Genomic DNA, 72089 nt, shown 5'->3' with positions numbered 1-72089 from the left:
GATGCGGCGGGGAACAAACTGGTCTGGCGTATAGTGCGGTGGGGAGGCTCGTCGGAATAGCTCATTCGGCTGCCGATGGCAAACACGAGGAGAAAGATATGAAGCTCGTCATGGTCGGGCGTCCGAGCGGAGTCGATGCGGTGGCGACAGCGTGATGGGGCGGGAGAAACCTGCGGGTATCAGTTGAAAGAATTTTCTCAGCTACGAAGATTATCAAGATAGGGCTGTGCTGGAAGCCTTTCCGTCAGTTGGTCACCTTCTATCGGATGTACATCTCCAGCTGGCTTCCACATACTGCAGGTGCTCTGCAGTCTTTGTGGTTGGGCCGAGTCCCGCAACGGAAACAGCTGCTACTGCGATGGCGGCGCCGTGGTTGTCGTCAGTTATATATGTTGCATTTCAACCGCAGCAGCTAATAGGGGGCGTCATCATGGATAAAGTCATGAATTAGATCAAGCTGGACAAACGAGCGCAGCGACGGGGACATTGATGGACTTGGGGAGGACGAGAACGTGAAGGCAGCGTCGTCGGCTGGTAGCATATGGGCAAGGAGAGGGCCCATCAGTTTTTGACAGAATGTAGATAGTCCATATTGCCCTGGGAAATCAACGGTGAGATGGGACTTGTACTGTTGCTTCACGCACAAACCAAGTGGGGAGTTTAAAGTTCAGGGTTGAAATATGAACTTCTGCAATAGTTGAGGGTTGAAAAGTGGACCTTTAAAAAAAAGGTTATAGATCCCTGAAACGGCATGATGGCCACAAAGGTGAAAATAAAAAGCATGTTATAGACAAGAATACCTGATCCATAATTATATGTATTATTATGTATTTATGTTACCTGTTTTGTGGTATTGATTGTGCTGGCTTCCAAATTTAGATATCTGGATGACAGGCCAACAAAGAGGTGTATCCCACACATGAATAGATTGAAGTAACACCTTGATGATCACAAATGGAAACATAGGGGACTTCAGGAGGAGCACTTCAAGAACTTAACTTCAACACATTTCACCAGAAGCCTCCACATGAACAATTGCCATTGTTAAAATGGTGAAATCTGTACACATCTCGCAATACAATTTCTCTTCCCATGACTTCAGAGGTAAACTTCATCCAAGTGTGGCAATCGTTGCAGACACGGAGATTCTTAATGACTCTAAGGGGCATAGAAGGAGGCAAACTCATCAATCCAAAGGCCACAGCTAACTTCTCGCTATGGACAAAAGCAGTGGGGTCCTTTTGTTCTTTCTCTTTTTCTTGGAAAAGAAAATAGTTCCCTTGTCTGTACCCTATTTTGGCTAACCTGTCATCTACGTCAGCCAAATATTTGTAAATCTGATGAGCCAATGGGTGCAACCGATCACCAACAAAGAAAGCATGAACCACGTTCTTTACTTCAATCCAGCTACGGCCGGGCTCTTTTCTGACTCCTCTGTCTTTCATCATCTTTCTGACGTGATCCCTGTAAGCCCATTTCCCAGTAACAGCATATGCATTTGAAAGGAGGACATATGATGCTGAATCATGAGGTTCTAACTCCAGTAGATACTTGGCTGCAAGCTCCCCAATTTCGATGTTTTTGTGCACTCTACAAGCACCGAGAAGGGTTCTCCAAACCATTGCATTAGCAGATACAGGCATTTCCTCAACAAATTTCCTTGCCCGGTCAAGTTGCCCAGCTCGTCCAAGAATGTCTACAACACAAGCATAATGATCAGGCCTTGGATGGATTCCATGCTCACTAGACATGGATTCAAAGTAACCAAGACCCTCCTCTACCAGACCCACATGACTGCAAGCAGCTAAAACGCCTATGAAGGTCACATCATTTGGTTTTAGACCTTCTTGCTTCATTTGATCAAATAGATCCAAAGCCTCTAGGCCACGTCCATGTTGTGAGCAACTTGTAATAATAGTATTCCATGACACGTCGTTCCTTTCAGACATTTCAAAGAACTGCACCTTGGCATCTTCAATGCTGCCACATTTCCCATACAGTGAAATCAACGCATTGGCAACTTCAGTTTCAGAGGTGTAACCTGTTTTAGTAACTGTAGCATGTATTTGCTTTCCTTGTTTTATATCTGCAAGGTTAGCTGATGCACTAATAGAGGATACAAAGGTGAACACGTTATACTTGACACCTGCTTGATACATCTTAATAAATACCTCAAGGGCCTCTTCATATAGACCACTCTGTGCAAAACCAGATACCAGTCCATTCCATGTTATCTTGTCTTTATGTTCAACTGCCTCAAATAAAGAGAGAGCTTCTTTGCTTCTTCCACATCGTGCATAAAGGTTTACCAGCGCATTCCAAATGGAGACATCTGCTGAATAACCAGACACATAAACCCGAGAATGAATCTGCAGACCCTGACGGATCGCTTTAATTCCAGCACAAGCACTTATAGCACTTGCTAGCCCTATGTTATCAGGCCAAATTCCAAATAGCTGCATATCTTTGAATGTTTCAAGGGCCTCTTTGCAAAAGTCATGTTGCACGTATCCAGCAATCATCGATGTCCAGGAGACCACATCTTTTGCTTCAAGTATTTCAAGAATTCTTCGAGCTTTATCAAGCCACCCGTATTTAGAATACATATCTATCAGTACACCACTGACATACATATCGGACTCAAAGCCAGTCTTTATGCTTAGTGAATGAATCTGCTCTCCAAGGTTAATTTCTCCAGCGTAAGTGCAAGTCCTTAACAAGCATGGGTATGTGAATTGGTTAGGGCGTACCCCTGCAGCTACCATTTGATAAAAGAGGTCAAAAGATTTTGCTAGATCACTAATCTGCCCATATGCAACAAGCATCAAATTCCATAGCACTACATTTGTCCTATCACCCGATTTGAAGATCTCGAGGGCTTCCACAATATCACCACATTTCACATAGAGATCAAGAAGCGAACCTTCAATTATGTAATCCGGAGACATGCCTGCTTTTAGCAGATAAGAATGGAGCTGCTTGCCCTTATTCAGATCCCCAATAGAGGCACAAGCTGCAAGGAGACTAGCAATGGTTACACAATCAGGCGTCCAGCCTGACAAGCGCATCTCCTCAAATATCTCCAAAGCACTCTCACCATTTCCACACTGAGCATGTCGCGAGATCAGTGTATTGAACGTTACTCTATCGCAGTACGGCATCTCAGAAAATACTCTTTCCGCCAGGCTAAAAGATCCGAACCGCAAGTACAGTGCAATAAGCGCATTCCCCACAACAGTTTCAGAGCACAACCCTTGCTTGTAAACTTGGACATGAACGAACCGCCCTTGCTCAAAAAGCGCAGCTTTAGTGCAAGCACTGAGTACACTAGACAGAACGTAAGGCGTGGGAACAACACCGGAGCGATGCATCTGGTGGTATAGCCCAACAGCTTCTTGTCCAAGACCATTCTGTGCATACCCTGACAACATTGCAACCCAAGAAACATTGTCCCTGGAAGATAGCTGCTCAAACACACGCCTCGCGCGCTGCACAAGCCCTTTCTTCGCGTACAAATCAATCAGCAGGTTGCCAGCGATCCGGTCTCCCCCGAGCCCACATGTGATCGCCTTCGCGTGGATCTCCGGAACGAGCGGCCAGCGCTTGCCGCTGCCCCTGCACTCGCGCAAGGCGCACGCGAAATCAACAGAGCCAAGGCCCCTGCACTGCCTGACCTTGGCTGCGAAGAGCGACAGGAGCTTCTCCGGATCTTCGTGCGCGAGGAACCCAGTGAGCGACTTGTTAAGCGAGGCCGCTGCCCGGCGCGTCATTGAGCCGAACACCTTGGGCGCGACGGGGTGAAGGACATTGTCCAAGTAGCTCGCTGGTGATATGTTAGTGAGAGGGAGCACGCGCGAGGCAGGGAGGTTGGAGGTGGTGGAGGAGGTCAGGTCGGCGGCCTGCGCCGGAGCGATGGCTGCTGTGCGGCTTCAGGACGAGCTCGCTGAAGCGCGACTGCGCTAATCTCGTGCCGGTGAGCAAAGTTACCAGGATAGGCGACGTCTCACGATACTGCTTTATTTACAGCATCTCCACAGTTCCTAAATTTAATATTTTTAATCTCATACTCTCTCCATTTTTATATGCAAGACGGATTGCACATATGGAAGTGGGATTAAGTGGGACTAATCAGCCCATCCCACTTAAACTACTTTAGCGTGTTCGCATTGAACACAAAAATTTAATTGGGTTGTCTCATTTAGCCGACCCATTATTACCATTTATACCTTTCTAAACATTAAAAATGTCCACGCCACACGCGAGCCCCCATGGCAAGAGGACGAGCACAATCATGGCATCTAGGTTGGTTGGGGGGAGGGGGGGGGCATCAATCTTGGACATCAGCGTCATCTGCACTTTCTATGCCACCACCGTGAGTGAGGAGCCTACCGAGGAGTTACGAGAAGGGCGCACTCCATTGTCGCCGTCACGCACAGAGCTAGACATCCCACCGGGGGACTTCCTGGCGATGTCACTGAGCAGGACCTTGCCGGGATCGGCTTGCTTGGAATCGCCGGTGTTCTGCTGGCCATCGGACATGAGGAAGATGTTGGATGTGCGAACTTTGGCGGCAGCGTGACCAGAGTGGTGTCCAAGCCGGACTAGATGTTGGCCTAGGCGAGCTTCGTGACGGAGCATAGCAGGCAGTGCCTGGTGGCGGAGTGGAAAAAGGAAATAGCATAGAAGGGTCGACCGGGGTGAACTTCACTATCACGAATTGCATCGCCCTCTTCATGCTATGCATCTTGTCGCCCCGCGTGCTGTCCCTCACGTCCATCACCACTACCAGGTCCAGCCCTTCTCGAATGACCGTCGACGAGGTGACGTTCGGGTCCACCTCCGTCGTTACCGCATCCATCGCCAATGCCGCCTTGTCCTTGTTGTATACGGCATCTTGATCGTCACCAGAGCCATTGGTGTTGCCTGCATTGGAAGTGCGAGGCTTCGCATCATTGTTGAGCGCCATGGATTCAGTTGATAAAGAGAGGTAGTAGAGTAGGCACACCTGACAGCTAATAGAGCACGCACACCATGTATTGTAAGTGGGATCCCACTTATACCCATGAAACCTATATAAGTTGTAGTGGGTTGTTAGTAGGGATGTAAATGGCAAATAAATGGTGTCCGCAAGTCCCGTTTAGTTAGTTTTACCTAGCTCCGTAGTTAATTTTTCTAGAAAGAAAAACAATTTTTTAAACTGCTAGATCACATAGTGGGTTAAAACGAGATTAAACGAGACCCGATTGACATCCCTAGTTGTTAGCTACTGCCTATCAAATCTGTTGGGACTAAGTGTGTGACGCCCCCGATTTGACCGTACACTAATCATATACGCAAACATGTACGATCAAGATCAGGGACTCACGGGAAGATATCACAACACAGCTCTATAAATAAAATAAGTCATACAAGCATCATATTACAAGCCAAGGGCCTCGAGGGCTCGAATACAAGAGCTCGATCATAGACGAGTCAGCGGAAGCAACAATATATGAGTACAGACATAAGTTAAACAAGTTTGCCTTAAGAAGGCTAGCACAAACTGGGATATAGATCGAAAGAGGCGCAGGCCTCCTGCCTGGGATCCTCCTAAACTACTCCTGGTCGTCGTCAGCGGGCTGCACGTAGTAGTAGGCACCTCCCGAGTAGTAGTAGTCGTCATCGACGGTGGCGTCTAGCTCCTGGGCTCCATCGTCTGGTCGCAGCAATCGGGTATAGGAAGGGGGAAAAGGGGGAGCAAGGCAACCGTGAGTACTCATCCAAAGTACTCGCAAGCAAGGAACTACACTACATATGTATGCATTGGTACCAAATGGAAAAGGGGTATCATATGTGGACTGAACTGCAGAATGCTGGAATAAGAGGGGGATAGCTAGTCCTATCAAAGACTACGCTTCTGGTAACCTCCATCTTGCAGCAGAAGAAGAGAGTAGATGGGAAGTTCACCAAGTAGCATCGCATAGCATATTCCTACTCGGCGATCCTCTCCTTGTCGCCCTGTTAGAGCGCGATCACTGGGTTGTATCTGGCACTTGAAAGGGTGTGTTTTATTAAGTATCCGGTTCTAGTTGTCATAAGGTCAAGGTACAACTCCAAGTCGTCCTGTTACCGAAGATCACGGCTATTCGAATAGATTAACTTCCCTGCAGGGGTGCACCACATTTCCCAACACGCTCGATCCCCTTTGTCCGGACACACTTTCCTGGGTCATGCCCGACCTCGGAAGATCAACACGTCGCATCCCTACCTAGGCACAACAGAGAGGTCAGCACGCCGGTCTAAATCCTATGGCGCAGGGGCCTGGGCCCATCGCCCATTGCACACGTGCATGTTGCGAGGGCGGCCGGTGAGCAGACCTAGCCTCCCTTATACAAGAGCAGGCGTTCCAGTCCAACCCGGCACGTGCCGCTCAGTCGCTGACATCACGAAGGCTTCGGCTGATACCACGACGTCGAGTGCCCATAACTATTCCCGCGTAGTTGGTTAGTGCGTATAGGTTAGTGGCCAGACTCAGATCAAATACCAAGATCTCGTTAAACGTGTTATCTTGAAATAACCGCGAAAGCCGACCAGGACCAGGCCCACCTCTTTCCTAGGTGATCTCAACCTGCCCTGTTGATTCGCCACAAAGATCCACACAGAGGGCTGTCGGGAAAGTATGTCCTTCCAGCCCCCAATTCATGAATCAACCGCGGGTACTCCTCGAGCCGACCCGTCTTTTGTCACCACAAGTATCATATATTATGTATAAGTATATACCCGTGACCACCTCCCGAGTGATCACGGCCTGATAGTATAGCATGGCAGACGGACAAGAATGTAGGGCCACTAATGGTAAACTAGCATCCTATACTAAGCATTTAGGATTGCAGGTAAGGATTCAACAGTTGTAGCAACAATGACAGGCTATGCATCAGAATAGGATTAACGGAAAGCAGTAACAAGCTACACTACTCTAATGCAAGCAGTAGGGAGAAGAGTAGGCGATATCCGGTGATCAAGAGGGGGGGCTTGCCTGGTTGCTCTGGCAAGAGAAGGGTTCGTTGTCGATGTAGTCGATCACAGGGGTACCGGTAGCGGTCTCGGGGTCTATCAGAAAGAAGTAACAGAGGGGGAACATAATAAATAACAGAGCAATCAAAGCAACACAAAGCATAACATGGTGATACGCGGTGCTAGGGGTGACCTAACGCAGTAGGAGGTGATACCGGCAAAGGGGGAAAACATCCGGGAAAGTATCCCCGGTGTTTTGCGTTTTCGGACCGGTGAACTGGAGGGAGAAAGTTGCGAGTTCGATAGGTTAGGGATGTGTGGCGGACGAACGGGCTGCGTATCCATATTCGTCTTGTCGTTCTGAGCAACTTACATGTAGAAAGTATTTTCATCTGAGCTACGTTTTATTTTCTATTAATTTAAAAAGATTTAAATCATTTTTAGGATTTATTTAATTATTTTAATTCAACATTATCCAGAATAGTGCATGCTGACGTCGTCAGCAGTCAACAGAGGTGCTGACTGGTCAAACTGATGTGTGTGTCCAGTGGGACCCACATGTCATACACTGTTTAGGTTAATCAGGGTTTAGGTTAATTAGTTAGGCTTAAGTAGTTAACTAAAATGATTAGTTTAAACTAATATAGAATTAATTAAGACGTCGCGGCAAACTGGCGCGGCCAGCCGGGGCCACGACGAGCGGATGCGAGGGGTGGCGCCGGCGGCATCACGAGGCGGCGCCGGAGTGTGGTAAGGCGAGGCCAGGGCTGGGCGTGGCCAGGCGGAGGCGCGGCCGTGGCTGCGAACGGGCGAGGCCGGGAGGGCGCAGGCCGGCGTGAGGACGCGCACGAGCGCGGCTAGGGCGCCGCCCGGCCGCGGTGTCCGAATGGGCAGGGGGTGCGATAAGAGGGGGCAAGGCCCGGGGCCTCACCGGGGTTCGCAGGGTCAAGGGCAGCGGGCTCGACGGAGGTCGGGGACGACGGCGTCGGAGACGGGGAGGCAGTCCGACGACGGCGGTGATGAGGTCGGGGCGGCAACGACCCGGGGAGGAGGTGAGGAAGCACGGCGGCGACGACGGGGTCCGGCGAGTCGGAGTCACGGTGGTGGTGCTCCGGTGACGTGGTGGTGGTCGGCAACGGCGTAGGGCGCATCGGCGGGGCGGCGTGCGTCGACGACGGGTGGCCGAGCCGGAGGCGCTCCGGCGGCGGCGACAGGCAACGGGGTCGAGAGCGGCTCCGGGCTCAAGGCGGTCCGGTGAGGAGGAGGACGAGGACGGGGTGGCGATGGCAGCAGGGCAGCGCCGGCGACGGGCGTCGTCGTCGAGGTCGCGGGGCGGCGCGGGATCGGGGCGATCCCGATCCAGATCAAGGGGGGAGGCGCCAAGGAGAGTGGGGGGATCGGGAGGAGTGGGTTAGCGGTTAGGGTTCGGTCTGGGTTGGCCAGGGGTATAGGCCAGGGAGAGGGCCGGTTAGGCCAAGTAGGCCGGTTGGGTGGGATGGGCCGAGGCCCATGGGGAGCCGGGGAGTTTTTCTTTTCTTTTCTTTTCTTTTTTTTCTTTTCTGTTTTAATTTTATTTCCCTAATTGTTTTAGTTTTGTAAACATATAGTTAGCACCTAAATTACTAATAGTAATTATACCACTGCCACAATTATTCTTGTAGTTATAAAAAGTAGTTTTTAATAATTTAATTATTTAAGAGACGTTTAAATAATTGTTTCAGCGTCTCTTCCTATTATCTAGTGCATTTAAACATTGTATGTTAATTTGGATCCACCACCATAATCATCTATGATTTATTTGCTACACTTTGAACATTTTAGATTTGACTTTTTCAAAACTTTTACCGTTTGACTAGATTTTGAATTTGAATTCGGAAAGAGATTTGAATCATCGTGAAACTAACAACAGTAATCATGGTGACATGGCATCATTAGTAGATGGTTACTGTAGCTTAACTATCTGGGCGTCACAATTCTCCTCCACTACAAGAAATCTCGTCTCGAGATTTAAGAGGTAGAGCAAGGGGGGAATGTCTGGTTACGATATTCTAACAGATCTTATCGGTCTTGGCTGCTCTTCTCGTAGAAGTTAATCCCTTTCGTTGATGTCTTCGGTTCTCTGTTTCGGGTCATCATGATGAAGTAGGCTTCCTTTCTTCAGGAACTCCATCGTACTTATGAAGGATAAGGGGGTATTCCGGGAGAGCGGGTCGCTACAGTGTTGCTTATCTGGTAGATAACATCAAGGAAGGTGGCGGGAAGTAACTCTTGATTTGAAACTTAAGACATTATCGAGAGCAAAGTAAGAAGGTACCATGAGAAGTTTCCAATGGGCAGGCAATCGTTGGATGGCCTAATCAGAAGGTGAAGGGGGTTCAAAGCAACGAGAATAAGTATTGCGTCCGATACCAAAGTAGATTTCAAGGAAGATGACCCATGAATTACATACGAAATCAAGCGCGAGGAATAACTTTGGCAACATGGGTGTACAGGAGAGTCAGGTTTCGATCATGTGGAACTGTGGGTTATGGGCCCACCATGTGGTTAAAAGTAGGAAGGGCATTGACATCTTGCACGGTCATGATAGAAAGACATGTCAGAGGGTAGCCTATCTGTTATGTCGGTACCAAGGACGAGGGACGAAGAGAACCATTTTCCTGCTCGTTGAACGAGGCGGACCATTAGGCAAAGTTCTCGTTCATCGGTGGCTACCAGAATGTCATCAACAATAGTACCAAGGTCTTGCTTGACAGAATTGTACACCGAGGTGTTTACATAAGCAGGAGAATATTACTGTTGGAAATATGCCCTAGAGGCAATAATAAAATGGTTATTATTATATTTCCTTGTTCATGATAATTGTCTATTGTTCATGCTATAACTGTGTTATCCGGAAACCGTAATACATGTGTGAATACATAGACCACAACACGTCCCTAGTGAGCCTCTAGTTGACTAGCTCGTTGATCAAAAGATAGTCATGGTTTCCTGACTATGGACATTAGTTGTCATTGATAACGGGATCACATCATTAGGAGAATGATGTGATGGGCAAGACCCAATGCTAAGCATAGCTCAAAGATCGTGTGGTTCGTTTGCTAGAGCTTTTCCGAATGTCAAGTATCATTTCCTTAGACCATGAGATTGTGCAACTCCCGGATACCGTAGGAGTGCTTTGGGTGTGCCAAATGTCACAACGTAACTTGGTGACTATAAAGGTGCACTACGGGTATCTCCGAAAGTGTCTGTTGGGTTGACACGAATCGAGACTGGGATTTGTCACTCCGTATGACGGAGAGGTATCTCTGGGCCCACTCGGTAATGCATCATCATAATGAGCTCAATGTGACCAAGTGGTTGATCACGGGATCATGCATTACGGTACGAGTAAAGTGACTTGCCGGTAACGAGATTGAACGAGGTATTGGGATACCGACGATAGAGTCTCGGGCGAGTAATGTACCGATTGACAAAGGGAATTGTATACGGGATTGATTGAATCCTCGACATCGTGGTTCATCCGATGAGATCATCGAGGAGCATGTGGGAGCCAACATGGGTATCCAGATCCCGCTATTGGTTATTGGCCGGAGAGTCGTCTAGGTCATGTCTGCGTGTCTCCCGAACCCGTAGGGTCTACACACTTAAGGTTCGGTGACGCTAGGGTTGTAGAGATATTAGTATGCGGTAACACGAAAGTTGTTCGGAGTCCCGGATGAGATCTCGGACGTCACGAGGAGTTCCGAAATGGTCCGGAGGTGAAGAATTTGAAGGAAATATGCCCTAGAGGCAATAATAAAGTTATTATTTATTTCCTTATATCATGATAAATGTTTATTATTCATGCTAGTATTGTATTAACCAGAAACATATACATGTGTGAATACATAGACAAACAGAGTGTCACTAGTATGCCTCTACTTGACTAGCTCGTTGATCAAAGATGGTTATGTTTCCTAACCATAGACATGAGTTGTCATTTGATTAACGGGATCACATCATTAGGAGAATGATGTGATTGACTTGACCCATTCCGTTAGCTTAGCACTTGATCATTTAGTTTGTTGCTATTGCTTTCTTCATGACTTATACATGTTCCTATGACTATGAGATTATGCAACTCCCGTTTATCGGAGGAACACTTTGTGTGCTACCAAATGTCACAACGTAACTGGGTGATTATAAAGGTGCTCTACAGGTGTCTCCAAAGGTACATGTTGGGTTGGCGTATTTCGAGATTAGGATTTGTCACTCCGATTATTGGAGAGGTATCTCTGGGCCCTCTCGGTAATGCACATCACTTAAGCCTTGCAAGCAATGCAACTAATAAGTTAGTTGCAAGATGATGTATTACAGAACGAGTAAAGAGACTTGCCGGTAATGAGATTGAACTAGGTATTGAGATACCGACGATCGAATCTCGGGTAAGTAACATAGCGATGACAAAAGGAACAAACGTATGTTGTTATGCGGTCTGACCGATAAAGATCTTCGTAGAATATGTAGGAGCCAATATGAGAATCTAGGTTCCGCTATTGGTTATTGACTGGAGACGTGTCTCGGTCATGTCTACATTGTTCTCGAACCCGTAGGGTCCGCACGCTTAACGTTACGATGACAGTTTCATTATGAGTTTATATATTTTGATGTACCGAAGGTTGTTCGGAGTCCCGGATGTGATCACGGACTTGACGAGGAGTCTTGAAATGGTCGAGACATAAAGATCGATATATTGGACGACTATATTTGGACACCGCAAAGGTTCCGGGTGAGATTGGGACAATACCGGATCACCGGGAGGTTATCGGAACCCCCCAGGAGGTATATGGGCCTTATTGGGCCTTAGTGGAAAGGAGGGGAAAGGAGCAAGGGAGGGGCGCGCCCCCCCAAGCCCAATCCGAATTGGGAGGGGGGTCGGCCCCCCTTTCCTTCCTCCCTCCTTCCTCTTCCTTCCCTCTCCTACTCCTAATAGGAAAAAGGGGAGTCCTACTCCCGGTGGGAGTTGGACTCCCCCCTAGGGCGCGCCACCCTCCTTGGCCGGCCCCCTCCTCCACTCCTTTATATACGGGGGTAGGGGGCACCCCACAGACACAACAATTGATTTTGATCTCTTAGCCGTGTGCGGTGCCCCCCTCCACCATAGTCCTCGATAATATTGTAGCGGTGCTTAGGCGAAGCCCTGCGACGGTAAAACATCAAGATCGTCACCATGCCGTCGTGCTGACGAAACTCATCCCCGACACTTTGCTGGATCGGAGTCCGGGGATCGTCATCGAGCTGAACGTGTGCTAGAACTCGGAGGTGACGTAGTTTCGGTGCTTGATCGGTCGGGCCGTGAAGACGTACGACTACATCAACCGCGTTGTGCTAACGCTTCCGCATCCGGTCTATGAGGGTACGTAGACAACACTCTCCCCTTTCGTTGCTATGCATCACCATGATCTTGCGTGTGCGTAGGAAATTTTTTGAAATTACTACCCTCCCCAACAGTGGCATCCGAGCCTAGGTTTTATGCGTTGATGTTATATGCACGAGTAGAATACAAGTGAGTTGTGGGCGATATAAGTCATACTGCTTACTAGCATGTCATACTTTGGTTTGGCGGTATTGTTGGATGAAGCGGCCCGGACCGACATTACGCGTACGCTTATGCGAGACTGGTTCTACCGACGTGCTTTGCACACAGGTGGCTGGCGGGTGTCAGTTTCTCCAACTTTAGTTGAACCGAGTGTGGCTACGCCCGGTCCTTGCGAAGGTTAAAACAACACCAACTTGACAAACTATCGTTGTGGTTTTGATGCGTAGGTAAGAACGGTTCTTTCTAAAGCCCGTAGCAGCCACGTAAAACTTGCAACAACAAAGTAGAGGACGTCTAACTTGTTTTTGCAGGGCATGTTGTGATGTGATATGGTCAAGACATGATGCTACATTTTATTGTATGAGATGATCATGTTTTGTAACCGAGTTATCGGCAACTGGCAGGAGCCATATGGTTGTCGCTTTATTGTATGCAATGCAATTGCGCTGTAATGCTTTACGTTATCACTAAGCGGTAGCGATAGTCGTGGAAGCATAAGATTGGCGAGACGACAACGATGCTACGATGGTGATCAAGGTGTCGCGCCGGTGACGATGGTGATCATGACGGTGCTTCGGAGATGGAGATCACAAGCACAAGATGATGATGGCCATATCATATCACTTATATTGATTGCATGTGATGTTTATCTTTTATGCATCTTATCTTGCTTTGATTGACGGTAGCATTATAAGATAATCTCTCACTAAATTTCAAGATAAAAGTGTTCTCCCTGAGTATGCACCGTTGCCAAAGTTCGCCGTGCCCAAACACCACGTGATGATCGGGTGTGATAAGCTCTACGTCCATCTACAACGGGTGCAAGCTAGTTTTGCACACGCAGAATACTCAGGTTAAACTTGACGAGCCTAGCATATGCAGATATGGCCTCGGAACACTGAGACTGAAAGGTCGAGCGTGAATCATACAGTAGATATGATCAACATAGTGATGTTCACCATTGAAAACTACTCCATTTCACGTGATGATCGGTTATGGTTTAGTTGATTTGGATCACAGGAAGATTAGAGGGATGTCTTTCTAAGTGGGAGTTCTTAAGTAATATGATTAATTGAACTTTAATTTATCATGAACTTAGTCCTGGTAGTATTAGCATATCTATTTTGTAGATCAATAGCTCGCAATATTGCTCCCAGTTTATTGTGTTCCTAGAGAAAAATTATGTTGAAAAATGTTAGTAGCAATGATGCGGATTGGATCCGTGATATGAGGATTATCCTCATTGCTGCACAGAAGAATTATGTCCTTAATGCACCGCTAGGTGACAGACCTATTGCAGGAGCAGATGCAGACGTTATGAACGTTTGGCTAGCTCAATTTGATGACTACTTGATAGTTTAGTGCACCATGCTTAAACGGCTTAGAATCGAGACTTCAAAGACGTTTTGAACGTCATGGACCATATGAGATGTTCCAGGAGTTGAAGTTAATATTTCAAGCAAATACCCGAGTTGAGAGATATGAAGTCTCCAACAAGTTCTATAGCTAAAAGATGGAGGAGAATAGCTCAAGCAGTGAGCATGTGCTCAGATTGTCTGGGTACTACAATCGCTTGAATCAAGTGGGAGTTAATCTTCCAGATAAGATAGTGATTGACAGAATTCTCTAGTCACCATCACCAAGTTAGTAGAACTTTGTGATGAACTATGATGTGGAAGGGATAACGGAAACGATTCCCAAGCTCTTCGTAATGCTGAAATCAACGAAGGTAGAAATCAAGAAAAATATCAAGTGTTGACGGTAGACAAGACCACTAGTTTCAAGAAAAGGGCAAAGGGAAGAAGGGGAACTTCAAGAAGAACGGCAAGCAAGTTGCTGCTCAAGTGAAGAAGCCCAAGTCTGGTCCTAAGCCTGAGACTAAGTGCTTCTACTGCAAAGGGACTGGTCACTGGAAGCGAAACTGCCCCAAGTATTTGGCGGATAAGAAGGATGGCAAAATGAACAAAGGTATATTTGATATACGGATTATTGATGTGTATTTTACTAGTGTTCGTAGCAACCCCCCGGTATTTGATACTGGTTCAGTTGCTAAGAGTAGTAACTCGAAACGGGAGTTGCAGAATGAACAGAGACTAGTTAAGGGTGAAGTGACGATGTGTGTTGGAAGTGGTTCCAAAATTGATATGATCATCATCGCACACTCCCTATACTCTCGGGATTAGTGTTGAACCTAAATAAGTGTTATTTGGTGTTTGCATTGAGCATGAATATGATTTGATCATGTTTATTGCAATACAGTTATTCATTTAAGTAAGAGAATAAATTGTTGTTCTGTTTACATATATGGTTACACACCCAATGAAAATGGTTCGTTGGATCTCGATCGTAGTGATACACATATTCATAATATTGAAACCAAAAGATGCAAAGTTAATAATGATAGCTCTACTTATTTGTGGCACTGCTGTTTAGGTCATATTGGTGTAAAGCGCATGAAGAAACTCCATGCTGATGGACTTTTGGAATCACTTGATTATGAATCAGTTAATGCTTGCGAACCATGCCTCATGGGCAAGATGACTAAGACTCCGTTTTCCGGAACAATGCAGCAAGCAACAGATTTGTTGGAAATCATGCATACTAATGTATGTGGTCCGATGAATATTGAAGCTCGCGGCAGGTATCATTATTTTCTGATCTTCACAGATGATTTGAGCAGATATGAGTATATCTACTTGATGAAACACAAGTCTGAAACATTTGAAAAGTTCAAAGAATTTCAGAGTGAAGTGGAGAATCATCGTAACAAAATAAAAGTTTCTACGATATGATTGCAGAAGTAAAATATTTGAGTTACGAGTTTGGCCTTCAGTTAAAACAATGTGAAATAGTTTCACTACTCACGCCACCTGGAACACCACAGTGTAATGGTATGTCCGAACGTCGTAACCGTGCTTTATTAGATATGGTGCGATCTATGACGTCTCTTACTGATTTACCGCTATCGTTTTGGGGTTATGCATTAGAGACAGCTACATTCACGTTAAATAGGGCACCATCTAAATCCGTTGAGACGACACCGTATGAACTATAGTTTGGCAAGAAAGCTAAGCTGTCGTTTCTTAAAGTTTGAGGTTGCAATGCTTATGTGAAAAAGTTTCAACCTGAGAAGCTCAAACCCAAATCGGAGAAGTGCGTCTTCATAGGATACCCAAAAGAAATTGTTGGGTACACCTTCTAACACAGATCTGAAGGCAAGATATTCGTTGCTGAGAATGGATCCTTTCTAGAGAAGGAGTTTCTCTCGAAAGAAGTGAGTGGGAGGAAAGTAGAATTTGATGAGGTAACTGTACCTGCTCCCTTATTGTAAAGTAGTTCATCACAGAAATCTGTTCCTATGACTACTACACCAATTAGTGAGGAAGCTAATGATGATGATCATGTAACTTCAGATCAAGTTACTACCGAACCTCGCAGGTAAACCAGAGTGAGATCCACACCAGAGTGGTACGGTAATCCTGTTCTGGAGGTCATGTTACTTGACCATGACGAACCTACGAACTATGAGGAAGCGATGATGAGCCCAGATTCCGCGAAATGGCTTGAGGCCATGAAATCTGAGATGAGATCCATGTATGAGAACAAAGTATGGACTTTGATTGACTTGCCCATTGATCGGCGAGCCATTGATATTAAATGGATCTTCAAGAGGAAGACGGACGCTGATAGTTCGCAAAAAGGTTTTTGACAAGTTCAAGGTGTTGACTACGATGAGAGTTTCTCACTCGTATCTATTCTTAAGTCTGTCCGAATCATGTTAGCAATTGTCGCATTTTATGAAATCTGGCAAGTGGATAAACAAAACTGCATTCCTTAATGGATTTATTAAAGAAGAGTTGTATATGATGCAACCAGAAGGTTTTGTCAATCCTAAAGGTACTAACAAAATATGCAAGCTCCAGCGATCCATCTATGGACTGGTGCAAGCATCTCGGAGTTGGAATATACGCTTTGATAAGTTGATCAAAACATATAGTTTTATACAGACTTGCGGTGAAGCCTGTATTTACAAGAAAGTGAGTGGGAACACTACAACATTTCTGATAAGTATATGTGAATGACATATTGTTGATCAGAGATAATGTAGAATTATTCTACAAATCATAAAGGAATGTTTGAAAGGAGTTTTTCAAAGAAAGACCTCGGTGAAGCTGCTTACATATTGAGCATCAAGATCTATAGAGATAGATCAAGACGCTTGATATGTTTTCAATGAGTACATACCTTGACAAGATTTTGAAGTAGTTAAAAATGGAACAATCAAAAAGGAGTTCTTGCCTTTGTTACAAGGTGTGAAGTTGAGTAAGACTCAAAACCCGACCACGACAGAAGATAGAGAGAGAATGAAAGTCATTCCCTATGCCTCAGCCATAGGTTCTATAAAGTATGCCATGCTGTATACCAGAACTATTGCATACCCTACCCTGAGTTTGGCAAGGGAGTACAATAGTGATCAATGGACATTGGTCAAAATTATCCTTAGTGGAATAAGGATATGTTTCTCGATTATGGAGGTGACAAAAGGTTCGTCGTAAAGGATTACATCGATGCAAGTTTTGACACTGATCCAAATGACTCTAAGTCTCAATCTGGATACATATTGAAAGTGGGAGCAATTAGCTAGAGTAGCTCCATGCAGAGCATTGTTGACATTGAAATTTGCAAAATACGTACGGATCTGAATGTGGCAGACACGTTGACTAAACTTCTCTCACAAGCAAAACATGATCACACCTTAGTACTCTTTGGGTGTTAATCACATAGCGATGTGAACTAGATTATTGACTCTAGTAAACCCTTTGGGTGTTGGTCACATATCGATGTGAACTATGGGTGTTAATCACATGGTGATGTGAACTATTGGTATTAAATCACATGGCAATGTGAACTAGATTATTGACTCTAGTGCAAGTGGGAGACTGAAGGAAATATGCCCTAGAGGCAATAATAAAGTTATTATTTATTTCCTTATATCATGATAAATGTTTATTATTCATGCTAGTATTGTATTAACCGGAAACATAATACATGTGTGAATACATAGACAAACAAAGTGTCACTAGTATGCCTCTACTTGACTAGCTCGTTGATCAAAGATGGTTATGTTTTCTAACCATAGACATGAGTTGTCATTTGATTAACGGGATCACATCATTAGGAGAATGATGTGATTGACTTGACCCATTCCATTAGCTTAGCACTTGATCGTTTAGTTTGTTGCTATTGCTTTCTTCATGACTTATACATGTTCCTATGACTATGAGATTATGCAACTCCTGTTTACCGGAGGAACACTTTGTGTGCTACCAAATGTCAAAACGTAACTGGGTGATTATAAAGGTGCTCTACAGGTGTCTCCAAAGGTACATGTTGGGTTTGCGTATTTCGAGATTAGGATTTGTCACTCCGATTGTCGGAGAGGTATCTCTGGGCCCTCTCGGTAATGCACATCACTTAAGCCTTACAAGCAATGCAACTAATAAGTTAGTTGCAAGATGATGTATTACAGAACGAGTAAAGAGACTTGCCGGTAACGAGATTGAACTAGGTATTGAGATACCGACGATTGAATCTCGGGCAAGTAACATAGCGATGACAAAGGGAACAAACGTATGTTGTTATGCGGTCTGACCGATAAAGATCTTCGTAGAATATGTAGGAGCCAATATGAGAATCTAGGTTCCGCTATTGGTTATTGACTGGAGACGTGTCTCGGTCATGTCTACATTGTTCTCGAACCCGTAGGGTCCGCACGCTTAACGTTATGATGACAGTTTCATTATGAGTTTATATATTTTGATGTACCGAAGGTTGTTCGGAGTCCCGGATGTGATCACGGACTTGACGAGGAGTCTCAAAATGGTCGAGACATAAAGATCGATATATTGGACGACTATATTTGGACACCGGAAAGGTTCCGGGTGAGATTGGGACAATACCGGATCACCGGGAGGTTATCGGAACCCCCCGGGAGGTATATGGGCCTTATTGGGCCTTAGTGGAAAGGAGGGGAAAGGAGCAAGGGAGGGGGCACCCCGCCAAGCCCAATCCGAATTGGCAGGGGGGCCGCCCCTCTTTCCTTCCTCCCTCCTTCCTCTTCCTTCCCTCTCCTACTCCTAATAGGAAAAAGGGGAGTCCTACTCCCGATGGGAGTTGGACTCCCCCCTAGGGCGCGCCACCCTCCTTGGCCGGTCCCCTCCTCCACTCCTTTATATACGGGGGCAGGGGGGCACCCCACAGACACAACAATTGATTTTGATCTCTTAGCCGTGTGCGGTTCCCCCCTCCACCATAGTCCTCGATAATATTGTAGCGGTGCTTAGGCGAAGTCCTGCGACGGTAAAACATCAAGATCGTCACCACGCCATCGTGCTGACGGAACTCATCCCCGACACTTTGCTGGATCGGAGTCCGGGGATCGTCATCGAGCTGAACGTGTGCTAGAACTCGGAGGTGTCATAGTTTCGGTGCTTGATCGGTCGGGCCGTGAAGACGTACGACTACATCAACCGCGTTGTGCTAACGCTTCCACTTCCGGTCTACGGGGGTACGTAGACAACACTCTCCCCTTTCGTTGCTATGCATCACCATGATCTTGCGTGTGCGTAGGAATTTTTTTGAAATTACTACGTTCCCCAACAGAATTATATATAGGAAGTCTAGTTTCGGCCATCGGAAAAGTTTCGGGGGTCACCGGTATTGTACCGGGACCACCGGAAGGGTCCCGGGGGTCCACCGGGTGGGCCCACCTATCCCGGAGAGCCCCATGGGCTGAATTGGGGAAGGGAACCAGCCCCTGGTGGGCTGGTGCGCCCCCCTTGGGCCTCCCCCTGCGCCTAGGGTTGGAAACCCTAGGGATGGGGGGCGCCCCACTTGGCTTGGGGGGCAAGCCACCCCCCTTGGCCGCCGCCCCCCTTGAGATCCAATCTCTAGGGCCGGCGCCCCCCTAGGGGCCCTATATATAGTGGGGGGGAGGGAGGGCAGCCGGACCAAGCCCCTGGCGCCTCCCTCTCCCTCCCGTGACACCTCTCCCTCTCGCTGAGCTTGGCGAATCCCTGCCGAGATCACCGTTGCTTCCACCACCACGCCGTCGTGCTGCTGGATCTCCATCAACCTCTCCTTCCCCCTTGCTGGATCAAGAAGGAGGAGACGTCTTCCCAACTGTATGTGTGTTGAACGTGAAGGTGCCGTCCGTTCGGCGCTCAGTCATCGGTGATTTGGATCACAACAAGTACGACTCCATCAACCCCGTTCTCTTGAACGCTTCCGCTCGCGATCTACAAGGGTATGTAGATGCACTTCCCTTTGCCTCTTTGCTAGATAACTCCATAGATTGATCTTGGTGATGCGTAGAAAATTTTAAATTCTGCTACGTTTCCCAACAGTGGTATCAGAGCCAGGTCTATGTGTAGTTTCTATGCACGAGTAGAACACAAAGCAGTTGTGGGCGTCGATATTGTCAATTTACTTGTCGTTACTAGTATTATCTTGATTTGGCGGCATCGTGGGATGAAGCGGCCCGGATCGACGTTACACGTACGCTTACGTGAGACCGGTTCCACCGACTGACATGCACTAGTTGCATAAGGTGGCTAGCGGGTGTCTGTCTCTCCCACTTTAGTCGGATCGGATTCAATGAAAAGGATCCTTATGAAGGGTAAATAGAAATTGGCATATCACGTTGTGGTTTTGGCGTAGGTAAGAAACGTTCGTGCTAGAAACCTATAGCAGCCACGTAAAAACTTGCAACAACAATTAGAGGACGTCTAACTTGTTTTTGCAGCATGTGCCATGTGATGTGATATGGCCAAAAGGATGTGATGAATGATGTATGTGATGTATGAGATTGATCATGTTCTTGTAATAGGAATCACGACTTGCATGTCGATGAGTATGACAACCGGCAGGAGCCATAGGAGTTGTCTTAATTTATTTATGACTTGCGTGTCAACATAAACGTCATGTAATTACTTTACTTTATTGCTAAACCGTTAGCCATAGTAGTAGAAGTAATAGATGACGAGACAACTTCATGAAGACACGATGATGGAGATCATGGTGTCATGCCGGTGACGATGATCATGGCGCCCCGAAGATGGAGATCAAAAGGAGCAAATGATATTGGCCATATCATGTCACTATTTGATTGCATGTGATGTTTATCATGTTTTTGCATCTTATTTGCTTAGAACGACGGTAGCTTAAATAAGATGATCCCTCACATAATTTCAAGAAAGTGTTCCCCCTAACTGTGCACCGCTGTGAAGGTTCGTTGTTTCGAAGCACCACGTGATGATCGGGTGTGATAGATTCTAAGATTCGAATACAACGGGTGTAAGCCAGATTTACACACGCAATACACTTAGGTTGACTTGACGAGCCTAGCATGTACAGACATGGCCTCGGAACACGGAATACCGAAAGGTCGAACATGGGTCGTATGGAAGATACGATCAACATGGAGATGTTCACCGATGATGACTTGTCCGTCTCACGTGATGATCGGACACGGTCTAGTTGAGTCGGATCATGTTTCACTTAGATGACTAAGGGGATGTCTATCTGAGTGGGAGTTCATTGAATAATTTGATTAGATGAACTTAATTATCATGAACTTAGTCTAAAATCTTTACAATATGTCTTGTAGATCAAATGGCCCACGCTAATGGTGCCCTCAACTTCAACGCGTTCCTAGAGAAAACCAAGCTGAAAGATGATGGCAACAACTATACGGACTGGGTCCGGAACCTGAGGATCATCCTCATAGCTGCCAAGAAAGATTATGTCCTAGAAGCACTGCTAGGTGACGCTCCCATCCCAGAGAACCAAGACGTTATGAACGCTTGGCAGCAGCGTGCTGATGATTACTCCCTCGTTCAGTGCGGCATGCTTTACAGCTTATAACCGGGGCTCCAAAAGCGTTTTGAGCAACACAAAGCATATGAGATGTTCGAAGAGCTGAAAATGGTCCAAGCTCATGCCCGGGTCGAGAGATATGAAGTCTCCGACAAGTTCTTCAGTTGTAAGATGGAGGAAAATAGTTCTGTTAGTGAGCACATACTCAAAATGTTTGGGTTGCACAACCGCTTGACTCAGCTGGGAGTTAATCTCCCGGATGACGCGGTCATTGACAGAATCCTTCAGTCGCTTCCACCGAGCTACAAGAGCTTTGTGTTGAACTTCAATATGCAGGGGATGGAAAAGACCATTCCTGAGGTATATTCAATGCTGAAATCAGCGAAGGTGGAGATAAAAAAGGAACATCAAGTGTTGATGGTGAATAAAACCACTAAGTTTAAGAAAGGCAAGGATAAGAAGAACTTCAAGAAGGACGGCAAGGGGGTTGCCGCGCCCGGTAAGCAAGCTGCCGGGAAGAAGCCAAAGAATGGACCCAAGCCCGAGACTGAGTGTTTTTATTGCAAGGGAAGTGGTCACTGGAAGCGGAACTGCCCCAAATGCTTAGCGGACAAGAAGGCCGACAACACTAAAGGTATATGTGATATACATGTAATTGATGTGTACCTTACCAGTACTCGTAGTAGCTCCTGGGTATTTGATACCGGTGCGGTTGCTCACATTTATAACTCAAAGCAGGAGCTGCGGAATAAGCGGAGACTGGCGAAGGACGAGGTGACGATGCGCGTCGGGAATGGTTCCAAGGTCGATGTGATCGCCGTCGGCACGCTACCTCTACATTTACCTACGGGGTTAGTTTTAAACCTCAATAATTGTTATTTAGTGCCAGCTTTGAGCATGAACATTGTATCAGGATCTCGTTTAATTTGAGATGGCTACTCATTTAAATCCGAGAATAATGGTTGTTCTATTTATATGAGAGATATGTTTTATGGTCATGCCCCGCTGGTGAATGGTTTATTCTTAATGAATCTCAAGCTTAATGTTACACATATTCATAGTGTGAATACCAAAATATGTAAGGTTGATAATGATAGTCCCACATACTTGTGGCACTGCCGCCTTGGTCACATAGGTGTCAAACGCATGAAGAAGCTCCATGCAGATGGACTTTTGGAGTCTCTTGATTACAAATCATTTGACACGTGAGAACCATGCCTCATGGGTAAAATGACCAAGAATCCGTTCTCAGGAACAATGGAGCGAGCAACCAGCTTCTTGGAAATCATACATACTGATGTGTGCGGTCCAATGAGTGTTGAGGCTCGTGGTGGCTATCGTTATGTTCTCACCCTCACTGATGACTTGAGTAGATATGGGTATGTCTACTTAATGAAACACAAGTCTAAGACCTTTGAAAAGTTCAAGGAATTTCATAGTGAGGTTGAGAATCAACGTGACAGGAAAATCAAGTTCTTGCGATCAGATCGTGGGGGAGAATACTTGAGTCACGAATTTGGCACACACTTAAGGAAATGTGGAATAGTTTCACAACTCAAGCCGCCTGGAACACCTCAGCGTAATGGTGTGTCCGAATGTCGTAATCGCACTCTATTGGATATGGTGCGATCTATGATGTCTCTTACCGATCTACCGCTATCATTTTGGGGCTATGCTTTAGAGACTGCCACATTCACTTTAAATAGGGCTCCGTCGAAATCCGTTGAGACGACACCGTATGAATTATGGTTTGGGAAGAAACCTAAGTTGTCGTTTCTAAAAGTTTGGTGATGCGATGCTTATGTCAAGAAACTTCAACCTGAAAAGCTCGAACCCAAGTCGGAAAAATGCGTCTTCATAGGATACCCTAAAGAAACTATTGGGTATACCTTCTACCTCAGATCCGAAGGCAAGATCTTTGTTGCCAAGAATGGATCCTTTCTAGAGAAAGAGTTTCTCTCGAAAGAAGTAACTGGGAGGAAAGTAGAACTTGATGAAGTATTACCTCTTGAATCGGAAAGTGGCGCAACTCAGGAAAATGTTCCTGAGGTGCCTGCACCGACTAGAGAGGAAGTTAATGATGATGATCATGAAACTTCAGATCAAGTTGCTACTGAACTTCGTAGGTCCACAAAGACACGTTCCGCACCAGAGTGGTACAGCAACCCTGTCTTGGAAATCATGTTGTTAGACAATGGTGAACCTTCGAACAATGAGGAAGCGATGGCGGGCCCAGATTCCGACAAATGGCTGGAAGCCATGAAATCCGAGATAGGATCCATGTATGAAAACGAAGTATGGACTTTGACTGACTTGTCCGATGATCGGCGAGCCATAGAAAATAAATGGATCTTTAAAAAGAAGACAGACGCAGATGGTAATGTGACCATCTACAAGGCTCGACTCGTCGCTAAGGGTTATCGACAAGTTCAAGGGGTTGACTACGACGAGACCTTCTCACCCGTAGCGAAGCTGAAGTCCGTCCAAATCATGTTAGCAATTGCCGCATTCTATGATTATGAGATATGGCAAATGGACGTCAAAACGGAATTCCTTAACGACTTTCTTAAGGAAGAATTGTATATGATGCAGCCAGAAGGTTTTGTCGATCCTAAGAATGCTAACAAGGTGTGCAAGCTCCAACGCTCAATCTATGGGCTAGTGCAAGCATCTCGGAGTTGGAACATTCGATTTGATGAGATGATCAAAGCGTTTGGGTTTACACAGACTTATGGAGAAGCCTGTGTTTACAAGAAAGTGAGTGGGAGCTCCGTAGCATTTCTCATATTATATGTGGATGACATACTATTGATGGGAAATGATATAGAATTCTTGGAAAGCATAAAGGGCTACTTGAACAAGTGTTTTTCAATGAAGGACCTTGGAGAAGCTGCTTATATATTAGGCATCAAAATCTATAGAGATAGATCGAGACGCCTCATTGGTCTTTCACAAAGTACGTACCTTGACAAGATATTGAAGAAGTTCAATATGGATCAGTCCAAGAAGGGGTTCTTGCCTGTATTGCAAGGTATGCAATTGAGCACGGCTCAATGCCCAACCACGGCAGAAGATAGAGAAAAGATGAGTATCGTCCCCTATGCCTCGGCCATATGGTCTATTATGTATGCCATGTTGTTTACCAGACCTAATGTAAACCTTGCCGTATGTTTGGTAGGAAGGTACCAAAGTAATCCCGGCATGGAACACTGGACAGCGGTCAAGAATATCCTGAAGTACCTAAAGAGGACTAAGGATATGTTTCTCATTTATGGAGGTGACAAAGAGCTCGTTGTAAAGGGTTACGTCGATGCTAGCTTCGACACAGATCTGGATGACTCTAAGTCACAAACCGGATACGTGTATATTTTGAATGGTGGGGCAGTAAGTTGGTGCAGTTGCAAGCAAAGCGTTGTGGCGGGATCTACATGTGAAGCGGAGTACATGGCAGCCTCGGAGGCAGCACAAGAAGCAATCTGGGTGAAGGAGTTCATTACCGACCTAGGAGTCATTCCCAATGCGTCGGGCCCGATGACTCTCTTCTGTGACAACACTGGAGCTATTGCCCTTGCGAAGGAGCCCAGGTTTCACATGAAGACCAGACATATCAAGCGTCGCTTCAACTCCATTCGTGAAAGTGTTCAAAATGGAGACATAGATATTTGTAAAGTACATACGGACCTGAATGTAGCAGATCCGTTGACTAAACCTCTCCCTAGAGCAAAACATGATCAACACCAGGACTCTATGGGTGTTCGATTCATCACAATGTAACTAGATTATTGACTCTAGTGCAAGTGGGAGACTGTTGGAAATATGCCCTAGAGGCAATAATTGTCTATTGTTCATGCTATAACTGTGTTATCCGGAAATCGTAATACATGTGTGAATACATAGACCACAACACGTCCCTAGTGAGCCTCTAGTTGACTAGCTCGTTGATCAAAAGATAGTCATAGTTTCCTGACTATGGACATTAGATGTCATTGATAATGGGATCACATCATTAGGAGAATGATGTGATGGACAAGACCCAATCCTAAGCATAGCTCAAAGATCGTGTAGTTCGTTTGCTAGAGCTTTTCCGAATGTCAAGTATCATTTCCTTAGACCATGAGATTGTGCAACTCCCGGATACCATAGGAGTGCTTTGGGTGTGCCAAACGTCACAACATAACTGGGTGACTATAAAGGTGCACTACGGGTATCTCCGAAAGTGTCTGTTGGGTTGGCACGAATCGAGACTGGGATTTGTCACTCCGTATGACGGAGAGGTATCTCTGGGCCCACTCGGTAATGCATCATCATAATGAGCTCAATGTGACCAAGTGGTTGACCATGGGATCATGCATTACGGTATGATTAAAGTGACTTGCCGGTAACGAGATTGAATGAGGTATTGGGATACCGACGATCGAGTCTCGGGCGAGTAACGTACCGATTGACAAAGGGAATTGTTTACGGGATTGATTGAATCCTCGACATCGTGGTTCATACGATGAGATCATCGAGGAGCATGTGGGAGCCAACATGGGTATCCAGATCCCGCTATTGGTTATTGGCCGGAGAGTCGTCTCGGTCATGTCTGCGTGTCTCCCGAACCCGTAGGGTCTACACACTTAAGGTTCGGTGATGCTAGGGTTGTAGAGATATTAGTATGCGGTAATACGAAAGTTGTTCGGAGTCCCGGATGAGATCCCGGACGTCACGAGGAGTTCTGGAATGGTCCGGAGGTGAAGATTTATATATAGGAAGTCCAGTTTTGGCCATCGGGAAAGTTTCGGGGGTCACCGGTATTGTACCGGGACCACCGGAAGGGTCCCGGGGGTCCACCGGGTGGGGCCACCTATCCCGGTAGGCTCCATGGGCTGAAGTGGGGAAGCAAACCAGCCCCTGGTGGGCTGGTGCACCCCCTTGGGCCTCCCCCTGCGCCTAGGGTTGGAAACCCTAGGGGTGGGGGCGCCCCACTTGGCTTGGGGGGTAAGCCACCCCCCTTGGCCGCCGCCCCCCTTGAGATCCAATCTCTAGGGCCGGCGCCCCCCTAGGGGCCCTATATATAGTGGGGGGGTGGAGGGAGGGCAGCCGGACCAAGCCCCTGGCGCCTCCCTCACCCTCCCGTGACACCTCTCCCTCTCGCTGAGCTTGGCAAAGCCCTGCCGAGATCATCGTTGCTTCCACCACCACGCTGTCGTGCTGCTGGATCTCCATCAACCTCTCCTTCCCCCTTGCTGGATCAAGAAGGAGGATACGTCTTCCCAACCGTACGTGTGTTGAACGCGGAGGTGCCATCCGTTCGGCGCTCGGTCATCGGTGATTTGGATCACGACGAGTACGACTCCATCAACCCCATTCTCTTGAACGCTTCCGCTCGCGATCTACAAGGGTATGTAGATGCACTTCCCTTTCCCTCATTGCTAGATAACTCCATAGATTGATCTTGGTGATGCATAGAAAATTTTAAATTCTGCTACGTTTCCCAACAATTACTGCTTAGATCATATAGACCTCAAGAAAGGTCAAACCAATCAATGGAAAGGATAATATGATTATGAAATTAAATAGAACAATGGAAAGGAAAATGTGTAAACACATATTTCAGGGGTATATCCTTCGCAAGGACAAACAGAGCATGACATCCATGACATGATAGAAGTAGAAAATCATTTAGGTAAAGGGAGAGGAATTTCATGACATTACCCATACAATGGTGTTTGGGTAATTGAGCAGGAAACATTTAGCATTGGGCTTCAAATGTTCTTGTTGAAAATCGGAGTACCATAGACATGCTTTGACATAGCATTGACATGGTCAACAGGTGAAGATCAGACTCTGCAGACACAAAGGATCCATCAGGAATAACTTGAAGAATAGGTCTTACAATTCCCTCATGGAAGAAGGGATAACCTTGCTGAAAAGGAATCTATAACAACAAGTCCTCCGGCCAAGTGTGATAGGCATGACCTCACCTTACCGATATATAAGGACCAATGTAATAACTCTTGGAAATATGTTCCAACCATCATAGCTGACCGAGATTCAGATCTGATTGGTGCCAGGATGCCTCAGACTCAGGATGCCTGAGAAGAAAAGGTGCATCACAATTGACGAGACGACATTGTAAGATTCTCGGGAAATGTACTATGGAAGCGAGTTCCAAAACAAGAGTTCACCATTAAAACCAAGGAGAGGATGAAGAGGTGGCTGATGAACTCAGCGACAATTCATTGAGATTTTCAAAGATGGATTTCCACACTTATGTGAACAAGGAGATAACATTTGTCGGATCAAATGATATAAGGATGTATGCTCGAGGAAAACATACACAATTAAGCATTGGTTGAAAAGTGCACCCAAAATATGGTCTTAGGTAGCATGACCAATGGTAGAAAGGTGATTCAACAACCAATAGTCTAAGGATGGAATATCAACCATTAACTTGAAAGAAATAGGGTTGCTAGAGACACGAACAAGTTTGTGTTGAACGGAAGGCAATAAAGTCGTCGATGATAACACAACTCATCAAGGGCAAGGAGGGTACTTATCATCATGAATTCAATTGATATCTTGGAAGAGGTCAAAATGTTGATGATGATCATGACACATTTGTCGAGAGGTTTCAAGAAGATGTAACTGATCGGCGATGACATCAAGTCAACGGAATGATGAAGCGGGAAGTTATTGAAACCATAGGTACGACACAAACTTGAAATCAAGCTTGTCATTCAAGGACAATTGTTATGACGAGGAAGATCGACGTAAGATTAGCTCACCTTGAAATTTTTGCTCTAGAAAGAAGGACCAGGTAGCACAGTTTAAAATCGGCATGACAATGATATAGTCGAGCAGGCTAGGACTTACGTGATCGAGTTCAAATTCGTAAGTAATGAAGGTTACCAAGAGTTGTTTAATCGCGGTGCGAGCTCGATTCAGTTATCGGTGTCTTTGAGTGTTTAATAACTCAGAGCTCGTGAAAAATTGGAATCAGTGAGAATGTAGTACTTGATGAAGAACTCATAAGAGGTTATGCAGTTCCATGATAATATCGAGATACCATGGGGGTAATACTCGATGACAGATCAAAGTAGAGGTTGGACTAGGGTATTGCTCTGCAGAAGACAAGTGCTTAAACTTGCACGAGAAATGGTATTTAAAGGAGAACATGGTCGGAACCACGATTGAAAAAGGCCAGATCCCAGATATAAGATGAACTTATACCAAGAGAATAATTAATTTTAAAAGAAGCTTCGATGAGAAGATCTACATCGTGTCTATGGGCATGAACACAAAGTTCAAGGTCGACTCCCACTTCTCCAATGCATAACCTTTCATTTACTTCTCGCGTTCGATGAAGTTGTAGTGTTGAAATTTTATCTGGCAAAATACCAGAAGAGTATGACTCGTGAAAACTTTCGAGTTCACACATATTAAGGAAGGCATAGGTTCAAGCCATCGGGGCTTCTTAGAACATATACCACGAACTTCAGGAGCAAATAACACAAGCTCAAAAGTAGAGCATGGTTGACAAAGCAGAGGATACAATTTACCAAAGACATTATATATCCTAGGAAAGGCTCGAGGTTATTGAATATGAAGGACATTGTCGGATAAAATCCAACAAAGGATCTGGTGGTCCACAAAGGATATGATGTGAGTATCGGCACACAACCAGAGGAAGAAGCAATGCAAAGACATTGGATTATAGAAACAACTGAATAACTTAGAGCTCAATTGCAAAGGAATTATGATTTACAAAGCGAAGGTTCAGAAGCAGACGCTCTGATCAAGGATGGATAAGTTCAATAGACTTAGGGGCACAATCGACGACAATTTAATTTGCGAGAACCAGCTCATTTTTAAAATGACGTCTGAGCTGGAAGGATGAATTCTAGGATCTGTTTGAGGATTGCGAGCATTCGCAAAAAATCGAATCAACGAACTCAAAATGATAGTGGCAAGGGATGCCAATAAGATTACGAGACTTATGGGATTAACCATAATGCAAGCAAACAAGAATTTCAAGAGCAATAGGCTGCTTAGGATTTCTAGAAGATCGAATGGTATTTTCGAAGACTTTTGTGAAACATATGAACAACTAGGAATGAGCGGATACTCGATAAGTGTGAGGAATTATCCGTAGGGGTATCATGTGGCAAAGAACTGTAAGGTAGTAGCCACATGGTATTCTCGGTACAATAGAGAGAATTTTGGGGTATCGGGTAATAACAAGATCACTGGGGAATGACTGTATGAATGGCACGTGTACGTGGTTATCCATAGAAGTTAATCGATGGAAGTGAATTGCAAAAGTGATGGGCACAAGCCCTCGAGAGAACATCGAAGAGTATCTTCGGAATCTTCTGGGGCACTAAGCAATCATCTGGAGTGAGGGGCTCTCCGGGAGGAAGTAGTTACGAGAACCTAGAGTCAGAGTTAGTAAAAATCATTTAACCCGAATAGAAGAGAGATCAGAGTCACAGAGTATAGACGAGGAGTAAAAGATCCTAATACCACCCAAATGGCGACGTGGGCCCGTAAGACACACAACCATGTTAGTAAAAGTTTTCTAATGTCTAGACTCGACTTCGGCCAAGGAGTGTGGAAGGGGGATTCCTACAAGCAGTCGGCTCTGATACCAACTTGTGACGCCCCCGAACCGTACACTAATCATACACACAAACGTGTACGATCAAGATCAGGGACTCACGGGAAGATATCACAACACAACTCTACAAATAAAATAAGTCATACAAGCATCATATTACAAGCTTAGGGCCTCGAGGGCCCGAATACAAGAGCTCGATCATAGACGAGTCAGCGCAAGCAACAATATTTGAGTCCAGACATAAGTTAAACAAGTTTGCCTTAAGAATGCTAGCACAAACTGGGATGAGGCGCAGGCCTCCTGCCTGGGATCCTCCTAAACTACTCCTGGTCGTCGTCAGCGGGCTGCACGTAGTAGTAGGCACCTCCCGAGTAGTAGTAGTCGTCATCGATGGTGGCGTCTGGCTCCTGGGCTCCATCGCCTGGTCGCAGCAATCGGGTATAGGAAGGGGGAAAAGGGGGAGCAAGGCAACCGTGAGTACTCATCCAAAGTACTCGCAAGCAAGGAACTACACTACATATGTATGCATTGGTATCAAATGGAAAAGGGGTATCATATGTGGACTGAACTGCAGAATGCCGGAATAAGAGGGGGATAGCTAGTCCTATCGAAGACTACGCTTCTGGTAACCTCCATCTTGCAGCAGAAGAAGAGAGTAGATGGTAAGTTCACCAAGTAGCATCGCATAGCATATTCCTACTCGGCGATCCTCTCCTCGTCGCCCTGTTAGAGAGCGATCACCGGGTTGTATCTGGCACTTGAAAGGGTGTGTTTTATTAAGTATCCGGTTCTAGTTGTCATAAGGTCAAGGTACAACTCCAAGTCGTCCTGTTACCGAAGATCACGGCTATTCAAATAGATTAACTTCCCTGCAAGGGTGCACCACATTTCCCAACACGCTCGATCCCCTTTGTCCGGACACACTTTCCTGGGTCATGCCCGACCTCGGAAGATCAACACGTCGCATCCCTACCTAGGCACAACAAAGAGGTCAGCACGCCGGTCTAAATCCTATGGAGCAGGGGCCTGGGCCCATCGCCCATTGCACACGTGCATGTTGCGAGGGCGGCTGGTGAGCCGACCTAGCCTCCCTTATACAAGAGCAGGCATTCTAGTCCAACCCGGCGCGCGCCGCTCAGTCGTTGACGTCACGAAGGCTTCGGCTGATACCATGACGTCGAGTGCCCATAACTGTTCCCGCGTAGTTGGTTAGTGCGTTTAGGTCAGTGGCCAGACTCAGATCAAATACCAAGATCTCGTTAAACGTGTTATCTTGAAATAACCGCGAACGCCGACCAGGACCACGCCCACCTCTTTCCTAGGTGGTCTCAACCTTCCCTGTCGCTTCGCCACAAAGATCCACACAGAGAGCTATCGGGAAAGTATGTCCTTCCAGCCCCCAATTCGTGAATCAACCGCGGGTACTCCTCGAGCCGACCCGTCTTTTGTCACCACAAGTATCATATATTATGTATAAGTATATACCCGTGACCACCTCTCGAGTGATCACGGCCCGATAGTATAGCATGGCAGACGGACAAGAATGTAGGGCCACTGATGGTAAACTAGCATCCTATACTAAGCATTTAGGATTGCAGGTAAGGTATCAACATCTGTAGCAACAATGACAGGCTATGCATCATAATAGGATTAACGGAAAGCAGTAACAAGCTACACTACTCTAAAGCAAGCAGTAGGGAGAAGAGTAGGCGATATCTGGTGATCAAGGGGGGGGCTTGCCTGGTTGCTCTGGCAAGAGAAGGGTTCGTCATCGATGTAGTCGATCCCAGGGGTATCGGCAACGGTCTCGGGGTCTACCGAAAAGAAGTAACGGAGGGGGAACATAATAAATAACAGAGCAATCAAAGCAAAACAAAGCATAACATGGTGATACATGGTGCTAGGGGTGACCTAACGCAGTAGGAGGTGATACCGGCAAAGGGGGAAAACATCCGGGAAAGTATCCCCGGTGTTTCGCGTTTTCGGGCCGGTGAACCGGAGGGGGAAAGTTGCGAGTTCGATAGGTTAGGGATGTGTGGCGGACGAACAGGCTGCGTATCCGGATTCGTCTCGTCGTTCTGAGCAACTTTCATGTAAAAAGTATTTTCATCTGAGCTACGGTTTATTTTCTATTAATTTTAAAAGATTTAAATCATTTTTAGGATTTATTTAATTATTTTAATTCAACATTATCCAGAATAGTGCATGCTGACGTCATCAGTCAATAGAGGTGTTGACTGGTCAAACTGACGTGTGGGTCTAGTGAGACCCACCTGTCATACACTTTTTAGGTTAATCAGGGTTTAGGTTAATTAGTTAGGCTTTATTAGTTAACTAAAATGATTAGGTTAAACTAATACAAAATTAATTTAATTAATTAATAATAATTATTATTATTGTTATATTTTTATATTATTCTCTTTTGTTTCATAAGAAAAATGTTCTGGGCGTGGGGCCCATCTATCATAGGCCCCAGGGGCCTCGGCGGGTTTGGTCCAGCGGGTGCGGGCGCACCCGAGCGAGCACTCGCCCGCAGGGCGGGACGAGGCCGCCGGGGCAACGACGGCGCGGCAAACTGGCGCGGCCAGCCGGGGCCACGGCGAGCGGAGGCGAGGGGTGGCGCCGGAGTGTGGTAAGGCGAGGCCAGGGCTGGGCGTGGCCAGGTGGAGGCGAGCGGAGGCGCGACCGTGGCCGCGAACGGGCGAGGCCGGGAGGGCGCAGGCCGGCGCGAGGAGGCGCACGAGCGCGGCCAGGGCGCGGCCCGTCCGCGGTGTCCGAATGGGCAAGGGGTGCGAGGGGAGGGGGCGGGAGGCCCGGGGCCTCACCGGGGTTGCAGGGTCAAGGGCAGCGGGCTCGACGAAGGTCGGAGACGACGGCGTCGGAGACGGGGAGGCAGTCCGGCGACGGCGGTGATGAGGTCGGGGCGGCGACGACCCGGGGAGGAGGTGAGGAAGCACGGCGGCGACGACGGGGTCCGGCGAGTCGGAGTGACGGTGGTGGTGCTCCGGTGACGTGGTGGTGGTCGGCAACGGCGTAGGGCGCAGCGGCGGGGCGGCGTGCGTCGACGACGGGTGGCCGAGCCGGAGGCGCTCTGGGCGGCGGCGGCAAGCAACGGGGTCGGGAGCGGCTCCGAGCTCAGGGCGGTCCGGTGAGGAGGAGGACCAGGACGGGGTGGCGACGGCAGCAGGGCGGCGCCGGCGACGGGCGCCGTCGTAGAGGTCGCGGGGCGGCGCGGGATCGGGGCGATCCCGATCCAAATCGTGGGGGGAAGGAGGAGGCGCCAGGGAGAGTGGGGGGGGGATCGGGGGAGTGGGTTAGCGGTTAGGGTTCGGTTTGGGTTGGCCAGGGGTATAGGCCAGGGAGAGGGCCGGTTGGGCCAAGTAGGCTAGTTGGGTGGGATGGGCCGAGGCCCATGGGGAGCCGGGGAGTTTTTTTTGTTTTCTTTTTTCTTTTTTTCTTTTCTGTTTTAATTTTATTTCCCTAATTGTTTTAGTTTTGTAAAACATATAGTTAGCACCTAAATTATTAATAGTAATTATACCACTGCCACAATTATTCTTGTAGTTATAAAAAGTAGTTTTTAATAATTTAATTATTTAAGAGACGTTTAAATAATTGTTTCAGCGACTGTTCATATCATCTAGTGCATTTAAACATTGTATGTTAATTTGGATCCACCACCATAATCATCTATGATTTATTTGCTACACTTTGAACATTTTAGATTTGACTTTTTCAAAAAAATTATCGTTTGAATAGATTTTGAATTTGAATTCGAAAAGAGATTTGAATTATCGTGAAACTAACAACAGTAATCGTGATGACATGGCATCATTAGTAGATAGTTACTGTAGCTTAACTATTCGGGCGTTACAAAATGGGATGTGGTGGGACTCCTACAGACAGTCCCGCCTGTAGCCGGACAAGGACACTTGTATTTCGTGTCAAACTTTGACTAATAATTCTAGTCAACAAAATATGAATTATATGTCATAAAAAACATATCCTCGGAAAGTTCTTTGAAATGTGCATCCAATAAAATACTTTTTATGACATATAACTCATTTTTTGGTAAATTAATGATCAAAGTTAGACATAAAATTATAAAGTGACCATATATAAGGAAATGAATGGAGTATTAAGAACACCAGAAGGGAAAATTGGAAGATTGCATCTTCCCCTGTAACCCCATGCACGTTGTCGGGAGCCAACCGCCAGAGTTTTCACATCTCGGCACCACCCCGTCTCATCATCACACGGCACGTTGTTGGCCGACGCCCGCCTCGCAACCGACGGCCCGGTGCGCCACCACCTCTGAGATTTGTATCCAAGAGCGTGATTGTGACACAAACACAGTCGCTATGGCGGGCCATGTCTCGGTAGTGTTTTCTTTTCCCATGACTTGCATGTGCATCTCTTCTGAGAGTGGGGTTCAGGACCTCGTTCATTTTTTCGTCCTTCGTCACCTCCAGAGTTTTAGCTCGGATGACATATTTGTCATCAAGGAGTCTTGTCACCACAACTCCTTTGACCGAAGGGAGGACTTGGGCCCATTCGGAAACAACTTTCTGGTCGATTAACCATGCTTAAATCTCTCCAAGACAAGCACGCTTAACTTTAGAGTTCTTTGTGAATGAGTTCTCGGAGAAGAAGGAATTCCTTGTTAATATGAGTAGCCTATCATTCCTATTAAGTCAGACTCTCACATACACCCTCAACTCAAAGGAACTGACGTCCTCGTCGGCCCATCAGGAACTTTCCCTCTTGGCACACGTATGTGCGTAGAGTCCGGCCGGCACATGTGACATGCCATGTGCCACAATGGGACACACGCGCCATGCGCTACATGCTCGCGCACCTGACCTGCACATGTCCATGTAACTACAAGGGTCGGCTCTGATACCAATTGTAACGTCGTGGTCATAGCCACCGTATCCCGGCCGTTACGCCTGGCGGGATCTGCACTATCCTTACAGACCAATACTAGTCTTGTCTGCGCACTTTGTCCTTACTCGTGCGCACCCGGGAGCAACTTCCCGGCCGTAGCTCCAAATCAAACATGCTTAACTTTGGATTTCTTTGCGAATGAGCTTCGAAAAAGAAGGATATCCTTGTTGATATGAGTAGTCTATCATTCCTATTAACCCGGGCTCTCATACAGTGCTACCACTCTACTCTAGCCACCACTAGGTGTAGGAAATATTCTAAATTTTGGTAGCACCTCCTTTGTTTAGAAGGACATCCATGCCGTACAAACGATGAAAAATGACTCTAGGAAACGAGGTAATAAATCCAGAGAGACCAAAGGCTCACCCTAAACAAGAGAGTCTCATACTATGGCAACTAAAGATAATCCAAGTATTATGTGATATACATGTCTAATGTTTTTTGTAATGTAGGATAGCACACGCACATACACTCTATCACTATGAGTACCTACGAGATATTGAGTCGGCACAACATCTTGAAATTGACAAAGTCATCGCATGCGCCTTCGTAATGACTCTCACTGAATACGCATTGTCGCAAGGCCTGAAATAAATCCAGAAAAATGTGACCACTAGTGCCAAGTCTAGGAGTTGAACCCTATTGGGTTGGTTCCAACATAAGGAACCTAACCATCTGAGTTTAGCTCAGTTCGCGATGAGACCACACATTGATCTACAAGGCAATCAGCTAATACTTGAACACGCATGCCTAAACCCCTTTCATATCTATCTCTAACCTAAGGGCTTTAAAAACTTTTTCAAGCCTCCTTTCTATGGAACCCCAATTGTTCATGCTTCTTATGGTGCTTTGGTTTCTTCACTATCATCACGGTGCAATGCGCGTTGTGAGTGCAGTAATCGCTCACGCTCCCAAGGACGGCCCTGCAAGAAATCAGTTTAATTAGGTAGAATTCTATCCATTATAAATAAAACAATAATGGTGATACATTATTGATGGTTGCTACTTGATCGTTGTTTCGGTTAATCGCCATAGTTGCATCTATGTTGAACAATTTTCATTCTTATTACAAGCATGGTCAATGGTTGTCCATGACCATGGGTTGCATCCAAACCAAACTCTCCATGTCTCCAATTCAAACATTGTTTGATAAAATTTAACAGGATATTGATTGCCACAACCCTGCTGGTCATGCACAGTTATTAGATTATTTTATTAATATAATGTTTTTAGCACGTTGACATATTGCATTGTCACAAGTTAGGTATATGAATTGTTGATGCAGAGGCCGGGGTAATAAATCTTCTATTTTCTTGAAAAAGTTTATTTTCCTTCCAAAATAATTGATGTTCTATGATTATCCTATGTCAAACTTTAGGAAAAATGGCATGAAGTATCTTTTTTTTGGGTGATAGGAAAATGGTTATGAATCTAACGAAGCAAATTTTGTGTTGTAGATGTTGACATATTTCTTTTACAGATTTGGTCAAATTCAACCAAGTTTGACAAAGAAAAAACCCAGAACTTCAGTTATTTTGAAACGACAGAAGCGTGAGCACCAAAGTTAGAAAGGCAAACCAACCTCTTGAAAGCGCCGTAGCCATGGCTGCCCATAACCAGCATGTCTGCATGATGCCTCTCAACTGCCTCGCACAGCACATTCCTCGCGTCGCCCTCTTTCACTTCATAGCTGACATCGGCCACCTACATACATATAGCGACGATGTATCAATACTTATAGCTTATGCTATATGGCGATCAATGAAGCAATGCCTCCTCGATCTGTCAAAGCACGCCGCATACATGTGAGCAGTGCTCCTTGGCCTTGTCGATGACTCTGGCGGAGGCGCGCTTGAGGTCGAGCTCCACCCTCGGGAGAAGCTCCGCCGTGCCTATGCCGGCGATGCCGATGACGGAGGCGGCAGGGGGCTTGGCGCTGACCACGATGAGGTGGTACTGCTGCGGCTGGCCGGGGGCGAAGAAATGGCGGATCGTCCACTCCAGCGCGTAGTAGCTGTGCTCGCTCTCGTCGATCCCCAGCACCATCGCCGGCTTCCCGCTCGCCGCCGCTTTCCCGTTGGCTCCTGACTCCGTCGCCACCGCCGGTGCAGTCGACGTCTCTGCCCTTTCCGCTGCCATCAGGGCCTCTCCCTCCGCCGCCATGTTCCCTCGAGCCAGTTATTACCTAGTGACCTGAACTTGGTTGGTTTTGATGATGAACAAGTAAAGAAGGGAAGCAGCTGATGAAGCGGACGGTTTATACCTCTGAGAAATGGGGCTAGCGGCTGGGAGGAGGACCCGGAGCGCGGGAAGCGCGCAGGTTGCCTCCGTGTCCTGTGGCTATCAAATTTTGTTCCTTTTTTATGAGTCCCCTTTTTGCAAGGAGAAAAATCTGAACAGAAGAAGCATACATTCACAAATTACATACAGTTCCACAAGAACTAAACACACGTGTCCACTGCAAGGAACTTGCAGTCTTGATTACATATACATACAGCGTTCATGCATCTGCATCACAAATAACACTGTTCTGATGAGGCACATCAGTTATTCACATTCTCAATCAATAATCCACATGTAGCATGTAGGATCATTATGGGCTACTCGCAGGAGTTCACTAGTCTGAAGTTGTGAACTGCGACAATCCATTTATTCACAAAGATGCGCAAACTGGCAGGGCACACGAAAGCTCAAATACCAATCACTGGGTTCAGCGAAGAGTCAAGGCTGGGCATTGCTCAGTGCTTGTGCTTTGGTTTCTTCACAACCATCACGGTGCAGTGAGCGTGGTGGGTGCAGTAATCGCTCACACTTCCAAGAACAGCCCTGCAGCAAGGTTCAGGAAAGTTGATAACACAGGTGAGCAATGATGGGCAATTCAAAGTAAAACAGGGAAGGTACGTGTTTTAGGCTTAGAGAGAGTGGTGTTGAGTAACCTGATTGTATTAGGAAACATAGGATAAAGTAGAAATATTCTGGCTTATCTTGTACTTCAAGTAGAACATGTACTCCTATATATATACCCACGATACCCACGAGGCTCAAGCAATACAACGATCATCATATTCCATCAATTCTTTCTCTCCCTTCTAACATGGTATCTATCACAAGTCGATTCTAAACTCTAGCCGCCGCCGCTTCACACTTGCGCGCCGCCCCCGGGACAGTCGGTCTCCATAACCGTCGCCGGGGGCCGCGTGTTGGAAATATGCCCTAGAGGCAATAATAAATTGATTATTATTATATTTCCTTATTCATGATAATCGTTTATTATCCATGCTAGAATTGTATTGATAGGAAACTCAGATACATGTGTGGATACATAGACAACACCATGTCCCTAGTAAGCCTCTAGTTGACTAGCTCGTTGATCAATAGATGGTTGCGGTTTCCTAACCATAGACATTGGATGTCGCTGATAACGGGATCACATCATTAGGAGAATGATGACCCAATCCTAAGCCTAGCACAAAGATCGTGTAGTTCGTATGCTAAAGCTTTTCTAAATGTCAAGTATCATTTCCTTAGACCATGAGATTGTGCAACTCTCGGATATCGTAGGAATACTTTGGGTGTATCAAACGTCACAACGTAACTGGGTGGCTATAAAGGTACACTACAGGTATCTTCGAAAGTGTCTGTTGGGTTGGCACGAATCGAGACTGGGATTTGTCACTCCGTGTAAACGGAGAGGTATCTCTGGGCCCACTCGGTAGGACATCATCATAATGTGCACAATGTGACCAAGGAGTTGATCACGGGATGATGTGTTACGGAACGAGTAAAAGAGACTTGCCGGTAACGAGATTGAACAAGGTATCGGGATACCGAAGATCAAATCTCGGGCAAGTACAATACCGCTAGACAAAGGGAATTGTATACGGGATTGATCGAATCCTCGACATCGTGGTTCATCCGATGAGATCATCGTGGAACATGTAGGAACCAACATGGGTATCCAGATCCCGCTGTTGGTTATTGACCGGAGAACGTCTCGGTCATGTCTGCATGGTTCCCGAACCCGTAGGGTATACACACTTAAGGTTCGATGACGCTAGGGTTATAGGGAATAGATATACGTGGTTACCGAATGTTGTTCGGAGTCCCGGATGAGATCCCGGACGTCACGAGGAGTTCCGAAATGGTCCGGAGGTAAAGATTTATATATGGGAAGTCCTGTTTTGGTCGCCGGAAAAGTTTCGGGGTTTATCGGTAACGTAAAGGGACCACCGGGAGGGTCCCGGGGGTCCACCAAGTGGGGCCACCAGCCCCGGAGGGCTGCATGGGCCAAGTGTGGGAGGGGACCAGCCCCAGGTGGGCTGGTGCGCCCCCCCACCAAGGCCCAAGGCGCAAGGGAGAGGGAAGGGGGCAAACCCTAGGGCAGATGGGCCCTAAGGCCCACCCCAGGTGCGCCTCCCCTCTCTCCCCCCTTGGCCGCCCCCCTTAGATGGGATCTAGGCTGGCCGCCACCCCTATGGGTGGAAACCTAGTTGGGGGCGCAGCCCCTCCCCTCCCCCTATATATACTTGAGGTTTGGGCTGCCCAACACACACGAGTTCCTCTCCTTCTTGCCGCAGCCCTACCCCTCTCCCTCCTCGTCTCTTGCGGTGCTTGGCGAAGCTCTGCTGGAGTACCACGCTCCTCCACCACCACCACGCCGTTGTGCTGCTGCTGGATGGAGTCTTCCTCAACCTCTCCCTCTCTCCTTACTGGATCAAGGCATGGGAGACGTCACCGGGCTGTACGTGTGTTGAACGCAGAGGTGCCGTCCGTTCGGCACTAGGATCTCCGGTGATTTGGATCACGACGAGTACGACTCCTTCAACCCCGTTCTCTTGAACGCTTCCGCTTAGCGATCTACAAGGGTATGTAGATGCACTCTCCTTCCCCTCGTTGCTGGTTTCTCCATAGATAGATCTTGGTGACACGTAGGAAAATTTTGAATTTCTGCTACATTCACCAACAGTGGCATCATGAGTTAGGTTTATTGCGTAGATTCTATGCACGAGTAGAATACAAAGTAGTTGTGGGCATTGATTTTGTTCAATATGCTTACCGTTACTAGTCCAATCTTGATTCGGCGACATTGTGGGATGAAGCGGCCCGGACCGACCTTACACGTACTCTTACGTGAGACTGGTTCCACCGACTGACATGCACTAGTTGCATAAGGTGGCTAGCGGGTGTCTGTCTCTCCCACTTTAGTCGGATCGGATTCGATGAAAAGGGTCCTTATGAAGGGTAAATAGCAATTGGCATATCACGTTGTGGTTTTTGCGTAGGTAAGAAACGTTCTTGCTAGAAACCCATAGCAGCCACGTAAAACATGCAAACAACAATTAGAGGACGTCTAACTTGTTTTTGCAGGGTATGCTATGTGATGTGATATGGCCAAAGGATGTGATGAATGATATATGTGATGTATGAGATGATCATGTTCTTGTAATAGAAATCACGACTTGCATGTCGATGAGTATGACAGCCGGCAGGAGCCATAGGAGTTGTCTTAATTTATTTATGACCTGCGTGTCAACATAAACGTCATGTAATTACTTTACTTTATTGCTAACCGTTAGCTATAGTAGTAGAAGTAACAGTTGGCGAGACAACTTCATGAAGACACGATGATGGAGATCATGATGATGGAGATCATGGTGTCATGCCGGTGACGATGATGATCAAGGAGCCCCGAAGATGGAGATCAAAAGGAGCAATATGATATTGGCCATATCATGTCACTATTTGATTGCATGTGATGTTTATCATATTTATACATCTTATTTGCTTAGAACGACGGTAGTAAATAAGATGATCCCTCATTAAAATTTCAAGAAAGTGTTCCCCCTAACTGTGCACCGTTGCGAAAGTTCATCGTTTCGAAGCACCACGTGATGATCGGGTGTGATAGATTCTTACGTTCACATACAACGGGTGTAAGACAGATTTACACACGCGAAACACTTAGGTTGACTTGACGAGCCTAGCATGTACAGACATGGCCTCGGAACACAAGAGACCGAAAGGTCGAGCATGAGTCGTATGGTAGATACAATCAACATGAAGTGTTCACCGATGATGACTAGTCCGTCTCACGTGATGATCGGACACGGCCTAGTTGACTCGGATCATGTAATCACTTAGATGACTAGAGGGATGTCTATCTGAGTGGGAGTTCATAAGATGAACTTAATTATCCTGAACATAGTCAAAAGGTCTTCGCAAATTATGTCGTAGCTCGCGCTTCAGTTCTACTGTTTAGATATGTTCCTAGAGAAAATTTAGTTGAAAGTTGATAGTAGCAATTATGCGGACTAGGTCCGTAAACTGAGGATTGTCCTCATTGCTTCATAGAAGGCTTATGTCCTTAATGCACCGCTCAGTGTGCTGAACCTCGAACGTCATCTATGGATGTTGCGAACATCTGACATACACATTTTGATAACTACGTGATAGTTCAGTTAAACGGTTTAGAATTGAGGCACCGAAGACGTTTTGAAACGTCGCGAAACATATGAGATGTTTCGAGGGCTGAAATTGGGATTTCAGGCTCGTGCCCACGTCAAGAGGTATAAGACCTCCGACGATTTTCTTAGCCCACAAACTAAGGGAGAAAAGCTCAATTGTTGAGCTGGTGCTCAGATTGTCTGAGTACAACAATCATTTGAATCGAGTGGGAGTTGATCTTCCAGATGAGATAGTGATGTTTCTCCGAAGTCATTACCACCAAGCTGTTAGAGCTTCGTGATGAACTATAATATATCAGGGACATATATGATGATCCTTGAGATATTCGCGATGTTCGTAGAAATCAAGAAGGAGTATCAATTGTTGATGGTTGGTGAAACCACTAGTTTCAAGAAGGGCAAGGACAAGAAAGGGATACTTCATGGAACAACAAATCAGTTGATGTTCTAGTGAAGAAACCCAAAGTTGAACCCAAGCCCGAGACTAAGTGCTTCTGTAATAAAGGGAACAGCCACTGGAGCAGAATTACCTTAGATACTTGGTAGATGAGAAGGCTGGCAAAGTCGATAGAAGTATATTGGATATACATTGTGTTAATGTGTACTTTACTAGTACTCCTAGTAGCACCAGGGTATTAGATACCGGTTCGGTTGCTAAGTGTTAGTAACTCGAAACAAAAGGCTACGGAATAAACGGAGACTAGCTGAAAGGTGGGATGACAATATGTGTTGGAAGTATTTCCAAGGTTGATCAAATATCGTACGCTCCCTCTACCATCGAGATTGGTGCTTGCGTTGAGCATAGACATGATTGGATTATGTCTATCGCAATACAGTTATTCATTTAAGGAGAATAATGGTTACTCTATTTATTTGAATAATACCTTCAATGGTCTTGCACCTAAAATGAATGGTTTATTGAATCTCGATCGTAGTGATACACATGTTCATGCCAAAAGATAGTAATGATAGTACCACCTACTTGTGGCACTGCCATGTAAGTCATATCGGTATAAAACGCATGAAGAAGCTCCATGTTGATGGATCCTTGGGCTCACTCGTTTTTGAAAAGTTTGAGACATGCGAACCATGTCTATTGGTGTATATGCATGAAGAAACTCCATGCAAATGGACCGTTTGGACTCACTTGATTTTGAATCACTTGAGACATGCAAATCATACCACATGGGCAAGATGACTGAAAGCCTCGTTTTCAGTAAAATGGAACTAGAAAGCAACTTGTTGGAAGTAATACATTTTGATGTGTGCAGTCCAATGAGTGCTGAGGCATGTAGTGAATATCGTTATGTTCTTACTTCACAGATGATTTGAGTAGATGTTGAGTATATTTACTTGATGAATCACGAGTCTGAATTATTGAAAGGTTCAAGTAATTTCAGGGTGAAGTTGAAAGATCGTCGTGACAAGAGGATAAAATATCTATGATATGATCATAGAGATGAATATCTGAATTACGAGTTTGGCACAGAATTAAGACATTGTGGAAATTGTTTCACAACTAATATAGCCTGGAACACCATAGTGTGATGCTGTGTCCGAACATCATAACTGCACCCTATTGGATATGATGCATACCATGATGTCTCTTATCGAATTACCACGATAGTTTATGGGTTAGGCATTAGAGACAACCGCATTCACTTTAAATAGGGCACCACGTAATTCCGATGAGATGACACCGTATGAACTGTGGTTTAGAGAAACCTAAGCTGTCATTTCTTAAAAATTTGGGGCTGCGACGCTTATGTGAAAAAGTTTCAGGCTGATAAGCTCAAACCCAAAGCGGATAAATGCATCTTCATAGGACACCCAAAACAGTTGGGTATACCTCCCGTCTCAGATTCGAAAGCAATAAGGGATTGTTTCTAGAATCGGATTCTTTCTCGAGGAAAAGTTTCTCTCGAAAGAATTGAGTGGGAGGATGGTGGAGACTTGATGAGGTTATTGAACCGTCTCTTCAACTAGTGTGTGGCAGGGCACAGAAAGTTGTTCTTATGGCACCTACACCAATTGAAGTGGAAGCTTATGATAGTGATCATGAAACTTCAGATCAAGTCACTAACAAACCTCGTGGGATGACAAGGATGCGTACTACTTCAGAGTGGTACGTAATTCTGTCTTGGAAGTCATGTTGCTAGACAACAATGAACCTACGAGCTATGGAGAAGCGATGGTGGGCCCGGATTCCGATAAATGGCTTGAGGCCATAAAATCCGAGAGAGGATTCATGTATGAAAACAAAGTGTAGATTTTGACAGAACGGCTCGATGGTCGTAAGGCTATTGAGTATAGATGGATTTTAAAAGGAAGATGGACAATGATGGTAAGTATCACCATTAAGAAAGCTCGACTTGTCGTTAAGATTTTTCGACAAGTTCAAGGAGTTGACTATGATGAGACTTTCTCACTCGTAGCGATGCTAAGAGTCTGTTGGAATTATATTAGCGATTACTGCATTATTTATGAAATCTTGCAGATAGGATGTCAAAACATTGTTTCCTCGACGATTTTTTTGAGGAAAGGTTGTATGTGATACAACCGAAAGTTTTTGTCAATCCTGAAAGATACTAATAAGTATGCAAAGCTCCAGCAATCCTTCTAAGGACTGAAGTAAGTATCTCGGAGTTGGAATGTATGCTTTGATGAGATGATCAAAGATTTTGGGTGTATACAAAGTTTATAAGAAACTTGTATTTCCAAAGAAGTGAGTGGGAGCACTATAGAATTTCTGATGAGTATGTGTTGTTAACATGTTGTTGATCGGAAATGATGTAGAATTTCTAGAAAGCATGCAGAGTTATTTAAAAAGTGTTTTTCAATGGAAAGCCTGGATTAAGCTACTTGAACGTTGAGCATCAAGATCTATAAGGATAGATCAAAACGCTTAATGGTACTTTCAAATGAGCACATACCTTGACATGATCTTGAAGGTGTTCAAGATGGATCAGTCAAAGAAGGAGTTCTTGCCTGAGTTGTAAGGTATGAAGTTAAGACTTAAAGCTCGACCACGGCAGAAGAAAGAGAAAGGACGAATGTCATCCCCTATGCTTTTGTCATAGGCTCTATACGGTATGCCATGCTGAGTACCGCACCTGATGTGTGCCTTGCCACATGTCTCGCAAGAGGGTACAAAGGTGATCCAGGAGTGGATCACTAGATAGCGGTCAAAAATTGTCCTTGGAGTAATAAGGACATGTTTCTCGATTATGGAGGTGATAAAGAATTCGGCGTAAAGGGTTACATCGATGCAAGCTTTAGCACCTATCCGAATGACTCTGAGTAGCAAACCGGATACGTATAGTGGAGCAACCATTTGGAATAGCTCCAAGTGGAACGTAGAAGCAGCATTTATAAGATGACATAGAAATTTACGAAGTACATACGGATCTGAATGTTGCAGACCCGTTGACTAAAACCTTTCTCACAAGCAAAACATGATCAAACCCAAAACTCATTGAGTCTTAATCACATGATGATGTGAACTAGTTTAGTGACACTAGTAAACTCTTTGTATGTTGGTCACATGGCGATGTGACCTGTGAGTGTTAGTCACATGGCGATGTGAACTAGATTATTGACTCTATTGCAAGTGGGAGACTGTTGGAAATATGCCCTAAAGGCAATAATAAATTGATTATTATTATATTTCCTTGTTCATGATAATCGTTTATTATCCATGCTAGAATTGTATTGATAGGAAACTCAGATACATGTGTGGATACATAGACAACACCATGTCCCTAGTAAGCCTCTAGTTGACTAGCTCGTTGATCAATAGATGGTTACGGTTTCCTGACCATGGACATTGGATGTCGTTGATAATGGGATCACATCATTAGGAGAATGATGTGATGGACAAAACCCAATCCTAAGCCTAGCACAAAGATCGTGTAGTTCGTATGCTAAATCTTTTCTAAATGTCAAGTATCATTTCCTTAGACCATGAGATTGTGCAACTCCCGGATACCGTAGGAATACTTTGGGTGTGCCAAACGTCACAACGTAACTGGGTGGCTATAAAGGTACACTACAGGTATCTCCGAAAGTGTCTGTTGGGTTGGCACGAATCGAGACTGGGATTTATCACTCCGTGTAAACGGAGAGGTATCTTTGGGCCCACTCGGTAGGACATCATCATAATGTGCACAATGTGACCAAGGAATTGATCACGGAATGATGTGTTATGGAACAAGTAAAAGAGACTTGCCGGTAACGATATTGAACAAGGTATCGGGATACCGACGATCGAATCTCGGGCAAGTACAATACCGCTAGACAAAGGGAATTGTATATGGGATTGATCGAATCCTCGACATCGTGGTTCATCCAATGAAATCATCGTGGAACATGTAGGAACCAACATGGGTATCCATATCCCGCTGTTGGTTATTGACCGGAGAACGTGTCGGTCATGTCTGCATGGTTTTCGAACCCGTAGGGTATACACACTTAAGGTTCGATGACGCTAGGGTTATAGGGAATAGATATACGTGGTCATCGAATGTTGTTCGGAGTACCGGATGAGATCCCGGACGTCACGAGGAGTTTCAGAATAGTCCGGAGGTAAAGATTTATATATAGGAAGTCCTGTTTTGGTCGCCGGAAAAGTTTCGGGGTTTATCGGTAACGTACCAGGATCACCAGGAGGGTCCCGGGGGTCCACCAAGTGGGGCCACCAGCCCTGAAGGGTTGCATGAGCCAAGTGTGGGATGGGACCAGCCCCAGATGGGCTGGTGCGTCCCCCACCAAGGCCCAAGGCACAAGGGAGAGGGAAGGGGGCAAACCCTAGGGCAGATGGGCCCTAAGGCCCACCCCAGGTGCGCCTCCCCTCTCTCCCCCTTGGCCGCCCCCCTTAGATGGGATCTAGGCTAGCCGCCACCTCTAGGGGTGGAAACTTAGTTAGGGTCGCAGCCCCTCCCCTCCCCCTATATATACTTGAGGTTTGGGCTGCCCAACACACACGAGTTCCTCTCCTTTTTGACGCAGCCTTACCCCTCTCCCTCCTCGTCTCTTGCGGTGCTTGGCGAAGCCCTGCTGGAGTACCATGCTCCTCCACCACCACCACGCCGTTGTGCTGCTGCTGGATGAAGTCTTCCTCAACCTCTTCCTCTCTCCTTGCTGAATCAAGGCATGGGAGACGTCACCGGGCTGTACGTGTGTTGAACGCGGAGGTGCCGTCCGTTCGGCACTAGGATCTCCGGTGATTTAGATCACGACGAGTACGACTCCTTCAACCCCGTTCTCTTGAACGCTTCTGCTTAGCGATCTACAAGGGTATGTAGATGCACTCTCTTTTCCCTTGTTGCTGGTTTCTCCATAGATAGATCTTGGTGACACGTAGAAAAATTTAAAATTTCTGCTACGTTCTCCAACATAGGATAAAGTAGAAATATTCTGACTTGTCTTGTACTTTAAATAGAACATGTATTCCTATATATATACCCACGAGGCTCAAGCAATACAACGATCAACATATTCCATTAATTCTTTCTCTCCCTTCTAACATAGTATCTATCGCAAGTCGATTCTAAACCCTAGCCGCCGCCGCTTCACACTTACGCGCCGCCCCCGGGGCAGACGGTCTCCATAACCGTCGCCGGGGGCCGCGGCGCCCGTACCTAGGGTTCGTCCGCCGGCCGTGTTGGCCGGCTGCCCTAGAGAGTCTTTTCATGAGCTCTTGCTTCGGGTTTTTCGCTCTCTTGCCAATCGTTTTGATCGGTGTTTTTCTTTTTGGTTTTTCGATCTATCTTGATCGGTTTACGTCACCCGCCGCCGCGTCGACCCCGCACGCCTCTACTCCAACACCGACGTGATCGACTGGCTTCTTCATCGACCCGGTGGCCTCGCGCGTCGTCCGTGCGTCTGCCCGCCGGTCGCCCTAACCCTGCGGCCTCGCGCGTCTGCCCGCCGGTCACTCCGACCCGGCGGCCACGCGTCATGTGGCTGCCCTTCAACGCCGCCGTTCGCGCACCAGCCGGCCTGTCGATCTACGCCGACCGTCACCGTCTTGCTCCGACCAGGACTCCTGCATCACCTCGACCCGGCGGCCTCGCGCCATGCGACGGCCAATCATAGCTGCCCTGCAGCCCGCCGTCGCCGGCTTCATCTAGGGCTCCGTCGCCACCCCATCTCCACCGAGCGGCGTCCCCGACCTCGTGCGCGATCGAAATGATCACCCGCCCGCCGCCGCGATCCGCCTCAACTACGCAGTGCGACCGACTTGGCCCGTCGGTTGCGCGCGTCTTCGCAGGCCCCGTGAAGATCATCCCCGAGTTTAGCGTGCCTCTCCACCGATCGAGCATCAGGCTGCCGCTGTGTCGCCCCGTTGGGCCACAACGTCGCCGCCCCATGGTTCTTCTCGTGGCTGCATCGACACGCGTGCTGCCGCTGCGTCGCCCCTTTGGGTCGTAGTGTCGCGGCCCGCGGTCTACCGCCGCCTCGAGTACGTCCGTTTCAGGCCGTTTCCGTGGCAGCACCGACCCTCGCACTCCCGCTGCGTCACCCCATCGGGCCGTAGCGAGCATGGCACGCGGTCTCCGCCATCGCCCAAGGTCGTCCCCGTGGCTGCACCGACTGGCGCGCCACCGTTGCGTCGGCCCTTCGGGCCGCAGCGCCATGGCCCGCGGTCCCAGCCGCCGCCCCAAGGTCTTCCCGCCGTCGCCCCGACCTGCCTGCCGCCACTGCGTCGCCCCTTCGGGCCGTAGCGTGGCGGCCCGCAGTCCACTCCGCCGTCACGCGCGTCGATCTCCCGTGGTATGCGTCGCGCCGTCTCCCTTGATGCGGGAACGCCACCGTCCGCGCCGGTCTTCGTCACGCTGTCGGGTTCCTCGCCTCCTTCGAGCATCGCCGTCACGCTCCTAACCTAGCAGCCGCCGCCGTCAGGCCGCCGCAGCTGCTCTTCTTCGGCGGCCGCCGCGACTACCCCCGTAGCCGCCGCCGCTGCCCGTCCAACCCCTTCGTCTTCGTCTAACACTAGCCCATCGCCAGCTTCGCCGTCATCTACCCCGACCACTTCGTCTACTCCGACAACCGCGGGCGACATCAGCCCCGCGCCGATTGACGCTGCACCCGTCGTCGAGTCCTTCTCTGCTGGCTTTTTCGATTTCTTCGACATGGCGTACAGCTCGTGCAGGTCTCAATCTACACATGCTCGATGCTGGCAACACCGAAGCATGCCTTCGTCCACGACTTGTCCCCGGGCCTGGCAAGCCTTGTGCGGCGCTTCGTCAACTTTGTCTTCGTCCGTCTACGCATGCCCGGTGCTGCCGACACTGGTGCGTGCCTTCGTCTACGATATGTCCCCGGGCTTGACAACCCCGGCGCGACGCATCGTCAACAACGTCTTCTCCCCGAGGCACCACTACTGCGCCCATGACTAACTCGGCGCCTTTTTGCGCCCGCGGCTCCACGACGACTTCCTCGACACCGGCTACCCCGACTCGACATCGACCACAACATTCTTCGCACGACTACCTCGACCATGGCTCCACCACCCACGCTCTCGACTACCTCGACAACGGCACAAAGGGCTACCGCCTTGCTTGAGCAACCTCGTCGGTCGCCACTCCAGACACGACTCCGCGATGCGTCGACCGTTACGACTGTGGGGGCTTGTCCGTCGGCTTGCCTTTGGATTCTTCTTCAGTCTCACCATCTGCGTCGCTACCATTGTGACTGCGGGGAGATGTTGAGTAACGTGATTGTATTAGGAAACATATGATAAACTAGGAATATTCTGGCTTGTCTTGTACTCCAAGTAGATCATATACTCCTATATATATACCCACGAGGCTCAAGCAATACAACGATCATCATATTCCACCAATTCTCTCTCTCCCTTCTAACAAGTGGCAATTGTGGACAGCACCGACCAGGTGCCATTAATCCAAACTGCAAGCAGGGGAGAACAGAGCACAAGTAGCAAATGTTGCAATACCTTTTGATTGCTCCATAGCCATGGTTGCCCACAACCAACATCTCTGCGTGATGCCTTTCTACCGCCTCGCAGAGGACGTTCCTGGCATCCCCCTCCACCACTTCAAAGACAGCATCACTCACCTACAGCAAAATCATCAACAATCTTATAATGAGCAAAAATGGTTCACTGTCCTCGCTCTAAGCATAATCTCTAACTGACAACCAATTCTCAGGACGAGCCCGGCTTAAATTTGGTCCGACTAGACTTTTCATCCGCGGGGAAATTAGACGTTAAGCTAGCTTAAGAGCTCCCTTGATGTAGGGTAAGTGTGATTCGTATTACAAACTCCTTTATATTAGGTATAATAATTGTTAGACAAAAAACTGTAGGCATAATATAGACGTGGTTTAAATTAAAGCAATGTTCAAGATCATACGCGTCCTTCTTCTTTTGACGGGATCATACGCGTCCAGCGTCCTTCTAGTCTTGACGTGACACCGATTTTAGCAATATTCAAGTCTAGTAGTATTATATTGTACTACTACGACCAGAGCAGTACAGAAATCTACCTGCGCGCAGAGCTCCTTGGCCTTGTCGATGACGCGCAGCGAGCTTCGCTTCAGGTCCGCCTCAACGAACGGCAGCACGTCCGCGGCACCTTATTACAAGTAAAAATCGACCGGTAAATCTCCGTACAAATCCGATCGAGCGCGATCCCCAATTCTGGAAACGCGTGGGAGGGAAGAGGGTGCGCACCTGGTCCGGCGAGGCCGACGGCGGACGCGGCGGTGGGCTTGGCCGTGACGACGACGAGGCGGTACTGCTGCTGCTGGCCCGGGGAGAAGAAGTGGAGGAGCGTCCACTGCAGCGCGTAGTAGCTGTGCTCGCTCTCGTCCACCCCGACCACCATCGTCATCTTGCCCTCTCCGCCCGCCGCCGGCCCTGAAGCCGCCGTCGCCCCCGTTTCCTCCGCCATGGCTCCGCCAAAGCTTGGGCTTCTCTCCTGCAACACGCTACACAGTCCTCGCGGTCTCTCGACGGGTCTGGAATGGAAGCGCAGCGGCGTGTACTCCTCATGAACCTTGCGATAATAACGTGCTTGACGGGCGCTCTGACGGGTGGGACCAGCATTGCAGAGCGCGCGCCGGTGGGCCCGGTGGCTACCTTACGTGATCTGATTCGACGGCCGGGCACGTCAGTTGAGCCTCCTGTCCTGTGGGATGCGATCGTCCTGCAGTGCCCGGTGCATTGTATTTCGCCGGCTTTGTCTGTCATTATGTCAAAGCTGTGGTGCCAGCTGCTCATCGGCAACTTGGGCTTAGTCGCCCGTTGGCAAATCATTAGGGCATCTTCAACAGACGCGCTATATAAAACGGATGCTGAAAAAGATTTTTATATAGCACGTGCGTGACCAAAAATAACGCTTCAGTAAAAGCTATAAAATAAAGTACGCACAAAAACGAAGCTGCAAATTAGTGCACGCGGGCAGCGGAGCTGCAAATTTGAGGCGCCGGCTTGAGCGCGCGGGCAGCTGCGCGTGAGTCCGCCAGGTTAGGTGTTGTGGTTTTGTGCGTCTGGTAAACCTCCCGCGCGCAAAAGCGCTATTTCGGCGCTGTATACTTTTTTTTAGCGCGTCGCGCCAGCCCGCGTCTGTTGAAGATGCTCTTAGTGGTTGAGCCGCACCCGTGTTGCGCCGCCTCAGAGGGAGTTTGGGTGATGCCAGGTGGGGTGCGTCCTTTTGTCTTTTTTATTATCTGTTCTAATGTACGAATCTATTTCTATTTGCATTTTTAGATATAACACAGTTGCATGAACTTAACTAAGTGCAACTAACTGATGATAACTGTTGCAGTGACAATTTATTCATTTGATACCTAGTACAAATTTAGCATGAAATCATCAATACCTAAGCAAAATATGCAGGCATATAAAGGTAGTTCCCGTCAAACAAACCACTACAAAATATGCTGGCATATAAATATATTTCACAATCAAGCAAAACACTACAGTGTGTTGCACTTCCAGCTCTCGGCCTCCTTGTCTATCTCTCCAGCACCGCGCGCCGAGAGGACGGCGATGAAGTTGTCACAGATTGCTTCACCTCGTCCGTATCCTCGGCTCCACACGCCGAGGGAAGATGACGACGATGAAGTTGCCACAGATTGCTTCACCTCGTCCGTATCCTCGGCTCCACACACCGAGGGAAGAGGATGAAGGCAAGACTGCTCGACCTCGTCCATGTCTCCGACGTCGCGCGCAATGGTGCGAGGATGACGGCGGCGCCAGATGGGAGGAATCTTATCACATAACAAGTTACTGGGGACAATTAAGGTTGTAGTTCATCTGTGTTGGAGAGACAAGCGGCCATATGATACATACCTGATCCAGAAGGTGTATTTGCGGTAGGTGACCTGAGCTACAAGATTCTTTGCAACCTGTGACACAAACGCAAATAAAAATCTAGCTAGACAGATAATATATTTGGTATTAAACAAGGGTGACAACACTTGCAATCCTTAAATTAAGTGGCTCAAAACTACCAATCCCACCCATGAATAAAGTGGCGTCGATCTGAAACGCAGCGCCTCAAGCAATATGTATTGAAAAAGGCTTGTGTTCCATTGGACGTGAAAAACCTCGTGATTCCCTAGCCGGATGAATATTGCAAGACGATAAGGAAAACTCAGCACAAGGAAATGAGAGAAACATATTTATTTATACCCTAGCCCCAGGGGGTACACCAAGTCAACCCAGCCCCGGGGTCTAGTCTTAGTTCATATGGATCTGTGTTATACTATCATGTATGTGATTTCTTGTCTATACATTATCTTACAGATCTAAAATAACTGATATAGACTTAGGTACATAAGGATGTTGTGTCTTGTCATTTACCATTTGCATCTTTTAACTGGCATACCAAGCATTCGCATACCGCATACAACCATACAGGAGATGGGCGAACCAGTTCTGAACATGCAAATGCAACCATAAAGATGTGATGGACGATAAGCAGCAGGCAAAAAAAAGTTGAGTTCTAGTGAGCTGCAGATCTATATCTTGTTTCTGGATCATCAAGTTAAACAAAGCATATGTAACTTTGTAGGAACACTGCGGTTTTTCCCAATGAAATTTGTTGCATAGTGTAGAAGAATGATTTGGTGCATCGATATGTTGCTTTCGTGCATAGGCACGTATATATGATGTACAAGGTGGGGCCTCTACCTCAATCTATACAACAAACTAGAGAGGTGGGCCTAGTCAATATACATGCACAAATAACATACTCAACACCCCCCGCAGTCGAAGCGTCGCCGGTGACGCAAAGACTGGACCGAAAGCCCTCGAAGGTCGAGGTGGGTAGTCCCTTCGTCATGACATCGGCGAACTGCTGATCGGTGGGCACGTGTAGAACACGAACACGACCAAGGGCGACGTGCTCCCTGACGAAGTGGATGTCGAGCTCAATATGCTTCGTCCGTCGGTGATGGACAGGGTTGGCAGCAAGGTACACCGCGGAGACATTATCACAGTAGACGAGCGTCGCCTTGGTAACCTCACATAGCAACTCCTGAAGTAGTTGTCGTAGCCAAGAGCACTCCGCGACGGCGTTGGCCACGACCTGGTACTCAGCCTCGGCGCTCGATCGTGAGACCGTGGGTTGTCATTTAGACGACCACGAAATCAGAGAGGGGCCGAGGTAGACGCAGTAGCCGGAAGTGGAGCGTCGAGTGTTGGGACACCCAACCCAGTCGGCGTCGGAGTAGGCGACAAGGCTGGTGTCAGGTGATGCCGTCAGGGTGAGACCCATGGCTGTGGTGCCACGTATGTACCGAAGTATACGTTTCACGAGAGCCCAATGGGTGTCACGAGGAGCATGCATATGAAGGCACACCTGCTGGACAGCATACTGAATGTCCGGACGCGTCAGTGTGAGGTACTGAAGCGCACCGATGATGGAGTGGTAGAAGGGGGCATCGGACGCCGGAGAACCCTCGACGACGGACACCTTAGCCTTCGTGTCGACAGGCGTGGGAGCAGGCTTGCAGTTAAGCATGCCCGCTCGCTCCAGAAGCTCGTAGGCGTACTTCTGCTGGTGCAGGAAGAAGCTAGTGGCCCGGCGCACGACCTCGATGTCGAGGAAGTAGTGGAGAGCCCCCAAGTCCTTGAGGGCGAACTCGGTGCCGAGGCGAGCTGTGATCTGCTGAAGTAGCGTTGGCGAGGATGCAGTCAGGATGATGTCATCGACATACAGTAGGAGGTACGCGGTGGCGGGGCCTTGGTGATAGACAAACAGGGAGGCATCGGACCGTGTGGACCGGAACCCCTGCTGCTGAAGGAAGGCCGCGATCCGCTGGTACCAGGCTCGAGGTGCCTGCTTCAATTCGTAGAGAGAACGGGAGAGTAAGCACACATGGTCCGGATAGTTGGTGTCGACGAAACCAGTAGGCTGCTGACAAAACACCTGCTCGTCGAGATGGCCATGCAAGAAAGCATTGGACACATCGAGCTGGTGGACTGGCCAGGCGCGAGAAACAGCAAGCCGGAGAACCGCGCGAATCGTGCCCGATTTAACAACCGGGGCGAAGGGTCAGTGAAGTCCACGCCGGCACGCTGGCGGAAGCCGCGCACCACCCAACGCGCCTTGTAGCACTCCAGAGAACTGTCGGGGCGAGTCTTGTGGCGGAAGACCCACTTGCCAGTGATGACATTGGCATGGGGAGGCCGCGGAACAAGCTGCCACGTACGGTTGCGCTGCAGGGCGTCAAACTCCTCACGCATCGCAGCTAGCCAGTCGATCGGAGGTGGGGAGCGGAGACGGCGCCGAGGTAGATGCGGCACACGCGTACTCGTCCGACGGGTAGCGCGTGCTGGGACGAAGTGTCCCGGTCCAAGCCCGAGTGACCACACCAGTGTCGGGGGCGGCCGCAGCGACGGGGGCCACATAGGGGAGCGGCCGAGGGGGCCGCAGCTGGAGCGGCCGAGGGGACCGCAGCTGGAGCGGCCAAGGTGACCGCGGCAGGGGCTGCGGCGACGGGGGCCGCGGCAGGGGCCGCGACGACGGGGGCCGCAGTAGGGGCCGTAGCAGGGGACGCAGCAACAGGGGCCGCCGGCGCGGGGAGTGCGGGCAGGGCCGAGTCCGGTGCGCGGCTGGGCGGTCCGCCAGAGGTGGAGGCAGGGGCGAACCGCGCCGCGGGAGATGCCGAAGGTGACTGTACCTGCTGAAACGGGAACACCAGCTCATCAAAGTACACATGCCGCGAAGTGAAAATGCGGTGGGACACTGGATCATAGCACCGGTAACCTTTTGTGTTGGGAGGATAACTAAGGAAGATGCAAGGAAGCGACCGGGGAGCGAGTTTGTGAGGAGCAGTGGACGCGGTGCTAGGATAACAGAGACACCCGAAGATGCGAAGACCATCATAAGATGGAACCGCATCGAAGAGGAGCCGGTGAGGAGTGTAGTTCCAGCGGGAACGACACGGGCGAATGTTAATAAGGAGGCTGGCGGTCACGAGCGCGTCCGGCCAGAACCGAGGAGGCACGTAGGAGTGGAAGAGCAACGTGCGGACACAGTCATTAAGAGTGCGAATGACGCGCTCAGCGCAACCATTCTGCTGGGATGTGTAGGGACAGGTGAGGCGAAAGATGGTGCCGTGGGACGCAAGAAGATTGCGGACGGCGACGTTGTCAAACTCCTTACCGTTGTCAGTTTGCAAGGCGAGAATAGGACGACCGAACTGTGTGGTGACATATGAATAAAAGGCTGTGAGTGTGGCAAAAGCGTCGGACTTGCGACGGAGAGGGAATGTCCACACATAATGAGAAAAATCATCCAATATCACCAAATAGTATAAGTAGCCCGTGTTGCTCGCAACCGGGGACGTCCAAACATCACTATGCAATAACTGAAACGGAAAGGTGGAAATGTTTGTAGACTCGCTAAAGGAAAGACGAACGTGCTTGCCAAGACGGCAAGCCTCACAAGTGTGGTCCTCGACCTTATTACATGAGAAAGAAAAACTCTAAAGAATCTGACGCATAACGGTGGAGTTGGGATGACCGAGGCGGGCATGCCAAAGATCGACACTAGCGGCGAAGGCGGTGGGACGACGGGTGGCGGCGGCGCCGGAGGGATGCACCGGGTAAAGGTCGTCCGGGCTGTCACATCGGTGGAGTACCATCCGTCTACGGGCGTCCTTCACAAAAAAACCGATATCGTCAAATTCAACAGTGATAGGATTCTCACGAGCAAGGCGACGAACAGAAACAAGATTAGTGACCAAGTCAGGAGACACAAGAACATTAGACATATTGACGGGAGTAGAAGTAGAGGGAAATGACATATGACCGACATGTGTAATGGGTAGGAAGGAACCGTTACCAACGATGATGCAAGTGGGAGTATGAACGGGAGTGGAAGATGTGAGGTTACCGAGATGAGCAGTCATGTGAGCGGTGGCGCCCGAGTCCATGTACCAGTCAACTCCGCCACCGTAGTTGCTTGGTGACGGAGCCGAGTGCAGAGCAACGAGGAGGGCCGGATCCCACGATGGCGGCACCTGGGGAGGGAGAAACCCTCCGTAGGCCGACGCGGGAGCGGCGTCGTAGGCGCCGTAGGCCGGCGCAGCACCGTAGGCAGGCACGGGCGCGGCGCCGTAGCCGCTGTAGGGGGCGGCGTTCTGCGTGGTGAAGAGCGCCTGGCGGCTCGCCGGACGAGGCCCGAGGATGCCCGGAGCGGGAGCCCGCGGAACCGGCATCGAGTACGCGTGTATGACACCCGTCCACTGGTTGGTGTCGTAAGTCCAGGGTGGGGTGGCCTGCTGCTGCTGCTGACGAGGAGCCCCCCTTGCGCCTGTTTGCGACCGCCCCTGCGGCGGTTGCCGCAGCGCCCGCCACCCTGCTGCGGCTGCTGGGGGGCAGCGGGGGGCATGGGCGGGAGGGGGTAGAACGTCCTTGGAGGCGCGGGGGGCGCCGGCTGGTGGCGGGGCACAGGCGCGGGCAGGGCGGCCGGTGTTGGGGCGCCACGTGAGGTGCCGGCGACGAGGGCGTGCTGCTGCACGCGCTTCTTGACCCCCTTCATCCGGCGCTCCTCCAACCGCAAGTATGCCACAAACTTGGGAAAGGAGGGCTCCGTGATGAGGGAGAGGTTGGAGGCGGCGTTACCAAAGTCCTCTTTGAGGCCGGCGGTGAGCGTGCTGAGGAGAAGGTCGTCATCAACCTTGGCGCCGATGTCACGGAGCTCGTCCGTCAACGTCTTCAGGCGACGGCAGTAGTCATCGATAGACTGATGATCCTGATGACAGTCAAAAAATTCCTGCTGCAAGAAGACACGACGTTGAAGCTTGTTGTCGGTGAAGAGACCGTTGAGCTTGACCCACACGGCGCGGGCGTCATCGCCATCGCCCACGACCGTGTGAAACAGGTCCTTCAAGATGGTGATGAAGAACCACCGGATGAGCGTGGCGTCGATCGCGGTCCACTCGGAGTCACCCACCATGGCGCGAGAGTCGACGGAGCCGTCAATGTGATCCACGAGATTGTTCTCGCGAAAGAGCAGCGAGAAGTACGTTTTCCACACGAAATACGTGACGTCGGTGGCATCGAGGACGACGGGGACCCGGTCATGGATGTTGATGTCGCGGATGTCAGCGGGGTCAGATCTGGCGAAAGGGTTGTAGAAGGAGGAGCCGGAGGAAGTCATGACGGCGAGATGTGGCGCGGCGCGAGGTGGCAGCTGCGGCGTGTACCAAAGCGGGCTGGCACGTGGTGGAGCGTGCAAACACGGGCGGCAGCAGCGCAGATCAGAAGAAGCCAGCGATGCGGGATTGAGATGTTGGATTTATAAAGCTAGATCAATTTACCAGGAGCAGTACGTGCATGCAAAATCGATCAAGCAAGCTAGCGATGTGGGATTGGGAGGCGCTAGCGACACGGGCACAGCAGCCGCTACAGGGGATCGACAGCACTACGCGGGAACGGGAGGTGCGAGCGATCAGAAGCGGCGGGTAGGATGCGGCACGGCAGGAAGGAGAGCCGGCGGCGCAGGGGAGCGGCGGCGGCGGCGGCTGGAGATCGCAGCGGCGGCGGCGGCGACTAGGGTTAGGCGGAAGCGGTAGGGGATCGACTTGCAATAGATACCATGTAGAAGAATGATTTGATGCATCGATATGTTGCTCTCGTGCATAGGCACGTATATATGATGTACAAGATGGAGCCTCTACCTTAATCTATACAACAAACTAAAAAGATGGGCCTAGTCAATATACATGCACAAATAACATACTCAACACATAGGTTGTCTTTCCACATCTCTAAAAAGGAACCGAAAGCCTAATAACCCTGAACGTCAAAAGGCTTGCAAGTATTGAAAAGACAAGACATATAATATATTTTTAAAAGACAACATGGATGGTCTAGAACCAGAAATTCACAACATTTAACATTGGCTAAAGGAGATGATCAAATTAGTGGTACACATGTTCCATTTCTAAAACCAAAACAATGTTCAACGGCCGCTGCCGTGCTTTTCATGGTTTGACTGAGGCAACATCTTTTTTCCAATTCAGATTGTTATATTAACTCTGAAATTCTGTTCGCGCCATATGTTACTTTCTATAGTTCCTGTTATTATTCGTCTCTCACCAGCTATGAGAAAGATGGGGTTTTCTTTCTTGCTGATTTGTCAGAAGAGCAACCTGTGTTAACTAATGATTGTTTGCGACAAATTTCTCTAAGGAAAAAGGCATTCTTATGACATAACCGTATGGTCTTAGTTCACTAACCTGAAAAGCATTTAATAAAAAAGTACTGAATGCAGCGATTACAGTTTCAACTTGATATTATCATATACAAGCAGAAGAGGTATGTTACTATAGGCAGAAGAGGTATGTTACTTCATTTTACTGCTTTCTACTTACAGTGCATCCCGATGGTTACATTCCATGTGTACCCTAGCTGGTTTGGTGGCGGGCGCTGAACCCTGCCAGTCGACGCTGCCAGCGGTGGAGAGAGGAGCGACCAGCAAGCATAGCAACCATGGCTACGAATTGAGATCCATTACAGGCTAGTATCTGAAGTAATAAGGTAGCTATTAACCGAAAGGCGTGCTAGCATATATTCCAGCAAACGCAGCTATCCGAGCATATAATAGGTTGGAAATTTTGCTAATACAGAAAATTTTGAGCTATAGTTTTAGATAAACACAGTGACAAGCTCTGCTATAGTTTGAGAATTCAGAAGGACATCAACCAGCTCTTCCTTAAGTGTCCTGCGAGTGAATTCATACAGGCTCGACCATTTGAGCATCTATAGGAGACAATTTGTTACCAGCAACAAATCAAAGTGCACTTTGAATAACAAAAATGCACTTAATCCATAGTGGCAAATTTCAATAGTGCTTGATGTTTATTACCCCTTTCCGCACAAAGTATCATCATGTTTCTCTAGAAAATAGATCAGATAGAACAAAAAACTTACAGAAAAGTCCAGTAGTGTCAATTGAAACTCATCAAAGAATCAACACATGAGCTAAAAATAAAATAAAATAGAGGTGACCGGACAGACAATTCATTTGGCAGATGCACCTCGCCACATCAGGCAAATGATCAAATCTTCCTTGCACTCTACTCTGAGACTGCTATTTGGTAAGTGGAAGCTTTTGCCTATGGAAGTATTGATGCTTTCTTATAACTTCCTAAATAACCTTAGCAGCTGGTGTTTTGAAAGTGCGTTATATCGACTAGAGAGGGGTGAATATGCGATTTTTATGAATTCTTCACTGAGGAATTTGCGGGTGAGGAAATTCCTTAGCGAAGAACTACTTGCAGCGGAATAAGTACTCAAAAGTAAACATAACAGAACACAAGCATAGTCATCATGATGAAATGAAGACAAGCACAGAGTACGAAAATGGTAAGCACATGATAACACAGGATGAAGACAGACTGACTGAAGAAATTGAACCGAGGAAATTGAGAAAGTCTTCAGTCAAAGTCTTCAAACACAGATATGAGGAAATGAAAGAGTTGAGGAAATAGAACCCGTAAGCTTGGTGAAGACAATGATTTGGTAGACCAGTTTCAACTGCTGTCTCAGTTGTACATCTGGTTGGAGCGGCTAGATAAACCTAAGGACACACAGTCCTCACCGTATTCTCCTTGAGCTAAGGTCACAGAAACCTCGCCCAATCACTCGTGGTAAGTCTTCAGGTGACTTACGAACCTTCACAAACTTGGTCACTCGGCGATCCACAATTCCTCCTGGATGCTCTAGACCATGACGCCTAACCGTCTGGAAGAAGCACAGTCTTCAAAGGTAACAAGCGTCAGATCCACGCAGGATCAATCTCTTCAGTGATGCTCAATCACTTTGGGTTTGTAGGTGTTTGGGTTTGGGTTTTGGTTTTCCTCACTTGATGATTTTCACTCAAAGTCCTCGGAGGATGGGATGCTCTCAAATGACAAGTGTCAGTTCTCTCTCGGAGCAGCCAACCAGCTAGTGGTTGTAGGGGGCGGCTATTTATAGCTTAGGGAGCAGCCCGACATGATAAGACATAAATGCCCTTCAATGATATGACCGTTAGGTGGATAAGATATTTTGGGACAGCTGGCGCGTAGCACAACAATGGTCGGAAATTTGAGGCTCAAATTCCTCAGGGCTATCATGTTCCTCACTGTGTAGGCAATCCGCACTGGCGAATTCCTAACTCCCCAGTCAGAACAAATTCCTCGGAGGCCAGAAGAATTTCGTCTCTGTCACTGAAGAATATGACTGAACTGTATGAGATTGCCAATGGCTTCACTCGAAGGGATTCGTAGGTGTAGGATTTTGAGTTGAGCATCACATGAAATTTTTTCCTTAGTATTTCCTCGACCCCCTTTAACAGTAGGGTGTTTCTTATGACTCAAGAAAGAAAAAATGAAACTACGAAAACAAAAGTCTTCACGCTTCATGTTCCTCGAATGAATACCAAGTCTTCAAGGTCACATCAATTTCTTCACTTTCAAAGTCTTCAGTCGAAGAACTTCATTTTTAGGGGTCGACTTTCTCTGTAAATATCAAACTCCTCATAGACTTATAGACCTGTGTACACTCATAAACACATTAGTCCGTTAACCTATAACTCTTCAATACACCAAAATCACTAAGGGGCACTAGATGCACTTACAATCTCCCCCTTTTTGGTGATTGATGACAACATAGGTTAAGTTTTCAACGGGGATAAACATATGAAGTATAAATACTGATATTGAGGAATTTGATTGCAAGATATAGAAGAACTCCCCCTGAAGATGTGCATAGTGATGAATTTTCTTTTGAAGCAATGCACACTTGAAGAGTAGAATCATGAAGATCTCCCCCTGTATCTTGTAATTCATACACGCATTTGACATATCATATGAAGAATTTGAAATGCATGATGAAATATGGTGACTGATGTAATTCAGCATGCGTGCATTAAAATATATGAGGAATAAGCATGCAGAAAAACACATCAAAAGTATCAGAGCACCATCGGGTTTAAGTTTACAACTCGATCCAATAAAGTTTCAGAAGAACGAGAGTTGTAACTTAGCAAAAAAATGCCCATATAGACAGACCCGCTTGAAGACCAACTCAAAATTCTCCCCCTTTGTCATCGAATGACCAAAAGGATCGAAAATGAGGACTAACGCCCCCGAAGAATATCAAGTTGATGAAGGAGCGCCAGCGTTATTGGGGTCGTTTGTCGTTGAAGGGCCTGCCGCAGTGTCGTCCAAGTCTTCATACTCGTCGGTATCGCGCGATGAAGAATATGAGCTGGACACCAAAGAATGAACCTTGACCTTCTTGAATTTCTTCGGTGGAGGTGCAGACCAGTCAAAATCTTCCTTGAGACCCATTTTCTTCAGATCTTCTTCACCATATAGATGTGATAGAACAGCCCAGGTGCGACCGAAGACTTCATGGAGGTAGTAATGGTTTTTCTTCACTGCATTGTGTGTAGCAATCATGTTGTGAAGAAATGAACCAAACTGACGCTTAACCCATTTATGGTTTCGATCCACCTTCTGGTGAAGACTAAGCAGAAGCTCACGGTCAGTCATCACACAAGGAGCAGTGGCTTGAGAATTTGGCTTTGAAGCATTAGCGATAGAATCATGAGTGGCAGAGTCATCATTGATGGAATAAGATGCAGCTTTGCGAAACTGACCATCCAATGGACGAATGCCTTCATCAATGACAACGGGAGCCTTGCCCTTTTCATCAGTTGAAGTAAAAGCATGCTTGAGGACTTCAATCGGGGGCAGATAGCTGAGATGATTCTGAAAATTAGCCTTGTAGTTGAGTGAAGACCTTGTCCAGAGGAATCTCATAATCCAAGGTGCATAAGGCTTCAGCTCAAATGGAGAAAGTGCAGCATTTGCCAGAGTCCTCATGAAGAAATCATGATAGTTGATAGGAATGCTATGAATGATGTTGAATAGCAGATTCTTCATGATGCCAACTATTTTCTCATCAGATGAGTCATGGCCTTTCATGGGACTCATTGTCCTCGTCAGAATGCGATAGACGGTTCTGGGCACATAGAGTAAATCCTTCACGAGGAATTTGGTCCTTGGGGCTTGACCGGGCTTTAAAGGCTTCATTAACAGTTGCATGTAATGAGCTGTGAGTTCTGGTTCTTGATACAGGCATCGAGCTCCTTCACTGGGTGGATTGATGGGCAGGGCATGAAGCAATTCAGAGGCCAGTGCCTTATAATGAGTATTGTCGGTCATCCAGTCCAATACCTAGGTGTTGATATCTTTAGAATCACCTGTGATATGCAATGTAGCGTAGAACTGAAGAATAAGCTCTTCATTCCAATCAACAATGTCAGAGCAAAAGTTGAGGAGGCCTGCGTCATGAAGCACACCGAGCATAGGAGAGAAGCAAGGTAATGATTCCATGTCGACATGAGGAATATGCTCATGATAGAAGATTTTGTCTTTGCTGAAAAGCAGTGAAGAGTAGAAGTTGGCCTGGCTTGCAGTCCAGAAATGCTTCCTTCTTAGACGAGCAGAGTCATACGAATTGTAGTCAGTGAAGAACATGTGCTCGCCGAAGAAATCATTAGCATTGAATTTTTGCTTCTTCGAGAAGGGATCCTTTGGCTTGGGGCGAGGAGTGTCAGTCAATTGCATCACAACCTCAGGGATCTCGATCTTAGGTTCCACAGGCTGAGGAATTTCAGGTACTTCTTCAGTGGCAGCCCGGGACTTCAATTCTTCATTTGCATTTTCATCAGCACTAGTGGCTGGAATTTCTTCATGTATGGATGGAGTTGCACGAGGTTCTTCTGATTCCATTTGAACTTCAATTGTCACTGGGGACTGAGGAATTTGTTGAAGAGGTGTGAACAGAGGAGAATTGGGATGCTGACTTTCCCAAAAGTCATCATTCAGCACAGATGTGGTGCATTCAATGTCCACATCAACTTCTTCATATATTTCTTCAACGCCGGCCTCTTCAGCAGTAAACTGAGGCATGGGCGATGAGATAATTGGGGTTGAAGGGATTTCATCCACTTCAATTTCTTCATCCAACTGCTCTGACGAAGCAGCAGAGGGATGCTCTTCATCGGATTCACTTGGAATCACATAGTCTTCATCAAAAGGAACAAGGTCCTTGGATGGTATGGTTGAGATAGGAGCAACATCAATGGAGTTTGCAAATGAGCTTGTCAATGGCTTCATCTTCTTTGGGGCTGAAGAGTCTGATGAAGTTGATGCCTTCCTTTTCTTCACTGCTGCACGCTCTGCAGCCTTGGTCTTCTTCACATCTGATGCAGATGGAAGGATCGGTGTTGGTGTAAGCGCAGGAGGAGCAGAGGAATTTGATTGAATTTCTTCAGGTGCAACTGATGCAGTTGCCCTGACTTCTTCTTCTTCTTCTTCTTCTTCTTCTTCTTCTTCAGGCACACCACTAGTGGATGCCCTAGCAATTTCTTTAACGGCTGGAATGCAGTCATCAACCCTGGAACTCACATTTTCTTCAGCAGCCTAATTTTCATCAGCGGTGCTGGCATGTTCTTCAGTCGGCTGAGCAGATGCTTCAGCCTGAGGAATTTCCTGTTGCGTTGGGGCTGCAACATTTGAGGTGAAGTTGTCAGCAAGTCTCACAAAACGAACCTTGGCTCCAAGCCAATCAGCGCGGTATGCGTCAAATTCATCACCGAGTTTCTTGATCTCAGTTTGAATAGTGACAAGTTCTTCAGTTGTCATAGAGACAACGTGTTTCTTCAGATAACGCTCCTTCTTGTACTGCGCTTTCTTGATTTTCCCGGCCTTCTCAAACTTCCATTTCTCTTCCTGTATGAAGTGAGTCAACATATGACTTTGGCCAGGAGTCAGCTTGAAGTCAGGCATGGGAGTGTTGGGGTCCTTGTGCCAAACATCAATGTATTGAAGGATTAACTTTGGATACAAAAGCAGAGGCACACTTGTGCCCTTGGCTCTAGCGGCCCTGACTTGCCCGTCTCTGATGATTTCTGCTAGTTCTTCATCATCAGCCTCATCATCATCAGAGGGTACTTGGAAAGCAACTTGTTTCTTGTGAGGACTTGGTCTAGGACCTCGTCCAGCAGTGGTCTTCTTCTTCAGAAGAGAGGGAGCAGCTGAGGAACTTGGAGCAGCTGAGAAACTTGCAGAGGCTCCTGAGGCAATAGATATGCCTGTGGTCCTTTGGCATATGGCAAGATGCACAGGTGCAGAGGATTTGGTTGGAGCAGCTGAAGACTTTGGCGGAGGAGCTGAAGATTTTGAAGGAGCAGAAGCAGCGTGAGGAATTGGCCGCGAGGGCTTTGAGGAATCTGGCTGTGAGGGCATAGCTGAGGAACTCGGCCGTGAGGGCATTGCTGGTGAAGTGCTTGGCTTGTGAGCAGGCTTCTTTGGCATGGCCTTCTTCGGCTTTACAGAGGCCTCAACAGCAGCAGCAGCAGAGTCTTCATTGAATTTCCTAACTGCATCTTTTGCTTGTTTAGCTAACTTGGCCTGGCGCTTGGCCCATTCTTCAGGATAGTCCTTACCGCATTTGAGGCTGGTGGGGTCAGCTATTTGGCCAGGTGCCAATGGAGGTCTTGAGCATGGAGGGGTAACAACGAATTTCTTCATGTACTTTGGAGTAACATATCTGTACTCCCTTCATTGTCTTGCCCATCTCCTTTCAATCTTTTGAATGCGCACCTTCCACTGATTTTTATCTTCCTCAGAGGGTGTGCAGTACCCAGCATAGATGTCCTCAGGGATTTCAAAAGCAGTGTTGACCTCAGGCCTCTTTCCTCCTTTTTGTGGCTTCTTACCATCAGCCATTTTTTCAGACGAGGAAATTGAACAATTGAACTCTCTGAAGAAGTATGCAACTTTTCTTCGAGGAACGCTGCAAATGAGTTAAGTTGATGAGAACCTAGTGATTCATCAGCGGACATGAGTACCTGTGAACAGAGTATAGTTGCGAGGAATTTGGAGAGGTCATATGCGTTCTCAGAAGGTTTTTCAAAAAGAACAAGTTTGCGGAATTTGACCAGATGAGTCTTGAAGAGTTTCACTAAGCGTTCTTTGTCTAAGGTTCCAGAGTTATACAGATCAGAAATCCACACAATTGAGGAATCTTGAAGAAAAATATACCTTAGAGAAATGAATCAAGAACAGATGACATGTGAGGTGTTTAGTGTGTGAAGAATTGAAGAAAAACACCTTTGAAGATTTTGTAGAAACCATTTGAATCAAAGAGGGCAGTAAAAGTAACTTTTAATTACCCTGGACGAAGAACATGACGAACCGGGATGTGAAGATGTGAAGTTCGTCAGTGCAGATCTTCCACGCCCTAACTCAGCAAAGGAAGACAGCTACGGCGGCGGTGGAGTGAAGATTTCCGCGGCCGGCGCGAGTACGACGGCGACGAGGTCGAGACAGCGAAGCTCTTCCTCACCGGCGACATAATGTAGCGGCGGCGCTAGGGTTTGAGAATCTCGAGCGGGAGTATGGTCGAGCGGAGTAAAAGAGAAGTGAGGAAGGGGAGGGGGTATTTATAGCCACGGTGAAAAATTGTTCGCCCGGAGAAATTGGACGAACGTGCCCCTGCTCATTCGCTTGACATGTGTCACCCAGGTACTGAGAAGTGGAGAACGTGTGAGATCGTGGGTGAATGGATAAGTGTTGTCGAGGGATGTGGAACGGTTTGAGCGGCAAAACCAAAAAATTGGATAAGATAAGTTTTAACATTTCGTTCACAAATCTTCAGCTGACAAGGACACAGTGAAGATTTTGAACGAGTTTCAAATAAAACGCTCATGAAGAATTTATGAATAGATTGGGTTGAGTATAGCATAGAGGAGGAAGGGTCCGATCACATTCACTTAGCAGAAAAACCAACTTGAAAAAATAGCAATAAGTGAATGCTATAGAGGACATAAACTCTCGTATATATAGGGTCGCGCTATTCGTCACCCTGAGTGAGGAATAGTTATTCTTCACCCCCTCTATTTTACCATCAATGCACCGTAATTTTACGTTCCGTAAGTTTTGTCTTATTTCCAACGCAAAAAGAGACCGTAAGAAAATGTATAATCGCCGTAAAAATATATTTCATGTTATTTAAAATTACAAACGTAAAAACATAGTCTAAAATACACATAAACTGTAAATTTTCTTGTCTTATGACCTATATTTTTTATTTTCTTATGTCAAATTTTAAGTAGTCAATCAATAGAAATGTAAATATTTGAATTTCAAACATAATTTAATTAGAAAATGATTGTAGGATTACCTCGGGTGAAGAATAACTTATTCTGCACCCTGGGTGATGAATAGTAACACTATATATATATAGGGAAAATAGATACTACCACCTAGTGGTAGTTACCCCTACTTTTTTAGCCATCCGATCATTCCTGGGTGTGGTTCTTGATTAACGGGTTCAGTTGTACTAAAATTAATAAATTTCTCTCCCCACACCCGGAAAGTTTTAAAAAAAAATGGAAGCTACCGATATTTTTGCATGGCTTCGTATATAGCTACCCGGCCGTTCCCAACAACCTAGCTAGCTTTTGGATCTGGCATCCGGCCTCTTGCATGCATGCACTCGTATAGATCCTCTTCTATGCGTCTCAATAAATTTTGTTATGGCCCGATGGTGATTGCAACCAATTCAGTTAGGAGCACGGGATGTTATAAGGTATCCAACCATCCATGCAGCTGATATACAAAGTACTCCTACTGTTCTTGATTCATTTATTATTTTGACAGTTTTTCTTTGTTCATCTTCAACAATGTATTCCATGATTCTATGATCCATTACGGCTGCCGGGATGCATATGGCCATCCGGGACGGTGATCTGCTCGACGAAGGCCACGACGACCAACTGATGTACATAGCCATACGTGTGACTGCTCCGGCATGGTGTTCGGCGGTGATGACGATGACAAACTGATGTATATAGCCATACGTGTGATGGCCACGCCGACGGATGCTCCAGACGATGGCCGGCAACGACAGCGAACACCTATACAAGGCTGCTGCAACATCGTAGACTGCGCCACAGCGACGAACGGCTGCTTATTTCAATGCGTCAAACGACGACTACAAACCCACTCCGCCATTGTATATACATACTCCTTGTATATACATACTACATACTCCGATGTGTATATGAAGTTATAGATTTGTACAGGCACGGTCATAAGCATGCACAACAACCAGGCAAAGAGGCTACGTGATGGAAAAGATTCTTGGTTAGTAGTCACTTTTTGCTTGAAAGTGTAATAGTACATGCATAGATATTTCAGTTTGCTTCAAAGTTTAGTACGTGCATAGATACTTAGTTTTGCACCGCAGATGTATGCATTTTTGCCGCCAAGCAATCTCATCATATATTGTACTTGTACATGTAGAGAGAACATAATGAATATACTTCTTTCAGTATATCTAAATATCTACAAGTATTTCTTTATTTAGAGATACTCCTTATATTTGGAGTATATACTCTTTCTCTTCTTCTTTTTTGTTGGAGATACTACATACTTTCTTTAAAACATACTCTCACCAGATACTCAATTCTTTATGAAATACCATATACTCCATACTACTTTATGTTTTATACTACATACTACCTTGTCATATTAATGTACTTTTTTTGCGAATTTATGAATGTACTTCATATATTAAAGGGAACGTCTAGGACACACGTATTGAATTAAAAATATGTGTCATGCACAAAAAGGTACATGCTGCACATTCCTAATGGAAAATATACACGTACTACATACTCCACACTCTGCTAGTTATATGTAAACTCCATACTCCAAGTATACAGCAGTATACTCCATGTGGCCAAAAAGTTGGTACATACTATATTATAATTTTTTCAGGAAATTTAGAAGTTCACACTATAGACTCCATATTCCATACTACATATTTGACTATTTCTAAGGAAAGGTCTTAGGTACGTATTCACTAGGAAATTTTCTTCCACCAAAAAAGAGAAATCAGTGTATACTATTTATTTGGCTATTTCTAATGAAATCACTGGAAAATTTTCTTCCACTTAACAAGAGAGTAATTAGCGTCAGCGTGCTTATCCGATAGATACTTTGTTCAATGTACAGGAAATGAGGAGGTGGTTGAACAAACTTATCACTTGGCCGATTATTTTATTCCATAAACTAAATTAATTACTCCGGTTTGGATTTCACAGCGCCCGTTAAGCCAATCTCTCTACCCGGTTGACTCAAAGGTGGAGGACACTTGGAGGACAAACAACTAGGTGGTAACTATCACTGGTGGTAGATAAAATTTGTCCTATATATATATATAACCAATGAAGAAAAATGACGGAAATAATAAAGACAATGCAAAGTTGAAGAAAAAAATGAACAACTGAGGAATTTCAAAAGTGAGGAAAAACTCAATTTGAAAAATTTCAACTTTGGTGGTGGCGTGACCCACCGTATAAGAATGATGATTTCAGACACCGCGTACAATTGTCGTAGGGCTCTGAGAATTAAATTCTTCGTTAATTTCTTCACACTTAGAGTGTTATTCTTCATTGATTGAAAAAAAACGTTTCTTCATGTGTTGCACATCTAAATCATCAATTTTGCATAAGTGTTAGGATGAGTGTCCTTTTCAGAGAACATTCGAAGATTTTAAGATATTTAGCTCACACCGCAACTTGCTAAATCTCTTCTCATCCAAGGGCTTCGTGAAGATATCGGCTAGCTGTTCTTCAATCTTCACATGCTCAATAGAAATGTTGCCCTTCAACACATGATCATGAAGAAAATGATGACGAATCTGAATGTCTTTGTCTTCGAGTGCTGAACTGGGTTGTGAGCAATCTTGATGGCACTCTCATTGTCACAGAAGAGATGCACATTCTTCACGTTGACGCCATAGTCCTTGAGAGTTTGCTTCATCCACATCAATTGAGCGCAGAAAGAACCAGCGGCAATGTATTCAGCTTCAGCAGTAGACAGTGATACGCAGTTCTGTTTTTTCGAGGACCAACATACCAAAGACCGTCCGAGGAAATGACATGTACCATATGTTGACTTGCGGTCCACACGATCACCAGCATATTTAGAGTCAGAATATCCACTGAGATCAAAAGCCGAGCCCTTGGGGTACCATAATCCAAGTGTTGATGTGCGAGCTAGATATCGAAGAATATGCTTCACAGCCTTATGGTGTGATTCCTTTGGTGTAGCTTGAAATCGGGTACACATGCAAACACTAAGCATAATATCTGGCCTAGATGCACATAAGTACAATAAAGAACCAATAATGGAGCGGTATACCTTTTGATCGAAGCCAATACCATTTTCATCAGTGCATAGATGGCCATTTGTGGGCATTCGAATTTTGACACCTTTGCAACCTTGCATGCCGAATTTTCTCAGTACATCCTTGAGGTATTTCTCCTGAGATATGAATATGCCATTGCGCTGTTGACGAATTTGAAGACCTAAGAAGAATTTCAATTCTCCCATCATAGACATTTGATATTCTTCACTCATCATATAGGAAAATTCATCACTATAACGTTGGTTAGTATAGCCAAAGATAATATCATCAACATATATTTGGCACACAAACAATTCACCATCATAAGATTTAGTGAAAAGAGTAGGGTCGAGTGAACCGGGTTTGAAGCCTTTCTTCATGAGGAATTCCTTCAAAGTATCATACCACACCCGTGGGGCCTGCTTGAGGCCATAGAGGGCCTTATTGAGTCTGAAGACTTTGTCAGGATGCTTTGGATCTTCAAAACTTGGAGGTTGAGCAACATATACTTCTTCCTCAAGCTTACCATTAAGGAATGCACTTTTCACATCCATTTGATATAAAGTGATATCATGATGGTTAGCATAAGCAAGTAATATGCGAATAGCCTCAAGTCTAGCAACAGGTGCAAAAGTTTCATCAAAATCAATTCCTTCAACCTTTGTGTAGCCTTGAGCTACTAGCCGTGCCTTATTCCTTACCACAAGGCCATTTTCATCTTGCTTGTTGCGGTAGATCCACTTTGTGCCTATGATATTGTGCTTGCGAGGGTCTGGACGCTTGACCAGTTCCCAGACGTTGTTGAGCTTGAATTGATGTAATTCTTCTTGCATAGCTTGAATCCACTCAGGCTCCATAAATGCTTCATCTACCTTAGTGGGCTCTGTGATAGAGACAAAAGCATAATGCCCACAAAAGTTAGATAAATGTGAAGCTCTTGAGCGTGTGAGAGGACCTGGTGCTTTAATGTCATCGATGATCTTTTCAACTTGCACTTCTTTTGCAACGCGAGGATGAGCTGGTTGTCGTCGAGGAATTTGATCAGCATTTTCTTCAGCACCATTTTCTTCAGTATTTTCTTCAGGTGCATTAGCTCGACATTCTTCATGTTCTGGAATGAATTCTTCAGCAGATTCTTCGGTAGGAATGACATCCTCAGTAGCCTTGAACTTGATAGTTTCCTCAAGTGCTGGTTCATCTAACACAAAAGGTAGGTGCTCTCTTTGCGAGCCATTAGTTTCATTGAACCGCACATCTACATTTTCAACAACTTTGTGAAGAACATTGTTGAAGACTCTATAGGTGTGCGAGTCCTTTCCGTAACCAAGCATGAAACCTTCATGTGCTTTCGGTGCAAATTCTGAGTTGTGATGAGGATCTCTAATCCAACATTTAGCACCGAAGACTTTGAAATAACTTACATTGGGTTTCTTGTCAGTGAGGAGTTCATAGGCAGTCTTCTTGAAGAATTTGTGAAGATATACTCTGTTTATGATGTGGCACGCAGTATCAATTGCATCAATCCAGAAACGACGAGGCGTTTTGTATTCATCAAGCATAGTGCGAGCCATCTCAGCACGAGTCCTATTCTTGCACGACGCCATTCTGCTAAGGAGTATAAGGAGCAGATAACTCATGAGTAATACCAAGTTCATCAAGATAGTCATCAATACCAGAATTCTTGAACTTAGTTCCATTGTCACTTCTGATGTGCTTGATCTTCACACCAAAGTTGGTTGAATCCTTCGAGGAAAATCGTTTGAAGATTTCATGCACTTCATGTTTGTAAGTAACAATGTGTACCCATGTGTATCGAGAGTAATCATCAACAATAACAAAGCCATATTGAGATGCATCATTTGAGATTGTAGAATAATGGTTAGGACCGAAAAGATCCATGTGAAGCAATTCAAATGGTCGAGTGGTGGTCATGATAGTCTTCACTGGATGCTTAGCCTTTTTCATCTTCCCAGCTTCACAGGCTCTGCATAAGTGATCCTTGAGGAATTTGACATTCTCAAGGCCAATGACATGCTTCTTTTCGCAAGCGTGTGCAAATTCCTCATGCCTGCATGGCCAAGTCATCGATGCCAGAGCCAGCCTTCTGAAGCTTTTGCAAGTAGGCACACGGCTGGTTGTGGTCCTGTAGAGAAATCAACAATATACAAGTCTCCTCTCCTAAAGCCTTCGAAGACTTTGGAATTGTCACTTCCATGATCACAACACAACGATACTTGCCAAAGACAACTACCAAATCAGGATCGCAAAGCATTGAGACAGACATGAGGTTGTTGAAGGAAATATGCCCTAGAGGCAATAATAAAGTTACTATTTATTTCCTTATACCATGATAAATGTTTATTATTCATGCTAGAATTGTATTAACAGGAAACATAATACATGTGTGAATACATAGACAAACAGAGTGTCACTAGTATGCCTCTACTTGACTAGCTCGTTGATCAAAGATGGTTAAGTTTCCTAGCCATTGACATGAGTTGTCATTTGATTAACGGGATCACATCATTAGGAGAATGATATGATTGACATGACCCATTCCGTTAGCTTAGCACCCGATCGTTTAGTATGTTGCTATTGCTTTCTTCATGACTTATACATGTTCCTATGACTATGAGATTATGCAACTCCCGTTTACCAGAGGAACACTTTGTGTGCTATCAAATGTCACAACATAACTGGGTGATTATAAAGGTGCTCTACAGGTGTCTCCGAAGGTACTTGTTGGGTTGGCGTATTTCGAGATTAGGATTTGTCACTCCGATTGTCGGAGAGGTATCTCTGGGCCCTCTCGGTAATGCACATCACTTAAGCCTTGCAAGCATTACAACTAATGAGTTAGGGTCCGCACGCTTAACGTTTCGATGA

General features: G+C 46.8%; 3 protein-coding genes across 4 annotated transcripts; all 3 read right to left on the bottom strand.

Annotated features, from left to right (window-relative positions):
- Positions 1–924: 924 nt before the first annotated feature.
- LOC125532302 (Pentatricopeptide repeat (PPR) superfamily protein) lies at positions 925–4018 on the bottom strand. The gene has a single exon (XM_048696423.1). The coding sequence runs from the start codon at positions 3768–3770 to the stop codon at positions 1011–1013; it is 2760 nt and encodes a 919-aa protein (XP_048552380.1). The 5' UTR covers positions 3771–4018; the 3' UTR covers positions 925–1010.
- Positions 4019–35344: 31326 nt separating this feature from the next.
- Positions 35345–37398, bottom strand: LOC125508169 (universal stress protein PHOS32-like). Of its 2 annotated transcripts, none has more exons than XM_048672776.2 (4): positions 37261–37391; positions 36801–37190; positions 36580–36701; positions 35345–35920 (listed from the first exon to the last, which is right to left on the bottom strand). In XM_048672776.2, exons 2-4 carry the CDS (start codon positions 37158–37160, stop codon positions 35797–35799), a joined length of 606 nt encoding a protein of 201 aa, XP_048528733.1. In that variant the 5' UTR covers positions 37161–37190; positions 37261–37391; the 3' UTR covers positions 35345–35796. The 2 variants fall into 2 exon arrangements, with proteins under 2 accessions (XP_048528733.1, XP_048528732.1); XM_048672775.2 differs by having other exon boundaries at positions 35348–35920; positions 36801–37182; positions 37261–37398.
- On the bottom strand, positions 37391–50473 carry LOC125508170 (universal stress protein PHOS34-like). Its single transcript, XM_048672777.2, has 4 exons — positions 50157–50473; positions 49970–50058; positions 49419–49540; positions 37391–37823 (listed from the first exon to the last, which is right to left on the bottom strand). Exons 1-4 carry the CDS (start codon positions 50374–50376, stop codon positions 37736–37738), a joined length of 519 nt encoding a protein of 172 aa, XP_048528734.1. The 5' UTR covers positions 50377–50473; the 3' UTR covers positions 37391–37735.
- Positions 50474–72089: the final 21616 nt, after the last annotated feature.

This window comes from Triticum urartu, chromosome 5A, assembly GCF_056163025.1.
Source record: "Triticum urartu cultivar PI428250 chromosome 5A, HENAU_Tu73, whole genome shotgun sequence".
Classification (NCBI taxonomy): Eukaryota; Viridiplantae; Streptophyta; class Magnoliopsida; order Poales; family Poaceae; genus Triticum; species Triticum urartu.
The sequence above is the reverse complement of the archived record's forward strand: the minus strand, read 5'-3'. Positions and strand labels throughout refer to the sequence as shown.

Excerpts from the sequence above, each read along its gene's own strand:
- LOC125532302 (XM_048696423.1), bottom strand. The coding sequence starts at position 3,770 with ATGACGCGCCGGGCAGCGGCCTCGCTTAACAAGTCGCTCACTGGGTTC.
- LOC125508169 (XM_048672775.2), bottom strand. The coding sequence starts at position 37,160 with ATGGCGGCGGAGGGAGAGGCCCTGATGGCAGCGGAAAGGGCAGAGACG. Across the intron at positions 36,702-36,800 it reads CCAAGGAGCACTGCTCACAT|GTGGCCGATGTCAGCTATGA; the intron begins GTATGCGGCGTG and ends ATATGTATGTAG. Across the intron at positions 35,921-36,579 it reads GGCTACGGCGCTTTCAAGAG|GGCCGTCCTTGGGAGCGTGA; the intron begins GTTGGTTTGCCT and ends GATTTCTTGCAG.
- LOC125508170 (XM_048672777.2), bottom strand. The coding sequence starts at position 50,376 with ATGGCGGAGGAAACGGGGGCGACGGCGGCTTCAGGGCCGGCGGCGGGC. Across the intron at positions 50,059-50,156 it reads CGTCGGCCTCGCCGGACCAG|GTGCCGCGGACGTGCTGCCG; the intron begins GTGCGCACCCTC and ends ACTTGTAATAAG. Across the intron at positions 37,824-49,418 it reads GGCTATGGAGCAATCAAAAG|GGCTGTTCTTGGAAGTGTGA; the intron begins GTATTGCAACAT and ends ACCTTGCTGCAG.